This window comes from Mytilus californianus, unplaced genomic scaffold (assembly GCF_021869535.1).
Source record: "Mytilus californianus isolate M0D057914Y unplaced genomic scaffold, xbMytCali1.0.p SCAF_10, whole genome shotgun sequence".
Taxonomy (NCBI): Eukaryota; Metazoa; Mollusca; class Bivalvia; order Mytilida; family Mytilidae; genus Mytilus; species Mytilus californianus.
The window spans coordinates 52,614,862-52,686,950 of record NW_026262582.1 but is presented as its reverse complement, the minus strand read 5'-3'; the positions used below and the strand labels follow the sequence as shown (position 1 = coordinate 52,686,950).

The 72,089-nt window shown below is 31.8% G+C and overlaps 1 protein-coding gene across 1 annotated transcript; it reads right to left on the bottom strand.

The window, feature by feature from the left end:
* Positions 1 to 34,792: 34,792 nt before the first annotated feature.
* Positions 34,793 to 69,065, bottom strand: LOC127718778 (cephalotocin receptor 1-like). Its single transcript, XM_052224828.1, has 3 exons — positions 69,019 to 69,065; positions 67,378 to 68,273; positions 34,793 to 35,049 (listed from the first exon to the last, which is right to left on the bottom strand). Exons 1-3 carry the CDS (start codon positions 69,063 to 69,065, stop codon positions 34,793 to 34,795), a joined length of 1,200 nt encoding a protein of 399 aa, XP_052080788.1.
* Between the last annotated feature and the right edge of the window lie 3,024 nt (positions 69,066 to 72,089).

The window sequence follows — 72,089 nt, the reverse complement described above, 5'->3', positions numbered from 1 at the left end:
TTACTTGTTTCAAACGAACTCTGGATAGTTATATGTACATGTACTTTGACAAATTATACGATACCGGAGCCTGAACTCTCGCAGTGGCAATACTGTTGACCACACATAATTTTAAAGAAATTAAAGAATCAAATTGTCATAATTTTGCTTTTGAATAATATGTACAAGGGAACAAATAAACGATTGTAAGTGTTTTATTAATTTATTTCAATCGTCCATCATCAATTTCTTCGTCTGTTGAAACCTTTAAGATTTTTTCTCAACACCGTGTTGTTTTTATAAAGGGACGTAACACCACTACTAACCGTGTATTGTGATAAGCCCCGCCTACTAACCTAATATGAAATATACACGGTCTCCACGCGGTTGCTTTTAACCAATCATATTCCTAAAACTGTAAAGGAGGTACGATAATTCTTAATAAACTTTTAAAAAATAACACATTAAGCAATGCATACACATTAGATTTAGTCAAACACTTGAAGTGAAAAAAAACACCTTTACAGGGCCGTTTGTTGGATTTTCTTGTTCTACTCCCTGAAATTAGACAATATTAACATTTGCATGCTATTGTCGTAGTACTGAGCTACTGAATCAGCCAGTGGTTCCCACGGGGACTTACAGTCAACCAGCAGAGGTATCTACCAAGTGGAAGTTATACCATGAATTTTTCAACTTTTACTGCACGAGATGAGCATTTCCGCAATTTATGTCTCTTGGTCTACGTGAAAAATATCGGTATTAAGTTCATCATTGGTAAAATAAAACAATGACGCTATCAAATCATTTGTAAGAAAATGAATATACTAGTAACAAATATAGTCATGATTCCTTTTTATTTAAAAAAAATTTTGTCCATAAACATTTCGTCTTGAGTGGACGAAATTATTTTTTTACATTTCAAATATTAAAAGGAGGAAAATATATTTTTATTCTTTTATCTAAAGCTGCCAAACAAATGATGAATTATGACCGGTCGAAGTGAAAAAGCAACAGTCTTAGTTGTGTGCCCAGTTGGTAGTGTATTTTTGTGGTAACAGCAATTAGGATATATATCTGTCGTCATCTGTAAAACAGATATTCCGTAGCGGGCAATTTCGATCACGCTTCAAATGTGCATTAAACAACACCACAGCTGCAGTGTAATACCAACTTATTATTGGAAAAGAAATTTCAAAACACTTATATTCTTAAGTACGTGAAAATTGTAAAATGAGAAGCAGATCTGTTTTAACAAAAGAGATTTACATAAACTAAATGTATAGAATACAGAACATTAACCCACGAAAAAGCCATAAAAAGCCCCCTTGTACACATCAACCAATCAATCAATTTCATTCACATAAGACAAGGAAATCAGAAAATAAATATATATTCTAAAAATAATTTCACATTTCTTTTACTTCAAAAATCAAGTTTTTCATCGCATTAAAAACAAAATTTCCTCATCCATTGTTCTTGTAAGGTTTCGATTAACTTAGATGTTTTTTTAACATAAATTGATTTTCCTAAATATTGTGTGCGAGTTAATGCATCATTATTATCGCATTCACGCTATCTGATGACAATAAAGTGCTGAATCTATGGGGAGAATGAACTAATCTTCCCAAGACTAAAATAAAAAAAGAAGAGAATTCATGTAAGGACTCGATTGCCCTAAAACTTTCATGAAAATGAAATATCAATCTGAGAATTTGTCAATTTTGTGAATTATTAGCTGATATTTATATTTGAAACCCCTGGTTGAATGAGAAGGTATGATCTGGCAATTTTTCAGCCCCCGAATCCAAAATAAATATACCAAATAAAATACTTCAGATGTTCACATTTGTTTTTCGTACATTGTTTTGTTAACAATTAGGTCGTTAGTTTTCTCGTTCGAATTGTTTCAAATTTTTCATGTCTGGACCTTTTATAGCCGACTATACGGTATGGGTTTTTCTCCGTCTTGAAGGCCGTACGGTAACCTATAATTGCCTACTTCCACTTCATTTTCAATCTGCTTAATTGTCTCAAAACTCTTGAATTTAGTGCAAACTATAAAATCTTTCAAAATACATGTAGCCTCATTTTGAAGTATTGTCATTTATATTAAAATATGAGCGAAAGCTTTGCATAAGTGGCATTTTGCTATAAAATGTATTTCACAAAGGTGTTAATTCGAGTTAAAAAATGGGGCGGGGGTATAAAACTCTTGCTCATATATATTTTGACATAAATTATTCGTGAACTGGTCATTTAAGTTCAAAAACGTAAATTGCGACATGTTTATGAAGTCATAGTAATATCGCAAGTCCCTTTCTGTACTTAAATTTCAATATTAAAGAAAATGGATCGTTTAGCAATTAGCACAACCTTAATATGTTTGAAAGGCTTTGATAAGTTAACTAATTGGCAATTTCATGGACCAGATATTGGCTTTTATAATACATCCTTCTTTCAGAATAAATTATTGGTTAGATTTTAATGGTAAGTAACAATCTCCTTTGTTCAAGTAGTTTCAGAGGATTAAACAATTTACTTTCTAAAATAACTGTAGCTGTAATGATTTTGCTTGATCGGAACATAATGAGAATATTCTTTACACTTTTCAACGTTCCGAAAGAAAAAACAAAACAAAAACAATAGTTTAAAAATTTCGTACGCATGCAGCGCTTTTCTGGGTTTACATTCATCAGAAACGCTCACAACAGAATATTTGAAAGCAAATGATGTATAACAACCGAAAAGAGTTATATGATGCAAAAGGACCTAAAACTAATTGTAAGTATTCATTCATTATTCAAAGTTGGAAAGAATTCTAACAAATACACATGACCACTTAATAATTGTTTTATTGTTTGTTTGTCTAGTGTTGAGCATGATTATCTTTTGTACATCTAAATTTGTAAACAACAAATTGCAAATAAAATTGAGAATTGAAACATCGATATAAAAGAGGGACGAAAGATACCAGAGGGACAGTCAAACTCACAGATCGAAAACGAACTGACAACGCCATGGCCAAAAATAAAAAGACAAACAGACAAATAATAGTACAGATGACACAACATAGAAAACTAAAGACTAAGCAACACGAACCCCACCAAACACTAGGGGTTCGTATTGCTTAAACAGACCGCGCACAAAATGAATATATAAATAAGGAGATGTAGTATGAATGCAATAGAGACAATTGGTATTCACCTTAGACTATCAATTCAAATCAGCGAAATGGGTCGTACAGTACTTATATTTTCTCGACAATTCCAAATAAGTCTGAAATTAACTCGAACTACTTGACGCATATCTTAACCGTATTAGATTTACTGTCTTGTAATCGATCTTATCTGAACCATGATAAAAGGTCTGAACTAGTGCTCGACCAGTCGGGAAAAGTTTGAGCCCATTACCCCACCTGTAAATTTCACCTAAATTAATCAAGTTCTCAACATTTTTTCGATAACTGAGACATAACCGCCCAAATGTCTTATCAATACACGACAAATTCTTGATCATATTGGAACAGTTCATTTCTATTTCATCAATCTTGAGTTATAGATTTCTATAATTTATTTGAAAATACAGCACCAACTCTTTGTATCTATTTGTATTTTAGAAACGAAACCCATGACTAAGTAATTTAGCATTTAATCATTGAAATTTAAAACGTCACTAATAAAAACTCATTTCCATTAAATATTGGTGATTGTTTTAGTGGTCACGAAACACTATACAACAGGTAATATATCGACCCTTTCAAAATGATATTGCTGTGATCAGTCTGACTGATAACACATAGATGAATGGTTAAACGACCCGAAACCGGTGCCTTTAGCGCAGATGTTTCGAGAGAAAAACTTTATACATATATTTTTTATGATGAAGATTTCTTTATTTCTTCGTCGTACTGGTACAGCCGCCATACTTCTTTTTTTTCTAAAGAATTCGGGACATTCGTATTTTTTTTTTTACTGTCTGTTCTAATTTCCATACCTTTCAGTGATAAAAGCAACATAGCAACTTTTCTATACTGTCAGGTGTAGATTCCCTTAGCTGTATTTGGAAAAACCTTTCGGAATTTTGGGTCCTCAGTGTTCTTCAACTTCGTACTTTATTTACCACATTTAACATTTTTAAATCGAGCGTCAATGGGGATTTCATTTAGACAAATCAAGCGTCTGTTGTACGAAATGTTAACCCTGCTATATTTGATGAGTATTTCGTTATATATAGACATACTACAGTGAAACACCTCGGGAAATTAGTGGTCTACTGGCATTGTTGGGGAGGATGTACTAATGGATGTGTAAGTTTTCATATGAATATAATAAGCTTACAGTTTCCTATAAATAACATATATTTTTCATAATATCCAATGATTCCTGGTGATCTCTTGAACAGAGCATTACTTGGTTCGTCACGTTTTCGAAAGAAAACGCAGCATGTTCATTAATTCATATTGCAGATTAATCCATATATAATGATCTCACTATAAAAAAAATCATCATGGAATACTTTACCTTAAAAATAATATGTTAAATGATTTTTGTTCACTAGTTTGTTAAGATGATGCATAAAAAGCAGATAAAAGTAGGTGAATTTAAGATGAATCAGCTGTGATTCTGTACCGATCAAAACGTACGAACAGTAAGTTTCATAACTTAATATATGGAACAGCAACTGATTTTCCTTTCGAAGCACCTGGTTTCACCCACGGTTGTTGGTGGGATTCGTGTTGTCCAGACTTTAGTTTTCTATAATATTCTTTGTTATTTTTGTTAGTCTTCTCGTCATTTTGATGTTTATCTTTTGTATTGTGTGTTTTTATTGGAATTGATTTTTAAATACCCTCTTGGTATTCCTCTCTCTTTTTGTGTTGTATTTTTGTCAGTAAAATGGCATATTTAATGTTAGGATTTTATAATTTACAAAACAAAGACCTATTACTGTTCATTAAATACTGCTCAAACAGAGTTATGAGGGAAAATATTTACGGTATCCATCGCGAATTGGCTCACCGGTACGATATGTTTGAATTCACTAGCGACATGTGTTCGCAGTCTAAGATCTTTAGAACGGTCGTCTAATTTGTATATTTACCAACTAGGTCCCTTTTCCGATTGTGACATTTTCATTTTGAATGTGCGTACATTCGAATGTTGGGTAATGCATTTAAAGTATAAGACTCTCATCCTGTCGACAAACAGTTTGTCCTCCTTTTGACGCAGTTTTGGTTGTTACATTGATTTGTCTTTTTAACCGATTTATGAGATTTCTACATCAGTAAACTACATTTTCATATTTCAATTAACCGCCTCAATGGTCTCATTTTAGCGTGCTCGCCTCGAGTTCGGGATGTCATTTGTACGAAACCCGGACTTATCAAATCAAAGACCTGAACATTTGCATTTGCTGCTTCTCAGATAAGAATGCGGCATTAAGGAGTAAGAGCAAAGACTGGTCTACTCGGAGTCACAACTATGTGTCCAGGTAGTGTGATATGCCTGTCTTTGGACTGTTACCTTGTGAACTAGCAGGTTAGTAGAAATTGAATTTGATATAACTTCAGCAACTGCTAGTACTCTCAAATCGGTACTTTGTATCTATATAAAAATAAGGATATGTAGTATGACTGCCAATGACACAACTATCCACCAAAGTCCAAATGAACTGGATTGTAAGCAATTATAGGCAACCTCACGGCCTTCGACAATGAGAGAAACCCATACCGTATAGTCGGCTATAAAGGGCCCCCGACATGAAAAATAAGAAACAATTCAATTGAGGAAACTAACGGCCTAATCTATGACAAAACAATTTACAAAAAACACATATGGCAGACATAAACCAACGACAACCACTGAACTACAGGCTCCTCACTTTGGACAGACACATACATAATGGAGTGAGGTTAAACATGTTTGTGAGCGCTCAAGTTTGAGATTGTTACCTGAATTGTTCAGGAAAAATGGAATAATATTCACCAAAACTGATTTGTATATAATGATTTTTTACACCAACGGCTCCCTGATAGAAAAGACCATGATACGACCAGAACAATACCATAAGTACGTAGAAATTAATTTTCCTTCAACGTGTTTGCAAAAAATAAATTAAAAGTCAAATCAAAGCCGCCACCCGGGAAATCGATCTTGACCATCCATGCCAAGGTGAACTAAACATGTTTTCATCAATGTTTCAGTAGAAAAGAAAACAAGTAACGGTTTGATTTAAATGAAGAATAATCTTGTTCGAAGAGGTCGGATTTGGCCTATCAGATTGATAGTTAGCAACAGTTCATCTTCCGATGTGACAGTTAATCATGAACACGACAATCATGATTCTACCTTATAAAAACCTATAGTAAAGGCGAAAACTTGTATCCCCCTCCAGAAGCCACAAAGGATCAAAAAGGCTGCTCAATTATTCCAAGTAAAACAAATTATATTTAAGTATTTAATTTTGAGCTGGTTTGTTTTACCTAATAGACAGGTATGCGTAGAATGCAAAATTTTATCTGAACAGGTATGGGCAATACCAGAAAATTTCCTACTTTCTGCAAACTTCTATAACAATAAAAGCAGAGAACAAATGTACACTTATTAAGATTCACTTTCATTAACAGGAGTGCGCTCCTGGAACCAAAAAAAAGGTATGCGGAAAAAACTCAAATCAACACTACATAAGTGTTGAGGTGACCATCAATAATTGGTTGATCTTTAAATTCCAGAAGTCTCTTTGTTACATTTTGACTGAGTTTTGATTCGAATGGCGGGTGAAGCATGAATAGCAAGAGACGCTTACCCTGTCGTCGCACCTGGCCTCGCTCCTTTTAGAGTAAATGTCATTCCTGAAGTTCTTGTGTTTTCCCTTGATTTGTATCTTCTTAATGGATTGCGATATTTAAACATAGGTTAATAAATATCGCCTCTAATTTACTCTTAAGAAAACATTAGGTATTTGTGTTCTGGAGATTTTGTCAAAGACTACACAGCAAATGTAAGATGTCGAGGCTAAGCAAACAGTGTAATGGATGCACTACAATTAATTTTCATTATATATTAGAATTCTGTTTTATCGAATGTACAATATATGAAGAAGAAAAAGAATGTTGTGAATCAGATTTGGATAACCAAAAACAAATCTAGGTGTATATAAAACATCTTGCAATGTTCTTTAATTCATCGTTCATATATGTTCAGTAGCTCAAAAAACGCGTGATTTAGACAATCTAGTTTAGTGAAATGGAAAATGATGCCTCTTATGTACAAACATAATTTGACATTGAGTGTCGGTTTAGATTAAGATTTATGACAGAAGAGATGATTTATATTTTTTCATTGTAAATCATTCTTTTGATATGTTTGAGCTTTTGGTTTTGCCATTAAATAAGGGACTTTCCATTTTGAATTTTCCTTGGAGTTCGGTATTTTTGTTATTTTACTTTTTTCCGTTTCAATATAGCATCAATCAAAGTTGTTTTTTTACGTTTCTTCAATTGAATGTTCTTTTTTTCGATTTTGACATTACCAAATGCGACTGTTGACGGATATTCACTTTTTCTATGACGTATTGTATGGACTGTTTATATCATGTTTATGGTAATGTCTGTTTTTCTTTAATTCAATAGGTTAGGATGTGCTCTCGGGTTTTTTTTTTTTATTTTGTGTCAGTAAAATCACAGTTAATATCTTTTTTAAAGATAAAGATATGTTTTTATCATTTAAAGTACTTTCATTTTGTTTAAGGGATTGAGGCAACAAAATCAAGAGCATGGAAATCAATAATGAAATTGAAATAAAATGTTTAAAAAAGGAAGTAAAAGAATTTGACTGTGATACACTATAACTAATTATTAAATCGACTTTTGTGACCTTGATATTGTTAGCAAATTAATGCTTATTCATTATTTAATTTTCTGCTATATCTAAAGATTCTCTTCAAACTAAATGATTATTATGGTAAGCTTTTAAGGTATTTACTAGAACAATACACATAGAATGTTAATGATAAGGTGTGTGTGTGCCTTTAATACACATAACACACACGATTATCTCCATTGAACACAAAGATGGTTAAAATACCCCACAAAAAAGCATATGAACCTATTTTTTTAATAGAACAATACGACAGACACAAGTCATGGGATGATCCAGTTTTACATGAAGAAAAACCTTAAATGTTATGCTCTAACAAAACATAATGAATTGAATTGTTGCTTTCATTTTGTTTAAAATTCAAAATGAAAATAATAAATACTACAAAATTGCCGTATCAGATTATCTTGAAAATAGTATTGATGAATATTATGTTTGTTTGAATGATATTTTATACAAATCAATGCTATCTTGTGACAACACTCAATCATCAACAATTGCTTTTGATATCGGAAATAACAGCTTTTAAAAACAAAAAATCATTTTGGACCCCAAAATAAAACATGGCGGACAGGGAAGGCTTAGCGTTTAAGGTTTGATTTAGATAAATTGAATTGAAACATGTCTTGCATTTTTTATATGTTAGTTTTCAAGGAATACGGTATAAACGTTTCTCGTTTTTATATAGATTAGACCGTTGGTTTTTCCGTTTGAATGGTTTTACACTAGTAATTTTTTGGGGCCCTTTATAGCTTGCTGTTCGGTGTGAGCCAATGCTCCGTGTTGAAAGCCGTACCTTGACCTATAATGGTTTACTTATATAAATTGTGACTTGGATGGAGAGTTGTCTCTATGGCACTCATACCACATCTTCCTATATCTATAAAATACAAGTTGAGATAACAAGAAAATTAATATTAAGAAGAAGTGTTAAGAAATACTTTTCAGAATTATACATATGAAAATTAATCGAAGTTTGGAAACAATTAAATATTAACGTCTTTTTTAGATCTTCCTCGTTTATCATATTGTGAACTTTCATTAATTGTGGTAACAATCATATTATATTGCGTTTATGAATATTGTCAATGTCCTACTGAGAAACATTTATCGTCAAAATAGAGGTTTTGATTGAGTATACAGTTAAATCAAAAACACCGATGACATTGCATCAAGATGATGTCTCATATTATTGTAAGTCATTTATATTTTTTTTATTATACACGGTCTTTTTTCAACTAAGATGCTACATGTGACCGAAGTCTTGTGATTTTGGTATTCCATGATGGTCATTGGCTATTTCTTCTAACCGTACATTTATAAAACAATATTACAAAAGAAACCTAAAAGATCTTGATCTCTACAATCTACATTTTTGAGAAGACAAGATAGAACCTTAAATAAGCATTATTTACGTAAATTATTAATTTGTTGAAATTAACTACTTTCACACTGTTATCACGATAAGCTAGTAAATTATTTATGATTATAAGCAATTATCTGTAGGAATTTTCTAGATAAGTTATTGCTCTTTTTCGAAGATTAACATTGCTACTTTATGAACACTTAATACACCTTCTTTGTACAAAATCACATGACATGTTAATAAGGATTATGATATATAAAAGGTTTGGCCACTCCTGGAATTAGGCAATTGTGTCTTGTGTGTGATATATGCTCATCGGAGCTCTTCCTTCTTTTATAACTATCTACATTCAAATCAGAATGTTAATGAATAAGGTATTTATTGGTTGATTTAATTCGTATTTATTCAATTTAATCCTATATTCAAAGAGGATTGCGAACAGCTTGAGGTGTATCTCCTCTTTATTTTTAAAACAGACATTTGCTTCTTTAAACGACATGATACTATATTAAACGTGCTTCCTGTTATACAGAAGTCAAAAGAAGCGTTTCATCCTATTCCACTTGTAAAGATGCTTTATGATAACTGCTTCCATCCTGAACATGAATGTTTCCGGTTTGTAAAAGCATTATTTGATACTTTCCTGAGGTCATCAGTTCATTCAATATTGTCGATGCCATTACCGTAAACAGCAATAATGAAACAAGTATTTATTTTGGGTACATAGACATGTATTATCTTTAACCACATAAATCGTCGGAGAAATATGTCAATGCTATTAAACATGAATGATTCTGATGAAACATAACTCAGAGAAGTATGGACATTCAGTTTAAAATAAGGAGATATAGTATGATTACCAATGAGACGAATATTCAACAGTGTCAAATTGAATCGGATAAAGCAAATAAAGGTCACCATACGGCCATTGCAAAGAACAAAACTAGTACCGTACAGTCAGCTAAATAAGACGTATGACTTATTTTCGAAAACAATCTGTATGAAACTATGTTTTGCTTTCATGGCGTGCATAAAAAGTATGAAAATATCCGTACAATAACTTCATATTTTGAGTAAAATGCAATTAAGTTTAATACCTATCCGAGTAACAAATTTTGTAGATTCACGAATGGTATACCATCATTTTTAAATAAAGGTAGTGCAATGTCAGAACACTTTTTTCACCTATTTTATGTTTTGTTCTGTGTCATTTAAGTTAAAAGACAAACTCTGTATATGAAATTGAAAATAACTATTTAAAGAATCGGTATGTCCTAAACGCTTTCTAAATTTACCCTTAATATACATACTCGAAAACTCAAATATGTACAATCCAAGGAAAATAAAGAACTATACGGCGAAAAGTTACCTAAAAAATAACCAAATCCACTTGAGGTCAACCTTGCATTAGGGAATTGGAAACTTAGTTTCTTGATAATTTCTAAATTTATCAATGGAGAATTAAGAAAATAACAGTTGATAAATCTGATGCATCCCATGCTTTTTTTTAGAATTATCCTTCATCAGGAAAGCTGAAACCCCAAAACTTGAAAGCTAAGGAGGTATAATTACTAATATACTTGAGGACCTATCTGTCTACATGACAATGACCTTAAATGTTTGCTTGAGGGAGTATGAACATTGGTTTCTTAAATATTTAACTCCTTGATAATATTAACCCAGAATTAAAGAAAGGTATGTTAGAATATAAATCATTTCAGTACCAAAGCACTGTTTACTGGGCTGTTGATTCTCTGAAAATAGCAGTAAATCAGCATCGTTATCGATCCACTCCTAGAAAGTGAAAATAACACTTATAAATATGGTACATTTGCAGTGCTTTTCTTGATATACCTTCATTATGAATGCTCAAATCCTTATTTATATAAATTTTTGGGCAAGACATCATTCTCACTATCCTGCTTAGTATTGTACACCTGCAGGTTAATCCAATCTCTTTGCTACGACATAATATATATAGACCGCAGGTTAAACTGTACACCAACAGTGGCAGTCGTCGTATTACTTATAACAAGAAAATGTTTGTTGATAACTCGTATTTAAAAAAGTCATGACGAGGAGAATGTACATGTCAAAATACTCTGTCAGTGCATGTAATATGTTATACAGTATCCTTTGATTCAAGTGATCCGTTCAAGGTATCCGCTGGAGTTCGATATTCAAAAGGGAAAATGCGATATTTTTGTTCTCCTTTTTCTTAACGGAATATATTTATAGATACTGCCGCTAAATTATGATATGATCATCATTCAAAATCTGATGCAAAATAAAAGATGGAGTTGGAAAGAGAATATAAATTATATTTTAAAGATAATTTTTTAAGATATTCCTAGAAACATATTTGCCTTTGTGATGCATTTTTTTTTTTTTTGCTGGCTTCAGAAATATATACTAGATATTTGTAAATGCTGGTAATGATGTACCAGCTTTAACCGTCAGAACGGATTGATCTGTCCTTCAACATAACAGATTATAATGTGATCGGGAGAGAAATATTATTTCAAATCAGTTAAACGTATTATTATTTAGCATTTCATTTTTTTAAAAACAATATGAAAAAAAGAAGTAGCGTATAAATCAAAGAAGTAGCGATCCATCGATACAGAAAACATATCAAGATGTCAACAATATGTCTTCAATAATGTCAGGTGCCTATGAATAAAAAAAATACTTTATAAATTTCGACCGTCCGAAGTGTTTTCCTGGATTAACATTCAACAGGAACGTGAAAACCGAAACATTTGAAAGACGGGGATTCATAAATTCATTGCTACTTTACGAACTTGATTGCTTAAACGTGCCTAAACATGATAGCAAAGTTAATGTAAGGTCAACTTTGCATGTGGGAGTTTAAACCTTGGTTTCTAAATAATTTCTTAATTAAAAGTATTTCAAGATGATCAAAGTTTAATGAAGAATTATGGTGGTTTCATTATTAATCATTGATTTCAATTGTCGTGAATTTCATGGATTTAGGTGAACTATCACTCTAAATGTACAACGATGAAGGAATTCACAGTAAACAGAAGATTTCAAAGATAAAACATCAACGTCATTTTGTACAAAACCATTAGTACGGTTATGTCAGTCGGACTCTAAATGCTGTAACATTGCATTTTCTTTATTTCCTTTATTAGATTTCAACTAATTTATTATTTCCCTCCCCTTTATTGTGTAACTATCTAATATGTCCTACAGGGCAACATACCATTTGACGAAAATAAACCAATTATCCCTTAGAAGAGACTAATTATTCTGTTAATAGTATCAGAGGAGTACTTCTGTTGTTTATTAAAACAGAAACTGATCAAAATCAATAGAGGGAAAAATTACTTATGTTTTTTTCCAGAGATTAATCATTGTTCATATGTGATGGTCAATTCATTTGTAAGCTCCATTTGTTCCGCTAAGATGACCCATGACACAAGGATTTATCGATGAATGTCTTGTCAACAACAAATTTTCTAACAAGTGTAACCAATATAGTTTATTTACAGTAAATTTGCTAGGCATTCGTTCTTAGTACACTGCATATTACTTTGAAAAGATGTTTCTAGACTAAATTCTAGCTGTACATGCTTTTTCTGGTACATCACTTTAGCCCTCCTCAACCTACATTGGCAATGTTTAGCTCTCACATAAAGTAAGTGTTCAGATGATAAAAATGTCTGATCAGATTTTTTTTAGAAACTACAGTAAAACATGTTTACTAGATTCTTTGTGATAGTGATCAAAGTTTAATGAATGAATTACTGTGGATTCTTTATTATTCGTGGATTCCAATTGTCGTGAATTTCATTGGTTAAGGTGAACCACCAATTTAAACATACAACGATGGAGGAATATATTGTAAACAGATGATTTCAAAGATAGGAGATCAACGTCTTTTTTATACCAAAACATTAGTACGTTTATGCCAGTAGGACTCTAAATTCTTTAACGTTGCATTTCATTTTCTTCCGTTTTTAGATTTAAACTAATTTGTTATTTCCCTCCCCTTTATTATGTAACTATCTGATATGTCCTACAGGGCATTATACCATTAGACAAATATAAACCAATCATCCCTTAGAAGAGACTAATTATTCTGTTAATAGTATAAGAGGAGTACTTCTGTTGTTTATTAAAACAGAAACTGATCCAATCAATAGAGGGAAAATTTACTGGGATTTTTTCAGAGATTAAGCATTGTTTATATGTGATGGTTATTTGTCAGTTCCAATTGTTCCGCTAAGATTGCCTATGACACAATGATGAATGTCTTGTCAACAACTAAATCTCTGATGAGTGTAGCCAATATAGTAAATTAACAGTATATTAGATAGGCATTCGTTCTTAGTACATTGGATATGACTTTGACAAGATGTTTCCAGACTAAATTGTAGCTGTGCATGCTTTGTCTGGTACATTATATTAGCTCTCCTCGACCTACATGGGCAATGTTTGAGCTCTTGCATAAAGTTAGTGTCTGATTGAAAAAGTATTATCAACAATACTACAATAATACTTTATTCTCCAAAACCAATACTTTCAAAGGTTCAGAGAATGACATGCAAAAACAATATACAAATATTTTTTAAGAAACTACAGTAAAACGCTTTTACAAGCTTCTTGGTTTGTAAACTTGTATGCCATTTGTGCGTACTTGTTGCTCAATAATGACATATTTATCACTTTTTATCGAGTAAGTGTATCAGTGTTTAGAATTACTCTTTTCTGGTATCTTTACGTCTTAGATTTTGATATCAAATGACATCTTTCATTGATTGTTGTCCATTTATCATATCTTTATACAACAAGTTAAAATCTAGACTATGTATGTTACTCTTATTAGTTGAAGTACAAAAAAACACAAGGTTAAAACGTACTTGAATGAGAACATTAAAAATCCAAATTAGATACATTCTTTTTCTTTTACACTTTAATAGTATAGAAAAATTAAAATGGCATTCGGGATTCCTAATTGCTATCGAAGACAAATTTGAAAGAATATTAAGAATTAAAGTGTATGTAAAACATCAGGATGAATAACGTGTATTTGAAAGACAAACAAAAGAACGCTATTTTTTTAAAGTATCATATTAATTTGTTTCGGTATATATTCAAAATTCACAAAAACCTATTACATTCTATATTGTATAAGTAATGCGATGTTGTCTGATTACCAACGAGACAACAACCCTCCAGAGACGAAAAACAACATATATTACTGTACGGCCTTCAACAATAATACAAAATCCATACCATTTAGTAAATAATGAAAGGCCCGCTATAACAAGATATGTAACAATGCAAAAGAGAAACCAACGGCCTGATTCGAAAGATATGCCGCAAAATTCTGAACGCCATACGTGCGTTTCGTCTGCATAAGATTCATCAGAGGCTTTCGAATCAAAATAATTGGAATGCCAAATCAAATACAAAGCTGAAGAGCATTTTAAAAACCAAAAATTGAGCATAATTGTTCAAGACTTAATCACTTGTCGACTTGCTCCTTAATTCATACGAAGCTGATTTCATACAGGAGCTTCTTAGGCTGAATGAAAAAAAGCTAGCATTATCCTTTAAATTCAAGTTCCGCTATAAAGATGGTTTTCCTCTCACTAAATAATTCAAAGTTTGGTGACTATGTTGAACGCATCTATTACATTGAACTTGAAATAAAGAATACAACAGATATAGTACAGTATGCCTCACAACTAGACTTACATCTAGAAATTGATACTGAGGGTTTGTTGAGAACAAACATTTTAGACAAAAGAGATAGAGATGGTTTCAGCTTCCCAAATGTGAACTTTCCAATTCTATGTAGAAACATTCTAGCAGCTCCTGCATATGGAGTATATATCTCTCAGTTGAAACGATGTTCCGGATCTTGAATTTCCTATCCTGAATTATAATTATCACCGGGTTTTTACCCATATGAGCACAACTACGGGTGCCATATGTAGAGCAGGATCTGTTTATCCTTCCGGAGCACCTAAGATCACCCTATTCTTAATGAAAAGGGGTTCGTGTTGATCTTGCTTTAGTTTTAAATGCTTTTTATTTTTTTCAATGTATGTGTTCTTTTTACCGGAAGCGGTCTCGTCTATCCTTTGTCATGAAAAACATTTCTATTTCAAAATTTCACAGTAGGTTTAGTTTCAGAATTAATGACTCTGGCTGCCTGTATGAGATGATTGAATATTGAAATTTATGTATATAGGCCAATTTGTCCAGTCTAGATACAGTTCAGCTTGTTAGAAGTTAATCAAACGTTTTGGGATATTTGCGGGTTCCATCCATTAGTGCTAATGAAGATGCATGTGAAATCTGAATCAAGAATTTATCAAATGCATTGCTTTTTGTCATGATGTAGTCACTTATTATTGTTTAGTTGATGACTTGATTTGAATAATATAATTACATCACTTCAGTTGCTACGCTATTAAGGGCTAAACATCAAGCAGTATCATATGCATACATCACGCTTTAAGTGCAAAATACAAAGGCATGTACAGATTTTGCACAAAAGTTTAAAACTAAATTCGTGTGTTGATATTCCACAATAATTATTTTCTATATCAAGATATATAGGTCGAATTGTTTCCTTAAAATATTGCTGATAAAGTTAACGCGTTTCCTGCTCTCTTTGTTTTATGACATGAATCACTTCTACAATTATATTCTCTTTGTGTTAAATCATGAATCATATTCTTAAATCAATTTTGATTTAGTTTGATATTTAACATTTTAAATTTCTCTTATTTGATGAGAAAGTTATTCAAAAGTCACAGCTGTTAACCTTATGTAACAGGAGCGGCGTTTTATTATAATAATCTGTAATTAATAAGATTTTCTACAGGAAACAGTTCAAGGTTAATTGTATTTTTAAAGTGTGAAACGCATTTTTCTTCGTCGAAATCTGATATGGATCAACTCGCAATACTTGAGTGTGTTTTATTAATATAAATTGATCTGTTATTGTAACTCCGTTCACTTGTCAGGTTTTGTGGAGTTTTGTTGGTTTTTTTCGGGGGTTGGGGTGTTATCATTTTGTTTTAGCATTAGACCATTAAATGCTCACTACGGTGCTGATATTGGTATTTGGTCCCTTCATATATCCAAGTACATTCTATCAATAATATGCAGGAAATTGTTATGTCATTGTTATATATATAAATAAAATGTTATTATAAGCTGTGCATTTGGTGTAACAGAAATTGCTGAAATTGACCCTAAAGTTTATTATTTGACAAAAAAACCTAATAAAAAAGTAAAATACCGACTTCGGTGCGATATAGGTCGTTTGAATAAAATATATCAAATATACTTATATGATAACGTTACTACGCTAGACGCGCATTTTGTCTGCTCAGACTCATCAGGGGCGCTCGAATCAAAATAGGGCAAGATAAAACTAATTACGAAGTTGAAGAGCTAGGAAAACCTAAAATTGAAAAATATTTGCATTTAATATTCAAAATCGTCTGAAGTTTATTGCACTTATGTGAAACGGTCAGTACATTTATTGGCTTCATTTGTGCCGCTGAAATTCAACATGACAGTACGATGAAAATCTTGTCAATATTGACATTATTTATAACTTATGGGTCAACATTTTTATTAACAACATTTTAGATTGATAAATGTCTTTATTTCATAGTGCGTTAAACTTTCTTATTTATTTTTCAATAATTATATGCTGTGTAAGCACTTATTTCGTGATATGACGCAATACCAGTTGTGTTGCTTTTGGCATATTAGTCCGTGTTTTAACTTAATGCTAAATTGATGTCCATAATATGGCTTTAGTTTTTCAGGAACAAAAGGTATAAAATAAACCATATTACAGTTGTTCTATCAGGTTATTCAGTGTTATTAATATTTTAGTACTCATTAGCTAACCGATTTGCCAATCATATGAATCGTGGTGCATTTGTAGAACCTCTTACATGAAATTGTTTGTTATAATATGATTTGTACTTTTTACTCGTCTAATGTCTTGGTTAAAAAAACACTTGCGAAGCCATGATACATTTTGTTTAAGTGCCAATCTGCCTAAGAATCAGGCAGTGGTGAAAACATGACAAACAAAAACCCACTCAGGTTGACATTAATTTTTGTTCAAAATGTATAATGGTGCATGAATATAACATTCGTTTCCTTGTCCTGTTCTGGTAATTCAAGATATAATTTGGTTGAAATGCACTAGAAATTAAAAATTAAGGGGAGCTAACTCCGTAATTTGCTATCATTCTAACCAAAATTTATCTAGAGATTTCTCGAATTACCAGACACGCAGAAACGAAAGACCTACAATTTCTTACTCAGGGTGATGGTAACTTCAAAATATGATGGTTAGGTCGGTGGGTTTTTTTCGGCCATGTTTTGATTTTTTTCAAAATTGCCTGATTCTTACAAAGACTGGCACTTAAAACATTTGCATGTTTTCTTATTTCGTGTTTTCTCTTTATTAACATATTTCTAGAAGACATTTATAGTTTCTATCTTACGATTTCTTGTATCGTCGTATGTACAGTTGTTTCTATTTTCAGGTTGTAGACATGTTTTTTAAATTATCTAAGATCCCTTTAACCTTTATCAATATTATGATTTGACATGATAATTTTAGAAAGAAAATCTATGAAGTGTGTTAGAAAATATCATTTGATTTTCTATGTTACAGGAGAAGAGTGCTAAATATTGTATAAGGACTTTCCGCTGAATCTAAACTTTTGCACAATTATGAATTGCATAAATGGTATATATAATACAAGCTAAGTATAGCTAGATTAGAACAGCTATCTTAAGCCATCGTAAGATCAGAAATAATGTTACAACATATGAACATTTCACATTAATTTTTCAATTTTTTGAATACAGACAATTGCAAATGCTCGATAAAGCCACAAACACTAGACAGTAGTATATGAATTTCATAATATTGTTATACCGGCGGGATAAACTTTTCAATAAATGTTATGTTTAGCATTAACAAACGTTGAAGATTGACTAAAACTTCATTTACTAGTCCGTGTTACTAGCTTGTATTCATCTAATTATAAAGAGAAATAGAAAGCACTTTAACTACAGCCTATGGCAAACTATTTTAAACTGGCTAATTACCTTAATCAATTCTTGAATTTGAAAATATGTGTAAAAAACATGTGTAAGATAATGCGTTCGTAATTTAATTGATGAATCTAAACGATTCGTGTCAAACGTTTTATTTGTCTTATTTCTTTCTATTTGCGACAACTTTTGTCTTTTTTCGTCACTTTTTTATACGTAAGAGTCTTTTTAAACATATAAATGATAATACATTAGATCTGCAAACATCACAGTATCTGCATAACCGTTAGAAAAAAATTTCATATTTCAGTTTCTGACTAAGACAAAGATACAGAGGTAAAACGCCTAGAAAATAATTTTTTGATTACTTTTTATTCAACATGCATAACATTGTGTATGTTAGGTAAATTTTTTATTACCGCAAGTCAAATCTATAAGTCTTTTTACTTTTTTGCGATTTTCCCCCATATACATGTATATAGTGTGTCTTTCTATGTTGTGATGTTACACTATTGTTTCAGATAAGGGTGAAGGTTTGGTACCATAAAAACGTTTAACCCCGCTGCAATGGTTTGCACCTGTCCTAAGTCAGGAATCTGATGATCAGTAGTTGTCGTTTGTTAATGTGGTTCATAAGTGTTTCTCGTTTCTCGTTTTTTATATAGATTAGACCGTTGGTTTTCCCGTTTGAATGGTTTTACACTAGTAATTTTTGGGACCTTTTATAACTTGCTGTTCGGTGTGAGCTAAGGCTTCGTGTTGAAGACCGTACTTTGACCTATAATGGTTTACTTTTATAAATTTTTACTTGGATCGAGAGTTGTCTCATTGGCACTCATACCACATCTTCTTTTATCTATGAACTTAAAAAAATGCTTATGAAATCGGACGCTAAAATTTAAAAAACAAAAAAACATTTATTGCTTAACAGTACATGTAGGATGTAGAAAACAGTTTTTCTTAAATTATTTGCTTGTATAAGATAAAATAATTGGGTTTATTTGTGTACTTTACTATTTGCAGGAAATCCCGCTAGTAACAGACAAATTATGTATGTATGCTTATCTTCAGAATAAAAACATATATGGTATTCCTCTTTGTTAATGTTCATCAAATGAAAGTATGAAAAAAAGAGATTCGTATATGCCTTAAGTATATATTAATATCACTGAAAATTAACAACCATATGTATTCTTTAATTCTAAGTTAATTCATCAAGCGTGTTTCCTGATAAACCAATCCAGAAATATGTCAATAGATGTTTTTTCTCCTGCTTTATGATAACTGCTTCCATCCTGTACATTACAGTTTCCGTCTTGTGAAATAGTTCCCGGTTGTGTCCTAAAGGAGTTCATTCCGTATTCATTTTCATCACTGCAATCAGTAAATGTCCTTAGAGGCCGTTACAACGAATTTATTATTAATGAAGTTTCTACTTTTTTTAGTTTTCCGAAGACTGTTTCTACTTCCTTGCATTCTATATGACTAGAATCCAGATTACATTACTTTTTATCAAATATCATTAAATACTATTTAATACATATATATAAATGTATTCTTTGTTTTGGTTTTTTTTTTTTTTTTTTTATTTATTTATCAAGGATTTCCCTATTTTCAAAATACTACTTCGCTCAATTGTGTTTAATTAAAAATTTTCTGTGTTTACTATTCAATAAGTCTATTTTGCTTTTTGCGATTTTCCTCCATTTAAAAATTTATAAATGCTTTTTTAATCAGAAGCTAAAATAGAAAATATATATATATTGCTTTTAAGTAGGATGTCCAAAACAGTTTTTGTTAGATTGTTTGTTTGTTTAAGATGAAGTTATTGCTTTCATTTGCGGACTTTACTATTTGCAGGAAATCCCGTCAGAAATAAACAGATGTTTTTTTAGAATATATACATATTTCGTATTCCGATTTGTTAGTGTTCATCAAATTAAAGTATGAAAACATAAAATAGAACAAGAGATTCGTATATGCCTTAGGTATGTATTAATATCACTGATTATAAACAACCATTTGTATTTTTTAATTCTAAATTAATACATCAAGCGTGATTCCTGATAAACCAATCCAGACATATGTCAATAGACGTTTTTTTCCTGCTTTATGATAACTGCTTCCATCCTGTACATTACAGTTTCCGTCTAGTGAAATAGTTCCCGGTTGTGTCCTAAAGGAACTCATTTCGTATTCATTTTCATCACTGCAATCAGTAAATTTCCTTAGAGGTCTCAAGAAGTACAAATTATCTATAAACACTCAAATTAAAAAAAAGTAATTCAAAGATATTCGAAAATCGAAAGATGCCGTTACAACGAATTTATAATTACTGAAATTTCTACTTTTTTTAGTTTTCCGAAGACTGTTTCTACTTCCTTGCATTCTATATGACTAGAATCCAGATTACATTACTTTTTATCAAATATCATTGAATACTATTTAATACATATGTATAAATGTATTCCTTTGTTTCGTTTTTTTTAATTTATTTATTTATTAAGGATTTCCCTATTTTCCAAATACTACTTCGCTCAATTGTGTTTAATTTATTATTTTCTGTGTATAACTAGACAATAAGTCTTTTTGCTTTTTGCGATTTTCCTCCATTTAAAAATTTATAAAGGCTTTTTTAATCAGAGGCTAAAATAAAAAAATATATATATATTGCTTTTAAGTAGGATGTCGAAAACAGTTTTTGTTAGATTGTTTGCTTATTTAAGATGAAGTTATTGCTTTCATTTGTGGACTTTACTATTTGCAGGAAATCCCGTCAGAAATAAACAGATGTTTTTTTAGAATATATACATATTTCGTATTCCGGTTTGTTAGTGTCAATCAAATTAAAGTATGAAAACATAAAATAGAACAGGAGATTCGAATATGCCTTAGGTATGTATTAATATCACTGATTATAAACAACCATTTGTATTCTTTAATTTTAAATTAATACATCAAGCGTGATTCCTGATAAACCAATCCAGACATATGTCAATAAATGTTGGGTTTTTTTCTGCTTCTTTATGATAACTGCTTCCATCCTTGACATTACAGTTTCCGTCTTGTGAAATAGTTCCCGGTTGTTTCCTAAAGGAGTTTATTCCCTAATTCATTTTCATCAGTGCTATCAGTAAATGTCATTAGAGGTCTCACGAATTACGAATTATCTTTAAACACTCAAATCTAAAAAAAATAAAACTACTTCAAAAATAAAGGCAACAGTAGTATTCCGCTGTTCAATATTCATAAATCGATTAAGCGAAAAAAATTCCGGGTCACAAATCAAAACCGAGGGAAACACATGAACTATAAGAGGAAAACAACGGAACAACAGAAACACTGAACTGCTACAAAAACAAACGCCAACATACATAGAAACGGATTATTTGATAACAACTTCCATATTCTTGACTTGGTACAGGTCATTTTAAGAAAACATGATTTGTTAAACCTGGTATTATGGCTAGTCAAACCTCCCGCTCATATAGCAATGTAAAAAAATACCGCTAAAATGACAACATTACGTGTCAGGAATACAGTACAAATAAACGAAAGAACACTCAGGACAGAGAAATACATAAATAAATAATATAATAAAAGATATTTGAAAATCGAAAGATGCCGTTACAATGAATTTATTAACGACATTTCTACTTACTTTTTCCAAATCTGTTTCTGCTCCCCTGCGTTTTATATTACTAGGGTCCAGATTACATTGCTTTTTATCAAATATTATTAAATATATATATTTGTATTTCTTTATCTCAATTTTTTTAATTAGGGTTTTCCTATTTTACAAATATTACTTCACTCAATTGTGTTTAATTTATCACTTTTTATACAAAGTCAAAATGGCACCTTTTATAACTCCCCTTCATTTCTAAAACATTATATTTTCTATTTTGTCTAATTCATCAATAAGCTTAGCAAAATTATCCGTATCTTTAAATTGTCCATCTTTTAGATATTACCTGTTAAACCTATTCTGACCACGTGTATGGAGATTCTCAATCTTTTTCCTATAATCAAGATGGTTTACGTCAAAAGTTTACGTCTTGTAATTGTAGCAGTTTAATCGTCTTATCTTTCCCAGTTTCCATGCACTTAAACGTTTATTCATATATATTCATATTCATATTCATATAAGATTTCTTTGTAATCATTTTGTATTACCTCATCTAAATATAAAATAGAAGTTCGTTTTTTAAGTTTCATTTAACCCGTTTATTCATACAAAGAAACAAAAACTTTAAAATATCTTATTATATGACTATAAAAATTCTCTGTTCCCATTTGCTATAAAATGTAGAGAATCTTCTTTGATAAAACGTTATATATATATTTAAAAATCACGAGAATTTAATATATGATTTGAAACAGCTAACGTGTACCTACACATAGTTTTTCCTAGGCAACGTCGATAAGGTAAGCTTATTACGACAGGCACATTCTCATTTTCTTCTTTTATTCAATGTAATTTTTTATTTAGTAAATCTTATTAAATATTTCAACTTTCAAGTTAAGCAACTGCTAAAGCAGACAACATATTCAATAAAAAAGGAGTAATTAAATATCTTGATTGATTGACTGTTGGTTGCTTAAGATCCAGTGGCAAATATTTCATACATGTTTAGGACCAGAAATATCTTCAGCAAATACTAGGAGTTGGAGATTGATCAAAAAAGTAATATAATAAAACAATTGTTGACTTATGATATCAGCTGATACAATTTTTAGCAACCCCATAGATAAGACATTCACACTCGTCCGTTGGCCTCGGTGAATATCATATCTCTGGGGTTTATAAATCATTGTACCAACCTCATCAAAAGTCAATAATTGTATAATATCTACATCATTTGAGAATACAATAGTGATATTGGAACAGCTATGTGTAATCTTATCATTAAAAAGAGTCTATCATTGCAGAATGAAATTTCAATGAAAAATTCATTAGAAAAATCTTTTGGTTCATAAATGAGTCTCTTTGTGAACATTTATCAAACAAAAGTCGTATCAGTGTTTTAGTAACAGATCGGAATATACATAAATAGGAATTTGTAAGTGTGCCACTTTTGCGAGTTTGGCTTATTTTCAAATCATAGAATTGTTGTTCACGATATTTGATTGGACGAAAAGCAATTGTTAGTTCAATAACATGAGCGGTAGTAATTTGACTACACCAGATGCGTATTTCAACAATTAACGTCCATTCAGCCACGCTCTAGGCTAATATATATTTAAGTCCAAAACATAAAAAAGCGTCGAAGAGTTGATACTACCTATATCTCATTAGAGTTTTATTTTTATGTTAAAAATAAGTTAAAAAAAAAACATTTTACAATTTTTCAAATATTTAATTCAAATTGATGCTAAATTTATCCACGAATCTTTGGAGAGGACTGCATTTCCTTGATATAGAATTATTGCTTACAAGGAGGCTGTAGAAATAAGTGTTTTTAATTCTTGCTGATGTAATCTCTCAGAGTTTGCGGAGACTATTTTGAATAGGTTGGCCACAGCATAATTTCAGCGTCAAATAAGAGCTAACAGAAGTTTACTAACTATCAAATCGTATGAATCCAATCAGACGATACCAAATATGGGAAAAAAACAAGTACTAAAGGAATCGGACGAAATCTAAAGAACAAAAGACCGAGTTTGTCGACAGGGTAAGCGTCTCCTCCTATACATGCATCATTCGCCATAAGAATACTCATTTAGTCAAAATATCACAGTTGGGAATAGGACCCTACCGGTAAGTTAACAGATCAGAAGACTATTCTAGTGTCAAGATAAAAACAGTGATCTACGATCGCGTCAACATTTCACTAATGCCTTGATTTACAGAAATATCGAATTGGCCAACAAATGGATTTAACCCTAAAGTTTATCTAGATTCGAAGTTCAGTCTTCTATCGTCAGAACTCTGTAAGAGCAGGTTTTTGCATCAGGAGCAGGCCCCGGTTAATGAAGTTTGTTTACTGTGAACATGCAATTATACACGTAACGTATTATTATTGAGATATGTTTACGCTTTCATATTGCGGATGCTATGTTGCTGCTGAATAATTAGAAGTTGACAATTGGAAAGTTAAAATCAGTACGATTGACATAGATTCAAGTTTGACGTCGTCCATTTGTGTCAATATCGAGAACAAAATCAAGATTTGATGCTGACCTTCTAGTTTCGATAGTATCCTTTATCTTGATATAAAATAAGGATATATGATATGATTGCCCATGAGACGACTATCCACAAGGTTCAACTAAAGCGGATTTAGGCAAAAATGTATCACTGGACGGCCTCGCCAATGAGCAAAACCAATAACGTATAGTCAGCTTTCAAAGACCCCAACATGACATAAGGTAAATCAAGTTCACTTGAATATACATGGGATTCAAGGACTGACTCATATGTGGGGTATTGAGTGACAGGACATAATCAATATATCTAACAGTCAGATAAAAAAAAACCAGACCACATATGATACATTTGCTGTTGCCATAATCTCGTCCTGGTGTGATAAATGTTGATCTAATTGTCTGTGTAATGTTTTGCAGACTGTTGTTTAGGGTCTTCGTGTCAATGGATCCTCGGTGGCCGAGTGGTCTAATTAGTTCAACCACTGTACCACTGGCCTATCATCAGTAAGGTTGTGAATTCGAACCCCGCACGTAGCAGGTTTGCTCGACTCCAAACTTAACAGACTGGATTCTCAGTTTTCTTGTAGAAGGTCGGTTGTTATCTCCAGGCATTCCTGTTATCTCCACCAATAAAAACAGACCGCAACGAGATAGTCAATAGTGCAGAAAGTAACGTTAAACACCTATCATTCACTTAATCAATCCATGTATATCTTCTTTCTTCTTTTTCTTAATATATAGTTGTTTAATTTTTATGCCTTTTGTCTGTCTTTTTGACATTTTCCTTTGCTCATGGTGTTTTCTGTACTACTTCGACATGTGATGTTTATTTGACATCATGGTATCGTCGTACGTTTGCACTGACGGCGAATTGCACCATGGTGTTGAATACTCATTTAGATGCCGGTTGACAATTAAGAGTTTTATTATTTTATGGTTTCATGTAAAGTTAAGGTGCCACTGCATCAAGCTTACAGCGCTAAGCAGAATCATACACGGGAACACAATGCATTTCCATATCCACACAAAGCAATAATCATTCAATCGTAAAATACCGTTTTGGTTGGGTTTGGTAAGCGTAAGCATTGAAAGGAAAATGAAAAGTTTATTTTGTATATACATTTTGTTATTCTGACGATCGAAATAAATCATATTGTGTTGAATACTCAATGACTAGTTAAGTTCTGAAAATTAAAAGAAAAATACTTGATAAATTTGATGGATGGTCCTATCCATATTTGGCAAGATAACTTGTAAGTAGTAGTCATATTAAACTTAAAATAGTCAGTTATACACTTTTTATCAAATTTGTACATGCTCATTGCCAAGTTTACATACAAACTTATTTGTTTATACATTAAAGTTCACATTTTCTTTAACCCTTTTCACAGAATTTTTTTTAATTTTATTATCTTCTAAAACTTTTGCATATATTACATAGTTAGTTAATTACCAGAAAAGAAAACATAAATATTTACGATTGATTGAAAGAAAATATGAATTCAAGGGTGGTCGTATTTTAAGGCCAATTACAATTGATATAATTGTTTCATCGTGAAAAGTTCCGTTTTTGCAATGAGAAGCCCTTTTCAGTATGTCATGACAGATAAATGCTATAAGATATTCGGAATCGCAAATTACGTCACCTTTGATAATAGTTTTTTTTCAGCAATGTATTTTACGTATTTCTTCGCTTGTTGCAATAGCTAAAGTTTTATGAAACATTAAGCAATTTATACTGAAGTATCGCAACTCAAGATTACTCTTTAATCTATCTTTTTGAACATTTATGGTCAAATGTCATAAGAATTTCACTGGTTTCCTTCTCAATAACCAATTGCTATATGATAAAAGGAATATTATGTTATTTTAAAGACAGATTGGCTAATTTTGAGAAGCATCACATTCAACAACGACACTAATTTTCAAAAGCAGATATCGCCGGCGAGGTGAAAGTAATGGCTCCTTCATTATGATTGAAGAAACTGAAGAATGTTTTTTTATTTTTTATATTAAGATTGAACACAGTTAGACTTAACTCAAGAAAGATCTGTAACTTGATATTTTGAACTTTAGATGACATACAGCGTAATGCAATTTTATGCATACGGACTTGCTGGTGTAAATTATCTGAGAAGATACCCTGGAAACCTGTCTAGTCTTACGCATGCAGTCATTGGAAATACCCCAAATGACCTCTTAAGACAGTTTACCTCTTAAACCGAGGTGCCAAAACCACTATATAATGACTATCAAAAGTACACTAAAAATTATTTCAATTTTGAAGATTTATCACAATTATCTATAATCAACTAAAATGTCATCTTTGAAAATGTACACATACAAGTTCACCTGATACTTTTTTGTGGATGATATGTTGAGAAATTACTTTCAGCATTTCTTCAATTTACAATTTCCTAATACATAGAATAAGAGAAAACATAACCAGTCCCCTATATTACAATCTACGAGTAATTTGTGTATTTTTTTTATTTTCATTTGAATAAACTTATATCCTCATCACCAAGTTTATGCAGTTTTCAATTTAGAGATAACTGTATTGTATTTGAAGCTTTGCGGACGTCCATCGGTAGATTTACTGTCGCAAATTTAGTTTACCTGGCGACGCGTAGCGAATGATATAAACATTTTCAATAGTTTCTTCAATATGCCTTTTTTTCATCTGATACATCTATTTTGCATTTGATCTTCTTTGCAATGAATGAAAACATATGTGGGAAATACGAAACTGCTATAGCAACCCAACGACACAAATATCATAATTTTGTTGATAACAATAAGATCATATTAAAAATCCGATATATTACAAATATTTGCGACTGACGTTACGAACATATTAACGCAAAGATGTTATCAGATTATAGACAATCACATATCAATATAAAGACATAACTGAAATGCCCCGGTAAGTCTCTTTCTCAAAACATAATGCGTATATTTGTTTTGTGGTAGATCAATTCTATAGAATATTTTAAAAAGAAAATTACGCCATATTCAATAATAATTTTGTCAGAAAGATTGATTCTCCTAATGCATTGGCTATGATATTAATAAACCTTAAGAGATGTATACTGAAGTGTTGCATCTAACGATTCGTCTTTAATCTCTCAATTTGAATATGCATTGTCAAATATCATGAGACCATTACTGTTGTCGTTATCAATAATGAATGGATGGAAGTTAAAAGACTGTTACGGTGGATTTTTTAAAATATAAATTGACTTATTTTGAGAAGCATCACATTCGATTACAAAATGTATTTTAAAAGCAGAATTGGCGGATGAATGTAATAATACCTTTAATGATGATTAAACAAACTGAGACATGTCTTTAAGTAAGTTTGATTAAACACAGTAATTCTAACCTCAATGAAGATCTTAAAACTTAACCTTTTGAACGTTAGATGACCTATTGAGTATTCAAAAGCTATTTATGTACGTGACTTTACATGTAAGTAAACTCTTATTCAAAGAGGCCAAAATATGTGATATTTAAAGGGAGATGATTAAAGTCTGTGAGACAATACTCCAGATTATGTCATCAATGACACAGGGAAAATATTAAAAACAATCCATACGTAACAGTTCTTTTTTTTATTTTATGCGTGTGAACTTAGGTGGAGAGTCGGTGCTTTCAAACTAGTTTAACCCCACCACATTCTGTATGTGCCTGTCCCAAGTCATGAGCCTGTAATTCAGTGGTTGTCGATTGTTGCTGTATATCATATTTGTATTTTGTACATAAATCAGGCCGTTAGTTTTCTCGTTTGAATTGTTTTACATTTTTCATTTCGGGGCCTTTCATAGCTGACCTTGCGGTATGGGTTTTACTCATTGTTGAAGGCCGTACGGTGACCTATAGTTGTTAATCTCTATGTCATTTGGTCTATTGTGGAGAGTTGTCTCATTGGCAATCATATCACGTCTTCTTATTTTTATATTGATTTAATTATTTTGATAGTTTGGCTATACCGTAACTACGAAATTTTTAATGTTGTGTCTAAATTTCATCGGATCTTTTCTTTTCAAAGAATTTCAAGAGATGTGGGGAATACTTCAAGAAGACCGCAATCAACATAACAAATTAACAAGTATTGTTCAAAACAGTATTATCCTATTTATGTTAAACGTTTGTAAGTTTAAAATCGGTAATAGTTTTTTTTTTTTTCCTTTTTCTAAACCTGATGACAGATTAATGATATCATTTACATGTTGTATTTTCAAATTTCAATGACGCTATATTTGATAACACTTAAGTGAACAAGAATTATCTTGTTTACGTAATTGTTCGCCTGATGTATTAACTAAAATTTTAATGAAACCTTAGCCGATTTATTCTGAACTATTCCAACTAAAAATGTCTTAAACCTTAACATTTATTATCAAATAAAATAAGACTATCATAGTTTTTCATTCTTTATCACGCATAAATGGACTATAAACGCAGATAAATTGGCCATTTTTGAGATGGATCACATTCAATTACAATAGTGCTTTTAAATGCAGATATTACCGATGGCAGTAGTAGTTCCTTTAATGATAATTGGACAAACTGAGGCATGTTGTTTAAATATTTTAATTGAACAAGATTCTGCTTAGCTCAAGATAAATTAACTACTTGTCCTTTTAAATTAAGGTTAGATGACACATATAACGTAATAAAAACTTTTTATAAATACGTAATTCGGAATATTCCAGCCGTCTTTAAAGAGGTTGAAATAGACAGGGTTTTATATGTTTTGTATTGTAAATGGGATTTTTCAATGTATATTCATGTGTCTTTTATTAAGGTTCAAAACTAGAGCTATAGATTCACCAATTTGCACTTCACAGCACTGCGAATACATGTACAATATTTGTACATTATCGGAAAATATATATTTTGTTTGTACGAGCTTTGGAAACAGGACGAAAAGCGAGACTCGCCGATCATTTCTCCTGTTTCGTAGCGAGTACAAATACATTTTACATTTCCAACATATATTGTTTTATCCTACAATTTACACCCGGCACTTGAAGCTTTTCAAATAGATGTCTCTAATTCTTCATAGAAATCGACGTAGTTAAAATGCGGACCGCAAAATAAACTGTTACGCAAAAAGAAATATTCACATTACCGTTTGCTCAACATGGAAGCGGGGTAACAGGAGACTTTATTTGTACAAGTACAAATATAGCAAAAATATATTTGTGTACCTGTTATTTGTACAATAGTTGACTGATTGCAGGATAAATCAATATATCTTTTATTCTTATTTTTTGTCATTCTTCTATTTTATTTGTGCTTTTTTGACGTACTAGTTAAGGATGAACATTGAAGAAATGAGCCCTTTACTAATTTGCTAAATTATCTTGAATAACGTGTAAGGATTTGTTCACTGACCATCGATATCGATTATCTGGTAATGATTCAAATGTAGGATTTCGATTTCAGTTCACAATAAAAGTACAAAGAACTCAAAGAGAGGCGAAGGATACCAAATGGCATTAAAATTCATAAGTCGAAAATAAATTGACAACGCCATTGCTAAAAATTAAAAAGACAAACAGACAAACAACAGTACACAAAACACAACATAGGTTTCCAAATTTTAAATATAAAAAGGAAGAGCGCTTGATGCTTATTTCCGTTCGCAATACACAATTAACTTTTCATAAAGTACGTTGGAAAACAAAAGTATGAAAAGATAAAATTTTATAACGTTTGAGAGAACAAAAAATCACAAGCAAAAATGTACAGACGAATGTGTTATCTTATGATCTTTGACAACAACAATAGGGATATATTACGATTAGACAAAGGTATGTCGTTACAGGCAAATACTTGTTGATTGTGACCGTAAAACTTTTGAGGAGTCGATGTTAGTCTTTCTTCGCATAGCCCGGGTGAAGAAATGTTGGCATTATAAGTACAAACTTTTAACAAAATCCGTAAATGCCGAAACATACGATAGAGGTTATTTTTATACTGAGGAATGAGAAGCTGACAATTGGGAAACTGATATTGTCACATTTCACTTATAAGTGTTTTTTTGCAGTTTTTTTTCTAGTCGAACAAATTTTAAGTTATCGCTTGCTCCTTGTTTCAGATGAAATCAAAACATTAATTATCAACAAAAAAAACTCACTAAATATACCAGGCTTTATAATGAGTTTATCAACAATCACTGGGTCGATGTCATTACTGGTAGAGAGTCCATCCATGAGTGTTTTACAGGGCTGCCCAGTAGTCAGCACTTCTGTGTTGCATGCATTATCATTGATATGGTCATAATTATAAATTAACATTTTCCAAAGGATGTGCTACCCACAGGAATAGATTACCTTAGCTCTATTTAGTAAAACCCTTCGGAATTATGGTTTCTAAATGCTTTTCAACTTCGTACTTTATTTGGCCTTTTTTTCTTTTTTTATTCAAACGTCACTTATGAGTCTCTTCTAGACAAAACGCTCGTCTTGCGTAAAAAATTTTAAGCCTGGTATCTATGATGAGTTTATTTACATTTTTTACAGATTTGAGCGTCATATTTGTGTTACATGTAAACAAAAAAAGTTTTAAGCCTGATATCTTTGGTGAGATTTTTATCTATGCATTTGTTAATTTTCATTCACGTTTCTATTACATTCTTTTTTATATAAAATTAATTAAGAATTAATTAATTCCACTTCAGCAAAAACGATTTTAAGTTTCAATTAAGCATATAATTAGTTATTAGACTTTTTACCGGATTTGTAATAACATAAGCAACACGACGGGTGCCACATGTGGAGCAAGATATGCTTACCCTTCCGGAGCACCTGAGATCACCCCCAGTTTTTGGTGGGGTTCGTGTTGCTTAGTCTTTGGTTTTCTATGTTGTGTCATCTTTACTATTATTTGTCTGTTTGTCTTTTTATTTTTGGCCATGGCGTTGTCAGTTTGTTTTCGATCTATGAGTTTGACTGTCCCTCTGGTATTTTTCGTCCCTCTTTTATTTGCACCCACTTGCGACATATATTGATACTCTCTAATTTCATGATCAAATTTGTACTTTTCAGTGATTAACAAAACGATTAGGACGCAATTGACGGTAGAATAGCTACTTACACTTCAAAGAAGTCTCTTTATGTTACATAAAACCAATTAAAGAGCTAATGTTTTAGAATATACAATGTTTATTAAAAAATAATTCTATTTAAACAGATGGACTATATTTTAGAATTGTTGGTAAATAATTAGATCAATATATCGCAGTAACAGGTTTATTAGCACTTCAGACATTATTTAAATTGTATACTTTAGTCGTTCTGATTTTTTATCATGTTCTTAACAGAGCTCTGTCAAAATCTTTCGGAGTGATCTCCCATTTTCAGGCATTTAACAATAAATTGCATATTTCTTAAATATTACTTTTAGATATACTGATGATGTTATGTCACTCAATAACCCACCTTTCAATGAGTGCTTACATCTCATATGTCCCATTGAACTTGCAATTAAGGATACCTTAGAAAGTATGTCTGGTTCTCATCTTGATCTTTCCCTCTATATGGACACAGATGGCCGACTTCAAAGCAAAATCTATGACGAAAGTGATGATTTCAGCTTTCCAATTATCAACTTCACATTCTCAGCAGTAACATACCCTAGGCACTATCAAATGGCGTTTACATATTCCAGTTAATACGCTGTTACGCTTGGGCATGTCAATACTATACGGATTTCATTAACAAGGGTGTGTTCCTTCAAGAAAAAACTGCTCAAATTGATTTACTAGGAAGAACGACTGAAATCGACACTACATAAGTTTTACCGTCAACATCGCAAATTGGTTGACCAATATGATTTGTCGGTGTCTAAACTTACTAGCGACATCTTTTCGCGGTCTTTATTTGTCAGTATAGTTGTTTGATCTGTAATATAACCGGTTGTGTCCTATTCCTCATTGTGTATTTGACTGATTGGGAAGTCCCACGGCTCTAATTTTCCTTCATAGAGAGTACAGCAAATTCTTCTTCTTTTTTCCAAAAATTACTCAATTTTAAAACTGTTTAGATGCTCGAATTTTTACTGTCATGATCTATATATTTTCCTTAAGAAAAATTTGTCTTTTGTTAAGACAATAAATATCAAAAAAATCAAAAAAATCAAATAATCAGTCTAAGATCAAAATGGCATATTTATGCTTTGGAAATACAATTTTATTGAACATGTGAAATGTTTATTGAAACAGATGCTCTTAACTTGTTTACCTACAGTATCACTGCAGCGCTGTATCAAAGTAGATGATTGCTTAATATAAAGGAACGTTTAACAACTGTAAAGCAAATGGGAGATTTAGCTAGCTTTAAAACCAGGTTTAACCAACCATGTTTTCGGAAAATGTCTGTACCAAGTCAGGCATATGACATTTGTTACCATTAGTTCCGTTGGTTGATATAGTTGGGCGTTTGATTTTGTCAGGTTTCATGGACTTCCCCGTTTCTAAGTTTACCTTGGAGTTTGGTATTTTGTTAATACTTATTTATATTCCTTTTTTTGTTATACTTTTTAACATTTTCAAAGTATGAATATCAGTCTTTAGTTTTTATGTAGTGTTTTATAGACTGCTGTTTCACTTTTTGATGTTTTTTCGATTTTGCCATGATTTGTCTTTTGAATCTTTGACTAGATACTAATAGGACTTAAGAAATGCAGGAATTGCTCACAAAAACAAAAACCATAACACATAAAAACGTATCATTCTGATTCCATCCGTATTGCATTCGTTTCATGAAGAAGCATCACCCCTTTCCTTCCTAACCAATTACTAGAGGCTCTAAAGAGCCTGTGTAGACCACCTGCAACTTTAACAATGGCTACTTTTTAGAAAAATTCATCCCTAAAAGGGAATAACTCGATTAAGAGTTAACTGGCGATTTTTGTCATGTTGATGTTTTTTTCACATCTTATCCTGCTAATATCTTCCTTAAGCATTCTATTTATCTGTTACAGTTTTCAAGATATTAGGCAAAATCACAAATAAATGGAAATTAAAAGTAAAGTAACTTAAAATACGAGTCGACTGAAGATTTCGGTCATTATAACTTATTTGAATATCTTGTCTTGCTGATCATATTTTAATTGTTTAAAGTTTTTATCTGCTAGTATCTATTGTAGTTTTCAAGATAATAGGCAAAAATGCAATAATTGGGAAAAATCATCATTAAAGGGCAATAACTTCAAAAAGGAGTGCAATAACGATTTAGTTTATGTTGACTTATTTGTAGAAATTGTCTTGCTGATCATTTTTGCTTTTTAAAGTTTCTATCCATCTATCACAGTTTCCAAGTTAATTATAAGCAAATAAGCAAAACATTGGAAAAAATCGTCATTAAAAGGCAATATTCAATAAAGTGTTGACTGACGATTTCAATCATGTTCACTTATAAGTAGATTTTGTCTTGCTGATCATTTTTGCTGTGTCAAGTTTCTGTCTATCTATTATAATTTTCAAGATGATACGCAAAAATGAACAAAATGGTAAAATTCATCGTTTAAGGCCAATAACTCCTATAAAGAGTTGTGTGACAACTTTGATGAAAATTTTGTTTAATCAGATTTTCTCTATCTAAAGCGGTTTTCAAGATAATAGTTTGGCCCTGTCGTTTCAGAGGAGACGTTTTTTTTTTAAAGTAAACGAACGACGACGATGACAACGGAAGACGACGCCTGGACGACGGACACAAAGTGATGGGAAAAGCTCACACTGGCCCATTTGGTACATTTCTGGCATAGTAAGGGGAATATGTGCGATTTATAAGGTTTAATTGGGCCTAGTTTTTGAGTTAATAGTTCATCATTTCTACATGTACTGATTTTGTGTCATGGAAGAATACCCCATATCCTTATTTTCTATAATGAAAGTACTGATTTATGTCATGATTTACTTTAATGCAAATATTTCTCATAATTAAGATGCAATTTTACATAAAAATCTACACGACGTTTACCGTTAGTCAATACACAACATTCACTACCTTTGCATTTGTTCTGATGTGACTATAGAACTAACGACTTGATACATAACACTCAATAACTTGGGAAAGAAGAAGGCAACTCCTCTTGTGTTCTCTAGACATTCGTTGCATAAACAACGTTGTTCAGATACGTATGATAATTGGTCATTAATTATTTCTTCGGAAGTCGCTAGAATGTTTAAATATGACCTCAAACTAGTTGTACACTCTAATGTTTGCGTCCACACTTAGGAAACATGTGTACCAATTTTTTTTCACTGATATTGTAAATAACATTTTTACATATACATATTTATCAGAAATACAGTAAAATTTACAAGTTAAAATCTAGAGTTTCGAACCAATAAGTTACTGCCGTTTCTTGATGGATTTAATTTCACAATGGCTGAGTTGCCTTCTTTTAATGAGGGACTTCTGTAGCGCCCATCCGATTCCGTTCCAGTTGTGAAGGTATACGCTGACTGGCGAGATGAAAGTTTTACCTTGGTACACATCCGTCCACTAAACGCTAAAAATAACCATGGATTGACACAACTGTTTAATCCCGACAATAATAAAATTACCACCATAGCAGAATCTGAAAAAAGACAAATATGAATCATTTAAAGTTGTTTGAAATGCAGTGAACTTTACATGCTTACCATTGTTAACTTGTAAGATTAATTAATTTGTATTGTGATTGCTCATGTCCTCGCTGAAATTACCAGGATGCAAATAAGATGAAAACCATAATAAGGAGTTAGCAGTATTTCATTTGAAATCTGCAGGCATCAATTGACAATTGTATAGTCTAAATGCGACGCGTCCGCAAACATGGCAAAGCCGGTGAATGGATATTTTCATCAAACCATCAAAATAAAAGAGTAATAGCAATTCTATTTTCAACAATAGACCGTGGAATTAATCACATGTAATGTGTGGCCATGAAAAAAAAACCAAATGAACGTTACATACAGTATTTATTTAGAACATGACTTTTAACTTTTTGGATTCCAGAGGTCAGCTTTTGTAGCAACTTGTCATTATTATATTTTGGTATGATGTCCAGTTCTATGTATCTTTCCTGTCTTATCATACTGATGCCATTCATTATAAATTCTCTTTTACAACCATTTCTTTTTATTCAATATCGCACGAATTTTTTGGAAGCCAACATAATAAATAAAGAAATACATAAAACTGACCAATTTGAACATTCAAAGGTAATTACTTAGGCATGTAGTCAGCGATTCGGCACTTACATGATTTAGAATAGACCGATTGGTTAAATTTAAATTAAAAATATATTGCAGTCTAAATTTTATCCCTTAAGTTAAACTAGTTTCGTCAGAAAATGAATTTCTCGGTTCACCTTTACCTCCTTTTAGTCACATACTGATAACCTGCCACGATGTTTTTCTCTTAACGTTCCAGACGAAGGTTATGCAGGGGAAAATTACCTTAGAACGAGTAAATAAAGTAAGTGTGTTTCATTTACATGGCAACGGTAGAAAAACAATGTTTTAATCTCATAAATCCATTTAGACGACAAAACAAGTTAACAAACAAAAACTGAGTTAATCACATAAACTCTAAATACCTTTCGGAATTTTGGTTCCACACTGCTCTTCAACTTAGTACTATATTTGGCCTTTTTAAACTTTTTAATTCGAGCATCACTGATGAGTTTTTTGTAAACGAAAGGCGCGCGCGGTCTGGCTAACAATTTTTAACCCTGGTGTATATGATGAGTTTATCTATAATGAGTGAGACCTGGTTCGTCCACATGGTCATTGTCTCCTGCTATGCATGTATCACCCAATATGCGTATCTACACACTGTAAAAAGGTCACTATCAGGAAAAAGATGCAATCGGTAAATTTACAAATGACAACTAGTCTGGTATCTAAAGATCTATACTGCGAAAACATGTCGCTAGTAATTTGAGACAAGTACATATCGTCTGTGGTTATATGTATGACAAGGATGTTAAAAAATATGGTATTCAAGTTCCAAGAGAATAAGAAGGAATATATACATTCCGCGGTGTACTGTACTTCGTCAAATGTATTTTTCCGATACGTGACATGCATGATATGCAGGACTACTATTACAGTGACCAGTTAATATAAGAATTATGATGATAAATTTACATCTGTATGACAAACATGTTTGAAAACCTAAAAACTACAATTCTGTCAAAAACATCGATGACAGTGTTTGCCAATTTCTCACCGATTCCAAAGACTTACGTTAAAATTTAGCACAAGTCATCAATTTATTTTTATATTGACATATTTCACACTTTGCTTCGTAATCAAATCACCAGACTTTGTTTCTATGATTTTAAGTATCTCTATTAACAACGAATTAAATAGAATATACCAAGGGATAATCAAAAATCACCAAGAAGGAAACACAAAATCATGGATACATACAAAAGACGAACAACGGTAAACAAGCACGAAAGTCGCAAAAAACAGATGTTCACTAAGGTGTTTTGGACGGGTTCACCGTTTCTGCTCCTTTAGTAACGCCCGTCGTGTTACACAATGTGGCCTATCTAATTAGACTTATCACAAGTGTTGTACTTACATGAGCAACACGACGGGTTCCACATGTGTAACATGATCTGCTTACTCTTCCGGTTCATCTGAGATCACACCGGTTTTCGTGAAGTTCGTCTTGCTCAGTCTTTAGTTTTCTATGTTTTGTTTTGTGTTTTGTGCACTTTTGTTTGTCTTCTGGTCGTTTTTCGTTAGTATTTGAATTGTAGTCTGTAGAAAATAGATAGTATAGACAATTTCAGTATGACTAACAATATATGAGCACTAAGGGTGTCAACTCGACGAGGAAATGCTAATCGAATACTCGAGTATTTACTTGGTGAAAATATCTACAAAATGGGATCACATTTATGCACTTTTACATATTGTTGGTCGTTTTCTAATTGACGTTTAACCCCTCTATTTTACTATCAGGGAATAGATAATAGTCACACGAAATATATGCAAAAATTAATAGCTCATTTACTACATTTACTAATTTCGAAAGTAGAACAAAAATATATTCAATAATTTAAAAAACACCTTCTGATTATAAATTAGTACAAAGTCAAGCGAGATCATACAACAATTACATTTTGTAATCGTAAAAGAAAACACATTTACACAGACGCGGTGATTAGAAGTCACTAGTGCGGTGAACTGAGAGTCATCACAAGGTGTGACGAGTGTTCTTGTTATGAAATATTATCTTGTCAACAATTTCAGAAAAGAGTTGGTTTCGCAACTTTGTATATAACAGTGCCAGCAAACCAGCATGTTCGATTCAAACGGTACCAATGTGACGAGCATGGCTAAGACACGGTAGCCAAAATTGTAGGCCTAAGAAAGCTTTTTTTGTGTGTAGCCTTTTTATGCATATCGAAACTTTATTGGTAATTCCAAACGGAAGATTTCTTAGTCATTGAAAACGACAATTTAGCACACACATACGAAACACATTTTAACTATGATAAATTAGTGATTACTATATTACACAGGGACGTTCACAATAACGTCAATTTAAAAAAAAATGAGTAGTCGAGTACAATTTTGGTATTTGAATCTCTGTATTATTGTGTGATACTCGAGTATAAGAGTACTCGTTTACATCCCAAGTATATGCAGTGTATTTTTAGACTCATCTTTTTACTTCTTTATAAAAGTGCAAATATGACGTTTAATGTTAGAACTTGCCTATCAATTTAAGTTAAATCAAGCTGAAGTGTTAGTTAAGATCTTGAGAAATGAGAAACTGTCATTTTCAAGGAATTGATGAATTTAGTGCTTTAAACAAAAGTAATTGCATCGGCTATTAATACGGAAAACATTACACTTTAATTCCCATGGAATTTTCTAAATATATTACGGTGCATATCAATGCACAGCAAATGTATTTCAAATACATCTCTTTAGATTATTCAGTAACAGTTTTTAAGAAAATTACATTACTTATAAATGTTGTATGAATCCTTATTTATTTTCCCAATTACGCGCGGTATTTGGCAAATTAGAAGCGATTTTCGTTTTTCATTGCAACTTTTTTTTTAAAATGGGTTTTAAAAACGATTCTTTAAGAAGCAAAAAGTTACAATGATAAAAAGTAAAAAAACAAAAATACCGAACTCCAAGGAAAATTCAAAACGGAAAGTCCCTTATCCAATGGCAAAATCAAAAGCTCAAACACATCAAACGAATAGAAAACAGCTGTCATATTCCTAACTTGGTACATGCATTTCTTTATGTAGAAAATAGTTGATAAAGGGCGATGACAAATCCGTCTGCAATCTGATCATGTCCACGTCTATTGAATAATGAATAAAACAAACCTTAATTATTTTATTGACATCTTTGGTAATAAATCAAATAACATAAGATTGTGCTTTTGTATAGTGTTAATGAAGCTGTTGAATGGTATATAAGTACAAGAAGTTAAGAGATATAATGAAGTTAAAGAGCATTAAAAACCGAAAATTTTTAAGTGTGGCGCCAAATACGACTCTGTTTCTGAGGTATAAAAACCTTAGTGTTTCGAATAATTCATCTTTGTATAAACAGTAAATTGATAGAAAATTAGCATATCAATGATACTATAAGTTAACACAAAAGGTGTTGCTCATGTAAGTGCAAGCCCGGTTATATTTCTAATTTGTTAGGTCACATTCGAAGAAAAGAGGACTGGTTTGTGATTACAACAAATCCGTCGTCATCTGTGAAACAGATATTATATAATGATAGACACACTCTTTCAACTAAGTTCAGACAGTCCGTCGATACTGACATGACTTGATTTTTTCGTTTGTGAGTTTTATGTTTATTCTTAACTAATGTCGCAACCTTCTATGGTAAACTTGACATACAAATATTTAAGCTATTCTGTGTATCCCTAGCTTCGGTTCCGATGCGCTTCAATGCTTAATATACTTGGCTTTCAAACGTTTTGATTGACAAGATGTCAGAAAATTGATTTTAAGACAGTTTCGATGCGAATATTAACTTCTACTTCCCCATTGTGTCCGCCTGTCCGAATTGATTTTCTGATATAAATTCGAGAATCTTTTAAAAAGTATATCACAAAGTACAAAGCAGTAAACATCGGACAATAGCCTACGTAAAATAAAAATCAGTTTTTAAGAACTATAGATAATTTTGATTTGTTCCTTTAAAGACCTTTGTACGATTTATCTATGCACGAAGAGAACAAACTGTAATGCATAAAGCTACACCAGGGGTTTTTGTGACCTTGCTAATCGGTATGACCTTTCAGTGTATCGTTGAAGACCTACAATAGCAAGATAATCACTTTTGCTTTATAGATAGATTATTTCATAATGTGGGTGTTTTAAAAGAACAACCATCCCATATTCCTTCTTTTTTAATCCATATGAGCATTAGTTTCATTAAGAATCTAGAATAGAGACTGACAAATTCGTGTTCGCAAATAAATCTATAAATTACTCTAATTTTTAGAATGAAACAAATTCGTACATTCATAATATCAGATATTTCACTATTAATGATTGAAGTGTCAGCTTCAATTTCCTTATTTGATTTAAGTCAATGAAAATTAAAAATCGAGTTTTGTAATTTTGAAAAGAAAGATATAATGGATCTAAGATTTTATTCTGGAATTACATTTGCCTTAAATAAAAAAATGTAAATGACGTTTGTATGAAAGATAAAGATTTGTATAAAAAGAGGGCAAGTGAACAAGAATAAAATTAAACAGGGAGAAACGTGCACAAAGTATATTCCAAAATTAGTGCAATGTTATTAATATTAACAAAATGCAATCAGAGACAATGACTTTAACAATCTTATTTATTTTTGCCACTTATATTTAACTATATCATGTGAAGGTATCAAATTTATGGAATGCCCGTACTTTGACGGTCGCAATTCAGTAAACTGATATATGCGTCCGCTTAGTTCCAAATTGATGCAGACAACTTTTCATATATAATAATGTTCTACTGTTGAACGCAATACAATAAAATTCCATTCAGTTAAAAAAGGAATATTAAAACCAAATAAAATGATTATTCGTCAAATGTTAAAAAAATCACATTTACCAAAACATGGTGTCATGTGATGGTTACTCTGTTATCCCTTCCAAATTTTTGAAAGATATTATCAAACCAATGTTATTAAATATTTTGGTGATTTATTTTGGATAATGTTACAAAAATCAAAGGTGCATATGTAAGGCACTCATATTGCGGTTCAAACAATAGTCAAGTATGTATTTTATCGGTAAACAGTAGCAATCGGAAAAAAAATTACATGAAATTGTGTAAGAATTTCGGTTCAAACAAATATGTTTGATGACTGTAAGATTCGATTTAATAAATGAATTTAAAAACCATTTTTTCATATTTAACAGAAATCAAACCGGAAGTGATATTCGGTGTTTTTTTGCATTGAATGAAATCAGGGATCTATTTCTGATAGCTAGAAAGTACCATAGAATGTGTTATAAAAAGGTGAGACAGGAAATATCTTCACTGAAGATAGAAACTGCTCCAAATTCTAGTTTTGTCTTATTGTTTATTAACCTATTTTACAATTTAACCTCTTCATGGCTCAATAAAAACAACCATTAATAATATTTCTGACAGCGAATGTTTTAATTCTTATTATTTAACTACGGTTTTATACAGTTTAACAATCACTTGTTACCAAGTATTATACACGGAAAGCATAGACATTTATTTCCCGTCAAAAGTTCCGATTCATCAGTCTGTATTTAAAAAAAACACGTTCTTGTGGCTTTCCTATTTCTTAATGCTTCATTTGACGAATATCTCACATCTCCTTTTTCACATTAACAGAATACGGGCTAAAGATCAAATGCCTGATCATGGCGGTCGGATAACAAAAAGTAATAATAATACAGATAAGACTATATCACGAACAGGTTACTTTAAACCGTCTGACTTTTAGTGTAAAATTATCTGTTTTAATGTAGTTTGCATGGATAAATAGATAATCAGTTGATGTATCGATGGCGTTTACTTCACGTCTTTTATTTGAAACAATTCGAACCATATGTCTGCGTTCTGCTTTTATGTCTTACTGTTCGTGGAAGGTGAGATCCGGAGAGTATCGTCCACTTAATAGCCATATATGCAATGCAATGAATTTGAATTAGTTGTTATTGGCTTTCAACTAGCTTTCAGTATCTGTGAGTACTCTCAGATCTGTATTTTGTATCCTTTGTGTTTTTGTTCGTTGGTTTATTTTTGTTTGTGTGTTTTATATCAATCTGTTGATTTAAGCTCTTTTCAACTGATTTTTATAGTTTGTTCTAATGTTGCGCTGTGTCACCACTGTCAAAGGTTAGGAAATTGTTTGGGCGCAAACATGTTTTACCCCGCCTCATTCTGTATGTGCCTGTCCCAAGTCATGCTCCTGTAATTCAGTGGCTGGCGTTTGCTGCTGTATATCATATTTTATTTTCCGTTAATTGTTTTGTACATAAATCAGACCGTTAGTTTTCTCTTTTGAAATGCTTTACATTTGTTATTTAGTGGCCTTTTTTAGCTTGCAGTTTGGTAAAGGTTTTGCTCGTTTTCTCAGATCGTACGGTGACCTACAGTAGCTTACTTCTACGTCATTTGGTATCTGGTGGAGAGTTGTCTTCTTATTGTTACAAATGTATATACTTCATTAGATTAATTTTTTCAGATTATAAATTTCAGTCCGTGATTATGAGTCTACTTAGTCTAAGGCTGCAACTTCCTTAGTAAAAGTTGGCTTTAAAACGATTTGACTTATCTATTAAAGCTCTGTTGTTGTTTAAGGTTCCGCATCTATTTTCACATTTTGACTCTAAACTTTTGCACTGGAGACGGTAAGTCCATCTGCACATATGATCTGAGCGGTATGAAGTTAATATTAAAAAATTGTCTGTACTCTTTTTGTTTTATTTGGCGTCCATCCTGTAGACAATGCACCGATAAGTTAATGACTTTGAAAATATCTTTTCCATAAATCTATAGACATGTACTGAAACTGCATGATGCCAAATAGTTTTAAAACACCCTCAGCCTAAATTGACCTTTGGTATTTTCACCACCTCTATTTTGTAGATTGCTCCTGGGCGAATTGTGTTTTATGGAGTTTAAATTCTGTAATTCGATGTGAATTTATGAGGAAAAATCTAGAAACAACTGAATTGATATCGTACGTAATTATTTCAATTGTTTGATGTCTGAGAAATGACAAACTCACGGTTAGATGACACTGGTGCAAAGCGTTTACAGACTTTGGATTTAATTGTAAGAGATTATGTCATAACTTTAAAAGTATCTCTCCCAGAAGCTTATTTTGTAAGAAAGCTTTATCTTTGAACAGACTGGTTCATATATATAGTTTAAACATGTATTTTTGTAAACGAATTGGTAGTTTTATATAACAGCTTTCTTGAAATAAAAGGTAGATAAAAGGAGATATGATATATTAGCCAATGACACAAATATCGGTCAAAGACCAAATGGTCAGGACATACAGTTACATTTCATTATATCGGTGTCATGTTCAACATATTGAATCAAGTGGTCTTTTTCACAAAAATGGAGTTGTACTTTTGCCTTTTTCCAAATAAAGTGTTATGGATAAAGGCAACAGGGCTTCGAAGATTCATAAAAAGTTAGATCCTTTTGGTGTTCTTTTTGTCGATACTATTAATATATAGGGTAATACTACTGTAAGAATTTTAGAAAATCTCCTTGTTTTTGATGCCATTTAGAGTTAAACAAATAATTTTAAAATTACTAAATTATATGTTTGGTATTTTTAAGGAGTATTTCTCAACATTATTTTCATCTTGCTTGATAAAAGGCATCAGTATCACTTATTTTGTCTACAGCATCCTTCCATGCGGAAAATAGAGTATGGCACTTTTTTAACTTCAAAAAGGAAGCCACATGCAAAATATCCACCCATTTGACCTGTTCGAATTGCTATATGCTCGATATTTTTTTTAAGGAAGACTTATTTCTGTCATGTAGTGTTGTCATTTTAGCGATATTTGTTAACATTGTCATTAAACGGGAGTTTTGGCTAGCCATTAAACCAGGTTCAACCCACCATTTTTTCTTAAAATGTCCTATACCAAGTCAGGCATATGGCAGTTGTTATCAAATAGTTCGTTTCTATGTATGTTTGCGTTTGTTTTTGTTGCACTTCGGTGTTCCTGTTGTTCCTTTGTTTTCCTCTTATAGTTGATGTGTTTCCCTCTCTATCGATTTATGACCTTTGAACACCGGTATAGTACTGTTGCCTTTATTCATCAGCTAACAGTATAATGTAATGACTATACGTGCATACGTTTCTTCCAAAATAGGTAGTGATTACCGGTAAAGATAATTTTAAGTCAGCGGACGGAAGATATGACCTTCCAGCTTCATCTCTAACGACTTTATTTTATTAATTCCTATTTTCAATTAAATTATTTTCTAATGTATTTTCATTTCAAATCACTTCTTTCTAAAATAAATCACAATTTACAAATTACTCTAGTTTCAATTGAAAAAATACGTGTTCTAGTTACTTCATTATATTCAGAACATCAAATGCTGCATTACAAGTTATCAAATACTAATCTATTATTGATGTATCAGCTTCTTCTCAATGCTTTGATTGATCTGCACTTTCTCCTTAATGAAAAACGAAATACCGTTACATAATTTGAAAAATGGCATATTGTTTGAATTTCTGAATGGGATTCCATTATATTCCTGCCAACTGCAAAATTTGAAGTGATATAAGAAGAACGTCACAATCTCCTCAATTGTGTCACACTATAACATCGCGAATTAAATAATCATGTATGTTGTAGGTTGGACAGAGTAATCCATTTGCGAGCTTTGCAGAACACACACTCCATTTACAGACAATTTTCAAATTAAAGCATAGGTGAATAAACGTAAAAATGAATCATTTTTAGTGCATCTATATGAGGGAGTATACTTTATTTTTTTGGTTTTTAAATTTTCATTTTATACAACAATGAAATTGTTCTCAAGCTTCGGTAAAAACTCCGGAAAAGTAATTTGGATGAAGCTGTCTGTTTAGTTGAAGCATGTTTTTGTGCTCACCAACATTTTGTATATTTAGCCTTCTATACTTTTGATATCGTGCGCACCTAGTGAAAGTAATTCCAGAAACATGTGACGTGCACACGGAAATACTATCAAACGTTTTTTAATGACTACAACATAACATATCTGGCAGTTGGATGACATTGATAAATGTTATTCTTAGTTAGATTTAATTTCAAGTGTGATCTGCTTTCAAGTGTGTTATGAATCTATACTGCCAAGACCTTACCATTTGTGTTAGTATAATTATTTTTGGAATGGTCTACATGTACAGAATCATTTCCTATCGGCAAGTCTTATCCATCAAAAAATAGTTCTCATTATAAAAAGAAAACATCCATTAACACTGCGTTAGCTGTATGATCCTTCGCTACGTAGTCAAGATATTTCTAAACTAATAAATTGTACTTTGTTTAATGTATTTAATTATTACATGGAGTCTAAAATAAAGAATAGAACAACCAATTAAAAACGTAGTTTACTAATGTTAAAAACTCGTATAATTACTTGATTATACAAATCAAAAGGATAAAAATACTGAGAAATCAAAATGGAGTACGACCATGTACGTCGATAGGATAAACGTTTACTCTTATGCATAGAAGACCAGTCATGCGAATCCTGAAGCAATACAAACGTCGCGAACGTTTCAATCGGTAAAATTATAGATCAGACGTTTGTTCTTCTGTCATAAGAACTATATCTATTACCACAAAATGATGTTACATAGACATTTTGGCCTACCAAATGTTTTAATTCGAGTGCCACTGATGAGATTAAAGAAGACGAAACGCGAGTCTGTCGTATAAAATTGTTAATCTGGTACCTTTGATGAGTTTTATTGTAACTCGTACATACCTTTTTAATGTACAAACCAAGGAAGAAAAGGAGGGAATAACGATATCAGAAGTCAAACCTGACATCAAATTATAAACTTATTGATAAGTGACATAATATTCAGGCAGGTTTCGCCGAAGAATTTTTATCAAAGCTAAAATTCCTCTTTAAACATGTAAATCAAATAAGTTAGTCATCAGTATGATATTGATGTTTCAACAAACAATCGGCATTCCCATAGGAACAAACTGTGTCCCTCTTCTTGCCGACTTGTTCCTTTATTCATATGAGGCTGATTTCATACAGGAACTTCTTAGGAAGAAAGGAAAGAAGTTAGCAGTATCATTTAACTATTTAACCAAGAGTTCCAAGTGGTGAAGTTGAAATCATCCCTTCGTAAGTTTTACGGACGCCATCACGAGTTGGTTGACCGTTATGGAATATCCGTTTCACAGATGATAGCGGATATGCTCCTAATGTCGTAATTACAATCCCGTCCCCTTTTCCCGAATGTGACCTACCGAATTAGACTTATTACCGGGTTTGTACTAACATAAGCAACACGAAGGGAGCCACATGTGGAGCAGGATCTGCTTACCCTTCCGGAGCACCTGAGATCACCCCCAGTTTTTGGTGTGTTTCGTGTTGTTTAGTCTTTAGTTTTCTATGTTCTAATGTTTTGTGTACTATTGTTTGTCTGTTGGTCTTTTTATTTTTTAGCCATAGGGTTGTCAGTTTATTTTCGACTAATGAGTTTGAATGTCCCTCTGGTATCTTTCGCCCCTCTTCTTTAACATGAAATATTGCTTTTGGATATACTCCGTCAAAATATTGAGAGCGATCAAAAAAAAAATAAACTAAAAAACATTTAAGTGTAAAACGTTTTGAAACATAAACAAACTACCAGTGTCGTATAAACTATCAACTGCCGGACTTTAAAGTCGCGGAAATATCTCTGACCTTCAAAATCTGTTTTGTTTTTCAAATAGTATTCAAATCTATATATTTGGAAACGAGAACTGATTGAAACTTATTTGACCATAAACAATAGATTAAAAGCAATAGGGATTAATTTTGTATATCTATTTTATTTAGTAGTCTTAAGTCTTTAGATACAAGAAGAGTCGTCTCATCTGCAATGTTACCGATTGTGTCGGTGCACCTGGTCTCGCTCCTTTAGGACTTCATGCGATCCCTCAGTTTGTGTTTTATGTTCTTGATTTGTCTTTCATATTTGATTTATACATCGGTAAACTACTGTTCAAATTAAAGCAATAGTTGTTTGCATGTTTTGTTTATGTTATTGATGTCAGGCATACACCAAGTGTAGTTCTTTACATTCAAGGTGTTCATACTTATTTATAATTGTTGTCTCACGGCTAAAAAACATTATGTTTTGAAACTTCAAATGAGGTTAGAAATACAAAGCTTCTCGCTCATTTCTATGCTGTTTCATGCCGAGTCAAATGTTTCCATTTATATATTTACTGTACCACTTAATGTGAATTTTAGACCTAAGACGTTAAACGAAAAACAAAACTCAAACCAGTATGCCTTGTTAATGTCAAAAATAAATGCTATGGAAACATATTGTTCTAGTAACAAACAAGGCTTTAATTGGTATGTGACTGTACAATTAGACTGCTCAAACAGCATACTTACATTATAAAAAAAGAATAAAGCCTTATTCATGGAAGTACCATAACCTTGTATGTGGTTAATTCCTCTCAAATTATAAAGCTTCCATGTCTAACAATGGTTGATGATGTTTTAGTTGGTCTATTGTATCTTTATTAATATTATGCTTTTATTTTAACATAACGCACGATTATCATTTAACATGTGAACCCAACTGTTAGTTTAAGATATGATAGAATAATACAGACAACACGATAAGTGTCTCTTGAAAAATCTGTTTACATACGTTCTGAAATCAAATGTTTAAAAAGCAAATATATTTTAGAAGATCATTTAAACCTAGCGAGAGCACCCAATTTTATTTCTATATGAATATACCAGTTTTGTCTCATTTAAGACATATTAACCATCTAGTTATATTTGTTTTTTTGTAGAGTCCTATGCTTAATAAAAGGGTTTTTACATGAAGCGACATCTACAAGAAAAACATAATTTATAAATCTGGTTTCATCTTAAGTGTTGTTTACGATAATTTGATGATATAATCAATTAAAAAATAACATTGAACCGATCTTCAAGGAAACAGTTTGCCTATTCATAATACTTCGTACAACACTCTCATCGGAAAACTGACAATTATATATTATACAGTGATGTTTTTGAAGCGGAAGAAATATCCAAGAAAAGCTGAATGGCTGATAAAAGGGATCAGTTATTACTAGTGTCGTCTAATGGAATCATTGTATACACTAATAAGAGGATGACATGACTGCGTTTTTCAATAAAACCGTATTGAATTAATCACTGACACAGAAAATTACAGTTTAGAGACAGAATTGTATTTGGTATCCTTCCATTATTTCACGCATATGTCATCAACTTTACAAGAATTGAAGATAAAATACGAGGTTTAAACATGTAATACTGCAATTTTTACAGCAGGAAGCTATATGTTTTTCAAAACATTGTTATTAGTTAAACAAACAGCGATAAGCCATCAACACCCTATTCTTCAAACAAAATAAAAAAATAAAGTTATACATAAAACACTTTTAAAAGACTAATAAATACGTACCCCACCAAAAACGATATTTTTGCAAAGAATTCAGTTCAAGCATATGCTAGGGGTCGTCTTAAACTTACAGTGCGGTGAGAGGTTTTTTTCTGCTACGTGTTGAATGCCTCACTCTGACTTTGAGATAAAGACAGCAATAAAAGCGCTATTCCTTTGCTTTTTGTTTGTTTTTTCATGTGCATGTACTGATTTTGTGTCATGAATTGATATCCCATATCCTTTGTTTTTTTCTATATTAAAGACGAGTAAACGCAGCATGAGCATTGTTTTATTTTACTTGGCAATGCATGATCTGGATAAAAGGGCAAATGTGCTAAATGTTATTGATATTGCATAAGATTTGGTTGTTTTTTTTCATGCAGCTGTTATTTGTTGAATAAAATCACTTCTGAACTTCTGATGCATTTCGAATTAAAATGATTATAACTTGACAATCCCCATATTTCAATTACTGTAACGTTTGTTTAAGCAGCACTGTTTTAGTTCTTCGTGTCACTTTTTAGCATGAAGTCATAATCAAGTTATAATAATATTAAGAATAAAACTTGATCGAGTTATTATTGTAATAGAGGTTTTTTAAAGCGGTGTTTTGGTGCGTAAACTTGGTTAATTCACTCAAAAACCTAAGTAAAATCCTAAGGCTGAGTTTATACATCAGTTAACTTTAAATTTGTCCTGAATAAAATATCACCAACACTTAATGATCTATTGTGCTTGTAGATGAACTCATACTCGAAGCGTCTTGAATAAGTTCACGCGCTAAGACAATTTTCGCTTTCCTTGATGGTCACTAAAATTAGTCTTGACAAACAACATTAGTTTATTTTAACAAAGGGTATTTATATGATAACTATTTTATGCGTTTTCACTTAAGAATTTTATGTACATTATTGAGTAGTTTTAAAGATATTAACGCATGAACTGTTTGTGGACTGTTGTCTTGTAATATATATTTCGGACACTTAAGATTTGAATTGTTTTAAGGAAAACAACGATATTGAAATGATACCATCGTAGATCAATGCAATAAAACGACCGAATTATTTTGATTATGAAGTGATATGACCGTGAATATATACAACTAAATCTTTGTTTAGGCGGTGAATTATTTGAGCAAATTTACAAAAAAAAACAAATTCGGTTAATCATGATCGTCAATATAATAAAATGGAGAAACCTTAAATTTGTTATGTGAAGCAACACAAATGATGCAGTATGATTGTCTGACAGAAAGACCTTGTGTCTGATCCATCAGGCATACATTGTATCAAACATCGTTTAAAATATGATTAGACGCTGATGCTCAAACTGATAACTATTGGAAAAAAGGAGGTCATATTTACCGCGAAGATAATAGATGACATCGAAAGTAAATTGTCAAACTTGTTTTTATCATTCAATTCGCCGATCGTTTTACAAATCAAAGGTACGAACAAAACTAATCAAAGAATTAAGATATGGAAAATTATTCAATGAGTGATCGGATAAAACATTATCATGTGTATAATCAGGAGGTGTACATACACGCACATGTACATTTTTTCTCTTCCTTTTCTTCCGTTCTTTCTTTTTTTTTTTATATTGTTTGTTAGTATGTCTCTTAAATTAGAGATGTTTAATTAAAATTGTGTTATAAGAAATTTGATATTTGCATGCTATGAAATTCTATTGGCTAATATTGCAGCTTAGGAGAAGGCGATCTTAGTTGGACTAACTTATGTCTAATCCTTTTTGTGATATTTTACAAATATAATCTGTTTAAATTAAAAACAAAACATTAATTCACGATTGCGCGTAGCGCATGATTTAGTTATCAGAATGCAATTGATACTATCCACTATCCGTGTTGTTCGGTCACCAGTTGAATATTTTTTGTACTTGAATTCTTCAGTTACTTATTCTATCAATTACATTGACCATGCCATTTTTCATAGAAATAAAGAATAATATACAAGGAATTTCATCTTTTTTCTTCGCATTATCAATCGTTTTGATGCAAAGTCATCGACAATGTAGTTTTACCTATTTCTAAATGACATTACACGAGTGAAATTATCGGATTTGTTTTTACTGGGAAATTACGGTATTTTATTGCAACCAATGAGATAATATAGTGTGTACGAATATTGTTTCTGTGTATCCTGTTTTTATAATGACGAACCGTTTCATTCAAATTATTGCGACCGCTTGGGTGTCCTGGTTTCAGCAGAGTAGATATTTATGAAAAATGAAAACTATTGTTCGGAATTATTAACAAAATATTGCAGGATAAAAACAGTTAAAGTATAATGTCAGACATATGAAACCTTATATTGTAGCACGGCAACCATAATCGACAGAACACCTTATACAGAGGATGAATAGCTGATCCAACCAAAAAAGATCAAAAGTAAATCAAAACCCGAAAAAAGATTAAAGGGTACATGTATGGATTATGGAGATATTACATTTTTTATTATAAAATAATTTTCAAAACTTTTAATCAGCATGTTTCAATAAAACAATATCCGTATTTTTTAATGCAAGAACCGAGGTACTGGCTACGTTTTGAATTTAACCATTACAGTCCTATATATATATATATAAAAAAAACTCATCAAATATCAAACTCAGTAAAATTTCGATTTATCGGACAACAGGTTCAAATCATGCTATCGTCATTCTTTTTCGGTTGTCGTCATTATTGTCTCAAACTTTTAAAATCAAGTGTGTCGATTATGGTCGCCGTGCTACAATTATCACAGCCCATAACATATGTCCATATAAAGGTTTTTTCTGTTAAATATTTAGTCTTAATGTTGTCGATAAAGTTTTAAAAATAATAGGAATTAGATTGCCTTACGAATTTGAACTAAATTTTGAATAAATGGAATTCACTATGTTCAAATTGTTTATGTTGACATCTTTCAAAATTATACTTTATGTCCGTACCAAGGGTCAAACATGGCAACAACCTAAGATTTTTCTACGGGTCAATAGGAAAAATGCCATTTGTTTGTTCAAATATCTTTTCCTCTGATAGGTCAGATGGGAGAAACTTACCTTTTGCATGTCAATACATGTTTTGCTTTACAACGAAACGCAGTCCTATTTTCATTATCCAAATATTTAGCCTAATTAGACAACAAGTTGCAGCTGTCGTCGTCGAAGACCTTATTGTTCCTTTTCGTCAAGTGTTATTATCTTTGATATAATCACTAAAGTAGATTTTATCTTTTATTTCAAGTCAAAACAATGTTCTTATAACATAAAGCTGTATTTAACTATTGTTCGTATGATATGATAGTTTTTTTTTTTAATTCGACCGTATATATTTAAGTCAAAATTTTGCTTGTTCGAAAATTGAAATAGACTACTTTTCTGGACTATTTGCCTAAAAAAACAACTACGCCATTTAAATGACTGCAAATCAACACAATGTAATTCCTTTTCAATTTTGAATATCCATGAGAACACTAGTTATATCCTTATTGCATGGATTTATATCTTAAGCTGTCCTTTTATATAAATACTCCGTCAATTGAAAAGCTTTGTCAATATGCAAAACGAATAAGTGTGGGTTTTTTTTAAATATATGATGAGACATGCGTAAAAATGTCCCTTTCCTAACCTCATATTAACTAAAGGATTGTAACAAAAAAGTATAACAAGTTTGATCTATTACCATTTGTTGCGTAGAATGTAATAAATATTAAGTAGAAAACGAACATCATAATCTCCGAGAATCTATGAAATCATCCAACTTATTTCAGACGGTTTGTATTACTCAATACTTTTGTTCTGTCTTTGAACCGAGGGTTTGTATATCGGATGGTGCATGCATACAATGAGACGTTTACGCCGTCGAAGCAACCGGTCTCGTTCTTTTTGGGGTTTATGCAATTTTCTCAAGTTTTGATTTTTGTTTACCTTTATTTGCATGTTCTGAATTGATTTACGAGAATTGAAAAACAACGGTTGCTCTCATTTTTGATTTTGTCAGACATTCCAAACAGATATTGGTGAAATTTGTTTCGCAACAATATAAATCATTATCAATAACTACTATTAACGTAACCACGAGTATATCTGATCAATTTGTAAAGTCTTACAAATAACACTGCACTTTTAACCTCCTTTAGTATGTTTATTTTTGTACTTTTCTCTATCGTTCAGATCTTCAAGTACGATTGATTTTGACGTTGAATTACAAGACTCGTCTTTTGCATGCTATCACAACTTTGGCTTTACAAAGAAGCTGAGTAAACGCAGTCCTATTTTTAATATACTAATATTTAGCTTAATTGGACAACAGGTTACAACTGTCGTCGTCAAAGAACTTATTGTTCCTTTTCGTAAAAAAAATGTTCTTATGGTATAATTGTTAAAGGGAGTTTTATCTATTATTTCGAAACAATGTTCTTAATGACATAAAGCTGTATTTAACGAACGTTCGTATGATATGGTTGTCTTGTTAACACATTTACTGCCACCGTGTATCTCAAGTCTAAATTGTGCTTGTTCGACAACTGAGAAAGAAAGTTTTTCTGGAATTTGCCTATAAAACTACTTCGCAATCAAAGATACTACAAATTTAACATAATGTTATTCTTTTTCGATTTTGAATACCAATGACAACGCCAGTTATACCCTAATTTCACGGATTTGTATTTTTTAAGCAGTCATTTTATATAATACTTTTTCAATCGTCCAAATGCAGATCATGCAGATAGAATAAATGTTTTTATGAAATTATAACGATGAAATCTGTGTGAAAATATTATGTTCTTAACTATGCCCTTTTGCTAACCTCATATTAACAAACGGATGGTTACGAAAAGAGTATAACAAGTTTAACCAATTACCATTTGATGCGTAGAATTTTTATAAATATCAAGTAGAAAACGTGCATCGAACGAAATCCATGAAATCATCCAATTCATCTCAGAAGGTTTCTATCACTCAATACTTTTATTCTGTCTTTTAATCAAGGGGTTTGCATGGCGGATGGTGCATGCAAAGACTGAGACGTTTACTCTGTCGACGCACCTGGTTTAGCTATTTTTGGAGATTATGCAATTTTCTCAAGTTTAATTTTTTTGTTTACCTTGATTTGCATGTTCTGAATTGATTTATGATAATTCAAAACTGTTAAACAACTATTGCCTCTCATTTTGGAATATTGTCAGACAATCCAAGCAGATATTGGTGAAAATCTTTTCGCAACCATATAAATCATTATAAATAACCACTAATGACTTTACCACAAGTATCATAATCTGTAAAATTGTAAAGTCTTACAAATAACACTGCACTTTTAGCCTCCTTTAGTATGCTTATTTTTGTCTGAAGTGTTATTAGTAGGAAAAAAAACATAGGAGTGCAGATGTAAAAATGGACAAATCATAGCATTCTCCTAATATTTTTTTACTTCTCTTGAATGTACTTTTCTCTATCGTTCTCTATCGTTCAGATCTTTAAGTAAGATTCATTTTGACATTGAATTATAACCTCATATTAACTAAAGGATTGTAATAAAAAAAGTATAACAAGTTTGATCTGAAGTGTTATTAGTAGGAAAAAAAACATAGGAGTGCAGATGTAAAAATGGACAAATCATAGCATTCTCCTAATATTTTTTTACTTCTCTTGTACTTTTCTCTATCGTTCTCTATCGTTCAGATCTTTAAGTAAGATTCATTTTGACATTGAATTATAACCTCATATTAACTAAAGGATTGTAATAAAAAAAGTATAACAAGTTTGATCTATTACCATTTGTTGCGTAGAATGTAATAAATTTTCAGTAAAAAACGAACATCATAATCTTCGAAAATCTATGAAATCATCCCACTCATTTCAGACGGTTTGTATTACTCAATACTTTTACTCTGTCTTTGAACCGAGGGTTTTGCATGTCGGATGGTGCATTTATAGAATGAAACGTTTACGCTATCGAAGCAACCGGTCTCGGTCTTTTTGGAGTTTATGCAATTGTTTCAAGTTCTGATTTTTGTTTACCTTTATTTGCATGTTCTGAACTGATTTACGAGAATTGAAAAACAACGGTTGCTCTCATTTTTGATTTTGTCAGACATTCCAAACAGATATTGGTGAAAAATTTTTCGCAACCATATAAATCATTATACAAATAACTACTATTAACGTAACCACGAGTATATCTGATCAATTTGTAAAGTCTTACAAATAACACTGCACTTTTAGCCTCCTTTAGTATGTTTATTTTTGTACTTTTCTCTATCGTTCAGATCTTCAAGTACGATTCATTTTGACGTTGAATTACAAGACTTGTCTTTTGCATGCCATCACAACTTTGGCTTTACAACGAAGCTGAGTAAACGCAGTCCTATTTTTATTATTCTGATATTTAGCTTAATTGCACAACAGGTTACAGCTGTCGTCGTCAAAGAACTTATTGTTCCTTTTCGTAAAAAAAAATGTTCTGATAATATAATTACTAAAGGGGGTTTTATCTTTTATTTCTAAACAATGTTCTTCAAAATGACATAAAGCTGTATTTAACGAACGTTCGAATGATATGGTTGTCTTGTTAACACATTTACTGCTACCGTGTATCTCAAGTTTTAATTGTGCTTGTTCGATAACTGAGAAAGAAAACTTTTTTTTATAAAACTACTTCGCAATCAAAGAGACTACAAATTTAACATGTTATTCTTTTTTCGATTTTGAATACCAATGAAACGCCAGTTATACCCTAATTTCATGGATTTGTATTTTTAAGCGGTCATTTTATATAATACTTTTTCAATTGTCCATATGCAGATCATGCAGATAGAATAAATTTTTTTGAAACTGTAACGATGAAAACTGTGTGAAAATATTATTTTCTTAACTATGCCCTTTTCCTTACCTCATATTAACAAACGGATAGTTACGAAAAGAGTATAACAAGTTTAACCAATTACCATTTGTTGCGTAGAATTTTATAAATATAAAGAAGAAAAAGTGCATCGAACGAACATCATTACCTTCTAGATTCCATGAAATCATCCCATTCATCTCAGAAGGTTTCTATCACTCAATACTTTTATTCTGTATTTGAACCAAGGGGTTTGCATGGCGGATGGTAAATGCAAAGACTGAGACATTTACGCTGTCGACGCACCTGGTTTAGCTATTTTTGGAGATTATGCAATTTTCTCAAGTTTAATTTCTTGTTTACCTTGATTTGCATGTTCTGAATTGATTTATGAAAATTCAACACTGATAAACAACTGTTGCCTCTCATTTTGGAATATTGTCAGACATTTCAAACAGATATTGGTGAAAATCTTTTCGCAACCATATAAAACATTATAAATAATCACTATTGACGTTACCACAAGTATCATAATCTGTAAAATTGTAAAGTCTTACAAATAACACTGTACTTTTAGCCTCCTTTAGTATGCTTATTTTTGTCTGAAGTGTTATTAGTAGGAAAAAAACATAGGAGTGCAGATGTAACAATGGACAAATCATAGCATTTTCTTAATATTTTTTCACTTCTCTTGTACTTTTCTCTATCGTTAGATCTTTAAGTTCAATTCATTTTGACATTGAATTTCAAGATTATTTTTCCTTCTAACCGAAATAAAGAATCAGATGTTTTTGTTTTCATACGAATTTTCAACAGTATAAGGGTTTCTTTATATATAAATATAATTCTCAGTTCATTACCATACAGCATATTGCAATATATATTCTATTGCAAATAAATATTAGTTATTTAGCGAGCATTATTGTATAGTTACGGTATTATACATTGTTTTACTTTCCTTTTTTGTTTCCTGTAAAACCGATATCAACGAGCTACGTTTTTACTAATATGATTATTGGTAATATGTTTCTATGACATATGGTCGAGAAAGGCAAGGGCTGATATGTATGTCAAAAACAGTTAATCTGTCAATCTAAATCTGTTAATCTAAATACACAGTTAAGGGTCATTCTCGTAAAAACTGGTTTAACCCGACCACATTGTGTGTCAGGCTGCCTGGACCATGTGTTGCTCGGTTTGAACGTCTTTAAGGATGTTCGCTACTCTGTTTCAAAATAACAAGCTTTTTAAAAGAATGTTATAAATTGATAGTATATAAATAAAGAAACTAAAAAAGCATAAAAAAATGAAAGGTCAATGTGCTTCTTTTTGAGATATAAGCCATTGAAAATTTGGTGGGAAATAATTCTCTCTAGACTTTTCATATATTTAACATTGGCACCCTTTTTCTTTAAAAAAATTATGAAAAAATAACAAGGATTTTATAGCATTTTCAAATATGGCCATTCAAACTATATGTAATAATATTATGAAAAGAAAAATAGGGGTTAGCAGGCAAAATTTTTATTGGCACTAACATGGATAAAACTAGAGGATTCCAAGTATCTGACAAAAGTCAAAAACAAGAGTAGCGAACATCCTTAATTGAACTTTTATTATTTCGGATGAGTCCAATGTTGGTGGGTGGCGTGGTCTGTTGTGAATTCCAATATTTATGATGTAATTCCGGTTATCCTTTTTATGTACTATATATCCTGTAACTTTTTACCGTTTCGTAACAGCAATATGTTTATATCTAAATGTTGTAGTCGTTTTAAGAATTTGATGTCCATGGCAGATCTCTAGTTGTCTATTTTTATCTAATTACATTTGTTCCAGTCTCCAGGCGATTTAGGGTTGAACGTATGATATAGACGTTTGTCCATATTTGAAACTACATGTTGATTGTTATATATCTTTTTTGTGATGGGGCATGTCCCGCATTTTTTTTTTTAATATAACAAATAAAGAAAAAAGCAAGATTGTATATATTTGTTTATTGCTCAAACGTGTCTATTCTTCCCAAAATGCGTTGCCTATTTCATATATGGAAATCTCAAATACATGTTAAAGACACCAAAACGTAAATCTCTTTTATATATACATATGTCTTCTTTCTACAAGAACGACACGATAATAGCTTGAAAAACAGACCAAAAGAAAACATGTTACAATTGCAGGACACATTATTCTTAAGCGGAGCCTATAAGTCTTTGCTCAGCATTCTTCCTTCCAAGTAAGCTTTAAATGTTTACCATGTTTGTAAATTTAAACTTAATATTTATAGACCATGAAAACATTCGAACAATGTATAATGACATGAGTTTATTGAACAATATCTGATAATTGTTTATAACATGATTTTTCACTTTTTTTAAATTTGAAAATGAAAGAATATAAGAATATGGAGATGTGGTCTAATTGTAAGTGAGACAACTATCATACACTACGATGTTAGCCACTAAATGTCATCGTTAGACCTGCAAGTATGAGTAAAACAAACATGACAGACAGCTACCAACGACAACAACTGCATTACAAGTCTCCTGACTTGAGACAGGCACATAAAAAATGTGGCGGGGTTTCACATGTTTGTGAACGCACAATGTTCCCCTAACCTGAGAAAGTTGTGGGGCAACAGCACAATACAAGAACAAACTCCAAAAATCAGTTGCAAATGGCTTACCACAACAGATTGGTACGAAGCAATAGCAAAAGAAAGACACAAAGCTCGAATTAATGCATTCACTGAAAACCAGTTCAAAACCAATGACATTGTCAACTAAAATTATGCATTTGTTTTTTTTTTTCATTTACCGGGGCCATTTGGTATATTAGAAGCAGCATCAAATAGTTTACCTATAAATAATTTCATAAATGCCTCCCAACTTTCGTTTATTGAATTTATGTCATCAAATTCTGGAACAAGTTATGATATGGTTAATTTGTCGTTCATAAAATATTGTTTATTCAAAAAGGCTATTGTCCGAGGTCGTCATAAGAGCAAACATCTATACTTGATATTTTATTAGTGTCCAAAGTCTTGATACATAATATCATTTCTGGTCGAAAGTTCTTTTAGAGGTCAAAGCTTTTAGTTCCTAAATTAATTTATTACAACAAGTTAATTAATAAATGTCCAAAGAACTTATTATTTCTTCCAGCTACGCAATGAGACTTAAGATTAATTTGGAAATGTAATAACATAATAAAACTGAATACAACATATGACTGATTGTGCAATCTCTGTACATTACATTTCTTAATCAAGTGTTTCAATTATTTTCTTGAATATATAGAAGAAGAAATATAGATACGAATATTTTGCTGGACATTATTTGGACACTGGCAACCTCAAATTGACAATGACATCCGTGTCTAAACACCTCCAACAAGAATCCTCGCTTTTCAGCTTCTGCTCAAATCGCTAAAGAATATATCATAGCAGATACACGATTTTTGTAATCATGGTCTTTATTGAGTTTTGAAGAATGACAAAGCTTAATAGAGTCAATTCAAAAACTTCTGTATTATAGTGAGCAATCTAACCGTCCTTGAAAAAGATGCATTGTTTATTCACTGACATTTAAATCAATGATATATAACACAACATCATATCAGTTATCGGTCCAATGACTACAAGTAGGTGACACGAACAGCAGCACAAACAGCTGTACGTACGTTTCTAAAACATTTTTGGATTGCTGTAAAATGTGTTGTGTGTTCTAGAAAATTACCAGAACCTGTTTCATGTGGTAACAATAAGTCCAGACTTTTTTCTGTTTTTACACCAGACTCGATTCGGAAATATTTTATCGTGAAAAAAAAGGATACTAATTAAATCTGCTAAAACAATCTGTGTTTCTCTGTAGCTCATAAGCTATAACAAGGGACAACGTTTAACGTTTATTCTCTGATCAATGTAAGGCCTAAAAGATTTAGAAAAACTATTTTTGAAAAAGTATACATGGAACTTTGTTAATTCTTCGGCAAATTATCATTATATGTTTTCAAAATATTGGGGAACATAGTTACAATGTACTTTAAGGATTTTCTGGATATTAATTTTGAAATGTATGTTAGCATGTTAAACAGAATCCGCATGAAAATAGCGCTTTGTTTGTTTGTTTTTTTATCAAACGAGAGAACTTTGACAAAGTCCCTCCATAATAACATCATACGGCATATCTATTGATCGAACTATAATTTTAATTGACCATGACTTTTGTAAACTAATTTTTAAGGCGACAAAATGTATTATTGATAACAAACAATGTGATTAACTTTTCAATAACTGCTGTTTAATGTGTCAAAAATTATTCCTTTAAGCCTTTACCAATTTCTGAGAAGGTTTTTTTTTAATAACATTAATATCATTGTTCTCATTAACTTTGTAATATGAGAATTAAATGCCTCCTTGTGTAATCTTATAGGGGTGTAAAAAACGTTAACCGAAGAATAATTTGTGTGAAGCGATTCATACTAAAAATACGCGCATGTTCAACGCTTTTTTCAAACCAAAGACATTACAAAAAGAGGCATTCAGTTATTACAATTACATTTCAATGCTACAACTATGAAATTACCAGAAAAATCAAGCATTTCGTTTGTTTTCTATGCATTTTTTTAACTTTTGTCACGGATAGCACGTGTAGTCATAGACGTTGGATTTTATACGGAAATAAAATATAACTTTTGATATGCCTCGGCCAATCAAAATTACGGAATCGTATAAAACTTCTATGTAAATTAATGTAATGTGTATTATTTACGTGGTAGTTTATTTAACGTTCACATTTAAAATAAATCCTTGTTGTTTATGTTCCTTTGTGTTCTCATTGTCAGAATATACAGAGAATATCATATGGCTTTTTCAATATCACATCCGTATCAACCCGAGACACCTATATATTCCCAAGAGCTCTGCTCGAGGGATTATATTGGTTGAGGGTGGATACGGTGTGTGATATTGAAAAAGCCATATCATAAACACTTTTATATTGTATACTTCAAGTTGATGTTTTCCACGTGATATGACGTAATACAGATTAGGGGTTTGATAAAACCTTTGCAAAAGTGACTGATATCGATGACGCGACGTCATACAGATTAATATAGTATTAATTAATGGGTGTTTTCATAATGGCCCTGTTGTATGTCCAAGGTCTGTTATAATGGTCGAGGGTGACTGTAATGGCACAAGGCCACGCCGGGGACATTAAAGGCCTCCGAGGCCATTATTACTGAACGAGGACGAATAACAGGGTCAATATGAAAACACCCATTTCTTAACACTTTTATTAACCAAACCGTTATGTGTAATATTTAAACAAGCCAAATCAGTTGGGTTTTTTTTTGTTTTTTGTGGAGAATTTTTATATATATAATTGTACCAAATGCAATATTAAAAAGAAACTTTTAAAGTGATGTGATGGAATAACATGTAAATATCGTTTTATTGTTGTCCTATTCAAAGCAATTTATGGCATATATACAAAATACAAGATTTCATTCTGGATTTTAAAACCAGTTTAGCATTTATTAATAAAGGAGCAGTTTCATACATAATGCACTAAACTGGTTAATAAAGGTGTTATAAAGCTTTTGCAACCGTGACTGATATCGATATCATTACGGATGGCTGATACAGCACGATTGCCGTTGAACGTATTACACATGATCATACAAACAATTTATCTGCAATTACTACTAACTATATGATAAATATAGATTATAACATGGCATTTTTCATATCAGACCCCTTATCAGCCCTAGGTCATGATATGAGCCCGAGAGCCGACAGGCTCGAAGGATGATTTTGACCATTGTATTATTTGTTTTGCGTATTATTTGTATTATTTGTTTTGCGTTTTTTATTAATATGTTTTCCTGTTTCCTAATATTCCTTCTGTTATTCTACTTAGCTAAGTATTTCACTTAAATGTACCACTGAGGTTTATTTTCCAGAATTTGCAGAATGACGTCGAAATGCTTTGCGATTGCGTTAAAGAAAGGCATGCGATAATAACCGGAAGCAGTTGATATAAACCGGAAACAGTTGATATATACCGGAAGCAGTTGATAACAAAAGTCATATCACACGGCTAAGACAATTCTTCAAATTTATTGAATAAATATATGTATAAATTAGTATGTATTAATCAAGGGGTACAATTATACCATTATTTTCTACAAGTATATGATAAACTAGTTTATAAATTTAATGTAAAAGGCGGCCTTTCATATATTTAGATAGGACGACAAAACAACCACTTAAGGTTAACATTTAGATACGTTTCAATACTTTATAAATGTAAGTAAATAAGACCGTTTACTTTACTAAAATTTAACGTTGTTTGAAAGTTAAGGAAAGATTAGCATAATTTTTGCAATTTCTTTGCATATATAGTGTACGAATGCAAACTTATCATGTATTTATTCATCAAATAATGGGTATTGAGATATATGGTGCAACAAAGTGCCTATCTTTGCCTTTCCTTTATATACACGAGTAAAGAAATGCAAATCAACCTTTTCATGCAGTGATATTATCCGACATTCATTGACAAATGTTAGCCACACGAGTTTCAGTCCAATGAAACATCTTCTATTTTTCAAAGATGGACAAATAGTGGAAACTTGCTTAATTGTAACGAAGTAACAAATGGCAAAACAAAATGTAGTCTTATTTATTTTTTAGAAGTTAATACAGTTAAACGTGCTTTAAAAGCATATTGATAAATGTATACAGTGATACGAGATCAGATTATATTTGATATCAGTAAGATCGACATTTATTTTTGTTAAAACTACTGTAAAAAGTGTAAGACTCTTACTTTATTGATCTATTGATTGCAGTCTACATTTAGTTTTGTCAAAACTACTGTAAAAAGTGTAAGACTCTTACTTTATTGATCTATTGATTGCAGTCTACATTTATTTTTGTTTAAACTACTGTAAAAAGTGTAAGACTCTTACTTTATTGATCTATTGATTGCAGTCTGCTGGACGTCCATTGGCAATTATTCAATGCACATTCAGAACGAGAATAAATTAACAATAGATATAAAAGGTAGGTTCTGTAATGTTTGTCGACCGGGCGGGAATTTCTAATGTCACTAGATAAGCAGAGTATGTAAGAAAAGGAAGGGTTAGACATGTGGTTACACGGCAATCTACGGACCCCAAAGAGTTGCTGCATGGGCTCTTTGACGTACAGAGAGCATGGCACTCTCCCTACACGAGACATATAAATAATTTTTTCCTAGTCCGGACGTGGCAGTAAAGCGGGGGAATAGTACCCCTCAGACGGAGAAATTTGAACTAATTACTATACTTCGGGAATCATCGGGTGGAGGGGGATTTAAATTGAAATCTATTCCTAGAAGGCAATTATGATTATTTCTTCCTCTTCCTCCGAAGACATGAACTGAATGAGATAATGAGAAGGCGCATGCGCCGGATATGTCTTCTATTTGGGATCAACTCTAAGAATATTTGAAAAAGTAATCTTTTATCAGCAATCAAAGCCGGGCTCCATAGTTATTGTGAAACTGCCTATTCTAGAGGTGGCGTGAATCAGATGTGGATACTAAAAAATTCCAAAGATCTTTTAGAGTACACACAATCTAAGACTCTCTCATCTTGCCATTGTATTAAAACATTTAACTTTTCTACACTTTACACAAGTATTCCCCATTCCAAACTAAAAGACAAATTGAAAGAGTTGGTATTACTTTGTTTCATTAAAAAGAATGGCGAACGTAACTCCAAGTATCTTGTCTTGGGGAGGGATAAATCCTACTTTGTAAAGAATCACTCTGATTCAAACAAAAAATTCTCTGAAACTGACATTATCAAGATGCTTGATTTCTTGATTGACAACATATTTGTTACGTTTGGAGGACGTGTTTTTCAACAGACTGTCGGAATTCCAATGGGAACCAATTGTGCCCCTCTTCTTGCCGACTTGTTTCTTTATTATTATGAGGCTGACTTCATACAGGAACTTCTTAGGAAGAAAGATAAGAAGTTATCAATATCCTTTAACTTTACGTTCCGTTATATAGATGATGTTCTCTCACTAAATAATACAAAACTTGGTGACTATGTTGAACGAATCTATCCCATCGAACTAGAGATAAAGGATATTACAGTAACAGTTAAGTCTGCCTCATATCTTGACTTACATCTAGAAATTGACAATAAGGGTCGGTTGAAAACAAAACTTTACGATAAAAGAGATGATTTCAGCTCCCAATTGTGAACTTTCCATTTCTATGTAGCAACATTCCAGCAGCGCCTGCATACGGAGTATATATCTCCCAATTGATACGATATTCCCGGGCTTGTTTTTCCTATCATGATTTCCTTGATAGAGGATTGCTGCTCACAAGGAAGCTATTAAACCAAGAGTTCCAAATGGTGAAGTTGAAATCATCCCTTCGTAAATTTTACGGACGCCATCACGAGTTGGTTGACCGTTATGGAATAGCCGTTTCACAGATGATATCGGATATGTTCCTTATGTCGTAACTACAATACCCTTCCCTTTTCACGAATGTGACCTACCGAATTAGACTATTTACCGGATTTGTAATAACATAAGCAACACGACGGGTGCCACATGTGGAGCAGGATCTGCTTACCCTTCCGGAGCACCTGAGATCACCCCCAGTTTTTGGTAGGGTTCGTGTTGCTTAGTCTTTAGTTTTCTATGTTGTGTCATCTGTACTATTATTTGTCTGTTTTTCTTTTTTTTTTTTGGCCATGGCGTTGTCAGTTTGTTTTCGATCTATGAGTTTGACTGTCCCTCTGGTATCTTTCGTCCCTCTTAAATAGGTCTCTAATGTATTTATTCAAATTTTCATATAACAAGCATGTACGCTATTTTATGGTCAAATTAATCCACAGAAGAACAAATAAAACACAATGTGTATTTAAAAGATCTCATGAATGCCAATAAAAACCGGGGAGATCTCGTGTGTTCCCAAAGGAAATTTTATTGGTTGTTACTGGTCTTTCAAAAGTAAACTTTTTATGAAGAGGTTATGTAATGATAATAACTGTAAATACTACTACGGATTTTATTTTTACTTTATCTTTTTAATATCTTAAATTCAAATTGATTTTATCTGTTAAAAAGTACACGGACCCGTTTATATTCTGAATACTTTATCCCAGCATATGGAACACACTTAACTTGAACATAAGATCATGTGAATCACTACCGTTATTCAAAAAACAAATTCGTACCCAAAATAGTAAGGTCCCAATGTACTACTATGTAGGATATCGTCTTGGTCAAATTCTTCATGCTCGCTTAAGAATGGATGCAAGTTCATTGAAATCTCACCTATTCCTTCGTAATTTAGTAGACTCCCCAAACTGTCGTTGTGGTGATGTAGAAACAAATTCTCACTTCCTGTTATCTTGTCCCACATACACCGATTTAAGACGTTAACTATTAGCTTCTGTTTCAGTTCTTCATGTCTAAGTTGACTCGTGACACAAAAAGTTTGCTTATTGGATCAACGGTACTCTCACATGAGCAAAATAGTCATTTATTTAGTTTGGTGCAGAAATACATTATCAAAACCAAACGTTTTAACCCTTGATGTTACTGCTTCATCATCCAATAAGAACCCAAGCATATCACACTGCATACATTACCAAAGTTCATTTTCATATTTATATATTTATTATAGAGCATGCCAGTATTTATATTTATGTATTTTTCAATAAATGTATTATTTGTGTAAAAGGAGACAGATTTGTAAAAGCAATTGTGCTTGTTTCTGAATCCTAAATATTTATTTCAATTGTATTATATCTTTATGTGAGGATCTATCTGAATAAATATTGGTTAAACTAAACTAAAAAAGTATAAACATTTTGTTACTTTAAACAGGAGAGTCCTTATAAGAAATTTAGTCGACCCATAATTGTGTATATATTTAAATGATACATAAACATATTTATCGAGTATAATAAATGATATTTCATATATTGTGTAAGCCTTACACATAAAAAGCCAGTATGACCTCCAAATCTTTACAAATCGACGGAAAACAGCATAACTGTGTAACTGAACCTAGCACAATTTTTACATTTATTTACGCTGTGGAACTTTCAGCAATCCAAATATCTCAAAAGAATTTATAGTTTGGTAGACAAAATTGGATGGTCTGAGGTTGCACTTTTAACTAATTTTACCGAAATATTTCATTCCTTTATCCAAATTTGTCTTTTTCCTTGATAATTGACATTTTTATGCCCCACCTAGGGGCCAGGGCTCGACAATAACGCTTGTCCGATTGTCCGGTACCAGAGGAAAAAAGGGTCGGACAAGTAAAAGTCATATCAAGTTTGTCCGATGGGACAAGTAAAAATCATTCTGTTTGAAAATAAATTAAATCCAACTTTGATGATCAACATTGATCAAAGTAATAAAAAAAATACAAGAAAAGAAGATATTTGTTTGACATGTTTACCTGCGACCGATAATTTAAAACTGGTTCTTTGTCAGATACTTTATAACAGATAAAACGCATACTATTCTCGGAAACCCGTCTTACCGAATGTTGCTTTGTAGATAAGGCAACAAGACAGTTGGGCACCGTCACGGAAACGAATCGGCTCAATGTTTAATAGACAGTTCGGCACGGTTGGAGACATTTCGGGACCAAGACAAACCAATACCTCGTTTTCCTACTTATTCTGTTGCTTTATAATAAATATATGATAAATTTTTTGATCATAAAATTTATAAAATCATATTTGATCATATTTAGACAAAACAATATTTGATTGTGTTTGAATAAACATTTTAATATATTAAAAACAAAACTGATTGTAGTAAGGCATTAATCATAATAATCAATATTTTATCAACTCAAAAGACCAGGATACACACCAAATGAGTGTAGACTGACAGGCCTAACAGACTGTGCCTGATGTGCAGAGTCTGATGAGACTTTGGCATTGATGAAAAATAGAACCGAAGTCCTGTGACTAGACTTGACTAGATTCAGTTTTTCTGGATTCATATTTTTGAAAAAGGATATCAAGAGATATAAATCAAATTCTGTTCTATTGTTTTAATTCATTTTGTTCATTGAATCAACCTAAAATGCAAAAAAAGGTTAATATAAAGGTTTATTTTTGGACAAGTTATAATTCCATTCGGACAAGTAAGTTTTGGTATGTACTTGTCCTATTGGGCAAGTTGAAAAAAATGTTATTGTAGAGGCCTGGGGGCATTATGTTTTTCGGTCTGTGAGTCCGTTCGTTCGTCCGTCCGTCTGTCTCGCTTCAGGTTAAAGTATTTGGTCAAGGTAGTTTTTGATGAAGTTGAAGTCCAATCAACTTGAAACTTAGTACACATGTTCCCTATGGTATGATATTTCTAATTTTAATGCCAAATTAGAGTTTTGACCCAAATTTCACGGTCCACTGAACATGGAAAATGATAGTGCGAGTGGGGCATCCGTGTACTATGGACACGTTCTTGTTATAACCCAAAAAAAAAACTATCCATTAAACTTTAGGTAGGGGATACGTGTCATTGTTTGTCCGAATTTGTATTTACCGGTTTCACGTTCATTATCATGGCATTTTGTGCTAATTTTTTTTTTTTTTTTTTTGCACTTGTTTTATATTTTTAGGGTGAACGGATCAGGTGATTGGGTGACGATTAAGACCGGTAACAGCCAGGCTGGGGAAACTGAGTAGGTACATAGTCACATTAGTCTGTACTGAATCGGTGATCTAAATGTCCTTCTTGTTTATACTACATATCCTAAGAAAGGAGGCTTATACAGAGCATAAGAACAAACTATTTTTTGTTAACAAATGCATCAAAGTCTTTCTAAAAATTTTGGCCAGAAGAGATCCGTAATAACTCTCGTCCTTTAGAAAAACAAAGTCATGTTTTATTTATGCAAAATAATGCTAAACGACTTGAATTAGGGGACTGCAACTTGATTCGGTGCGAGGAGGCAAGAGGAATTTTCGCGGACGGAATATTCATGAACATCTGTTGCTTGACATGCTTATTTGTTTTGAATTTTGTACACAATTGTATCCTGCATTTAGTCAATGTTTGCGGGGCAGAATAGTCATTTTCATCCTTCTTTTGCAAGATTATTTATTTTCATTCTTATTAGGCCAGCAACTTTATTTCCAAAATGTTCATGTCTCCTACCAAAATACACTTTGATGTGTACTCAAAGGAGGCGAAAGATACCAAAGGGACATTCAAACTCATAAGTAGAAAATAAACTGACGACACAAATGTGTAATAAAACTTCATTTTTTATTTTTTTTTTATTTTGTGCATTTAAAGAGTGGAAGGCTGATTCGTATGCCACTGAAGGAAAAAAAAGTAACTATTTGTTAATAAACTTACGAGTAAATGGTGCGTTGAAATCATAAGCTGACCACATCTGTGCAATAAAGAATGGTCCCCAACAAAACAGGTAACAGAGTATAACAGCAAGTGTCAGCTTGATGGTCTTAAGCTTGGAATTAGATACGGCTTTTCGATGGACTCGTGGTTTATTAATAGCATTTTCAGCGTTCGAATCACGAACGGAGTATGTTTTATTGAAGGATATTTTTCTGGGATATCGTTTTGTATCGGGAAGGTTAGAGCTAGATCCCACACTGATCCACACAACGTAACATATTCTTGAATAGGCAGCTGTTAATATACAGAATGGAACAAAGTAAATAGACACAAATATCCACGTGACATAAATCTGCAGCTTCCATATAGGTCCAGTACTAAGGTTCTCCCAGCAATCGTACACGTCACTTCCGGGCTCAGTTTCCTGATACGAAAATAAAACCAACTGTGGAACTGCGCATAACAGAGACATAATCCAAGCCAGTGATATCATACAATGAATACGTTTATTTGTCCAAGTTTGGCTTGTGATCGGGTAACAAATAGAAACGTATCTATCAATGGCTGTCGTCACTAAAACATACGAAGAGGCATACATGGCAACGACTTGAAAATATTTAACAAATTTACAAAGGAAATCGTTTCCTTGGAAACGATAGGTTATGTCCCATGCCATTTGTGGTAATAGGTTAAAGAATCCCATTGAAAGGTCAGCTATACACAAATGAAAAATGAACCATTGCATTCTTGTTAAAGTATTGCATTTGAACTTTAATACGAAAAGTACGACTGTGTTTCCAAATAATGAAAAATATAACAGAACTGCCAAAGTTGAAATCTCTATTTTGGCAAGTTCCTCGTTTCTACTCAGTGGCTTTATGCTGGTATCGTTTTGGCTGAAATTTGTAAAAGCATGAGAGTTCGTTATGTTGTTGTCTAGGAAAATATGGTTTCTATGGATTAATAAACCATCCGTCGTTTTACTTGGGTAGAGATAACTGGTTACAGTTGTGTTTACAATGTCAGTCATTTCGGATCCCCTCTTGTTTCTCAACTGAATTTCGGTCTGTGGTTAAAGATCTGAAAAATTTAAAGTTTGAGTCAGAATTTTAGAAAAGTAATGGTTATTCTTTAAATTCTATGCTTGCAATTTGACTCAAGCAAGTTACATAATAAAAGAGAAGAATCATAGTCCTATCAAATAACTAGATACTGGTAAACTATGATGCTTCTTCAATGGCTTCGGTATGCAGTTTTCATAACAACAATCATGCTTTTAATACAAAAGATAGCTGAAGGGAAACAAAAAATATCTGATATTGTTTCACAGAGAAGGAAATGGTCCATTACCACTGTATAATCTGAAGATTAATGACCTCATGATGCAATCACATTTACACAAATAAATAAAATAAAATAAATCCATCTGATGATATATGATAAGGATTTGTTGTTGCGGAATGCTATCTTATTTGTTTCGCTGTGAAAGCAAATGAATATAATGAATAATAACCACTTCGATGGGTTTTATCTTATTATTTGTACCACAAGGCTCAGGAAAATGATATGTAACGAACTGTCCAAACTCAATTTATCAAATCTGACATAAGTTCGTTTCGTTTGATATGGTTATATACATACACTTCATTATATTGAGATGTATAGCAGTTGATACATAAAAACGACATCTCATTCCAAACAATTGTAAAATGCTTTCTTATCTGAATTGATCTTCTTTGTGGTAATATTTGTAAATTAATGCGCTTGTAAAAGTACTATTCCAGTTCATTCCATTCATCCAAAAGTGAGGCCCCTTGTGGAGGTTATTTGATACTGCAAATTGACAATTATCTCATTTTTTTTATTTATCTAATCATAATTGTTTTTGTGATCATTTAAAAGTTCTACTTGTGCATTCTTAATTTTCAAAAATTGCCTGCACTGATGCTTTTTAAATTTATATTTCAAATTGAAAATAGTCGTTAAGTTATTGGACTTGTAATCACATAATGTTGACGGTCTTCGTAATCGTGTATTGAAAAGTCGAATGGTGAACAAAAAAAACTATAAACAAATTTTTAAAAAAACTTCCAATAGAAAATGTGATTAAATTGTCTTAGTTAGAAATAAGAAATGTGAATGCAGTTCTAAATGTTTTTGTTAAAACTTGTGTCGTTACATTGTGAAACAATAGCTGAATTGCCTATTTTCGTGGTTGGGTTCACGTCAATGAGACAGCAACATAACAAAGTACATCTAAATATGTCTGTCTCTTGTAGTCAAGGGTTGCCGACAGTAGTTTATCTACAAGTCAAAATAAAAGACAAACGTGATAATGTCTTAAAGAGGCTTTTTTGTATCTTGGTAAATCAATACTCTGTCTTTTACGAACATGTTGGTCTCCTGAGACATTGTAAAGAATGTGAAAGAAACACTTTATAGCTGTTTTGAAACTAATTACGTTATGAAAATGTCATATGTTTTTAGAATATTTACAAAAAGGTTTCTTAAATAGTTAATATTCTATTGAAACCAAAACTAAGGTAAATGGAACTCGTTCGCAAAGTGTATTTTCCTATAGGCAAGTGAACTGTGTTTTCTTTTGTTCTTTGTATAATGTCTGCCATGCCGAATCAGTGCAGTTTCTATAGAATAAAATAATGCTATTTTTTTCGTATAATACCATTGATGTCCTTCTAGCATAGCCAATATTCAAAACCTTCAATGTATGTGGTTTGTCTAATGTACCATAAGTGGTTTTCGGATGGAAAAGATATCGAAAAGTATTATCAAAATTATATAAAAAAAAATCCCTGTAGCATATGATTAAAACGTACTGTTAAAAGTCGGAAACTCTTTAGACACCGGGCGATTTAGAGCTGGAATTATAATTCACATTTCACGTTCGGTTATTGATTGCTTCGCATCACGGTGCGAAGCTATTTCCAAGCCATCTTGAAATTAAAACTTAACAAATATCGGTTCTGATTGGTTGCATTGTGATGTGGCAAAGGTTCTGCTGGCTAGAACGAGATATAGAAGTGGGGATATTTCCCAAACAGGAGAAGATATTACATACGGAAGATGAGGAAGAAAAATACAGTATGGGTATGCTTGACCCGATCAACAATTACTGCTGCAAGTTAATTAATGATACTGCAAAGCACTCCGTACCATTTTAGAAAGGTTAAACTTATTAAAAACATTATAAATATCGTGATTTTGGATAGGGTGTGGTTGCAGAGGGTCCCATTGGAAAGATAGGGCGTAGATGGCGTTAAAAAATCAGAAGAATTTATCAAAAAAATCCATACAAAAATCGGACACAAAGGGGAACCAGGCGCTCTAGTATCCTCTCTCTCCCTGGCATCGCCCTTGTAGGCTCAGGCAATCTGGTGACAGCGGAAATATAACTTTATTGATACAAGAATCTGTGAAGTTCTTATCTCATTCGTTGCCTTATCATCCTATCTTAATACCCTTGTATGGGAGAGTCGTCAACTGACTTCTTGATCTAGATGGAAAAACTCATCATATATACATGTACCAGGTTTAATATTTTGTACACCAGACGTGCATTTCGTCTACATAAGACTCATCATCTGCGCTCGAATAAAGCAGTTGGTAGACAAAATTAAATACGAAGTTGTAGGGCTAATGAAAAGTTTATTTTCATGTAAGGATTTTCTTTCATGTATTTGATGTTATTGGTGTATGATATATCTCATTTTACTTATACCTCTAAAGTGTGTGTCAACTGCAGTGGTCTGGTATAAAAGATCTATTTTCCATTAATTTACATCGGGACAATTGAATTTTGAAGAGATATTTTATATATCGATTGAAAAAAAAGTGCAGAGGAAAGTTTTTTGTTCAAGTAAAAACATCTTCCCTTCTATATACTGCACTTTCGGTATTCTTAAGCGCCGTTTACAAGTTGAAGTTAGAAGTTTATAATCACCTATAATAACACTTATGATTTTAATCAAAATTCTATTTTATCTGTTTTTAATGTTTAAATCCCATCTTTGCACTCAAAACTTGATATTAATTAATGTAAACTGCATACTTTATTTAAAATTTAAAGTTAATTTGTGTAAGTTTATCTTGAATTTTAGGTAAACATCACCAACCTAACCAGGTGTCCTTGTTTTCCTCCAAATAATCCAAAGATTAAACAAATGTTTGTACTTACTACCTGCAGTTGATGTGGTGTTGTACTATTTATATGTCTATTATGAAAAGCATTATTGCATCTGAATGAATTTTGGGATAAATAAATAAGATATTTAGTGGCTATTTGTAGTTTAAATTCATTCCGGTCATATACAGATCACTTTAACACGTGTGAATCAAATGAGATATTCAAAATGTTTTTTTGCATTTTTCATTTTCCTACATTTTGGTTTATTCTTCCATCCATCACACTTTAGCTATGTTCATAGTTGTGTATTTTTGTATGGTTAATTCTATATCGTTGTATGCTATGATAGAATAATTTAAGGTATTGGGTTGAAATTTGCTGTTTCCTTTAATCGTATTTATTTAGACTTTAAATGCTCGATGTATGATATGAAACGATAATTCTAACCATCTTCTAATTTTAGCATGAGTAAGACGACGATTGTCCTTAAGGATCAGACAATGTTTTGTATCAGAATAATTTTACTCCACATCAAAATGCCTTACTTAATACCCGAACAACACCGCTT

Excerpts from the sequence above, each read along its gene's own strand:
- LOC127718778 (XM_052224828.1), bottom strand. The coding sequence starts at position 69,065 with ATGTCGTTTTTATGTATCAACTGCTATACATCTCAATATAATGAAGT. Across the intron at positions 68,274-69,018 it reads ACATCTCAATATAATGAAGT|CCAAAACGATACCAGCATAA; the intron begins GTATGTATATAA and ends TACAAATTTCAG. Across the intron at positions 35,050-67,377 it reads TTTCAACGCACCATTTACTC|ATTCTGCTATGGTGGTAATT; the intron begins GTAAGTTTATTA and ends GTCTTTTTTCAG.